Source organism: Bufo bufo, chromosome 1 (assembly GCF_905171765.1).
Source record: "Bufo bufo chromosome 1, aBufBuf1.1, whole genome shotgun sequence".
Classification (NCBI taxonomy): Eukaryota; Metazoa; Chordata; class Amphibia; order Anura; family Bufonidae; genus Bufo; species Bufo bufo.
Window position 1 is genome coordinate 281,779,124 of NC_053389.1, and position 72,089 is coordinate 281,851,212.

Below are 72,089 nucleotides of genomic sequence, written 5' to 3' on the forward strand. Positions count from 1 at the left end.
TATGCTGCCTGTCTACTTCTAGTTCAGTCATGTACTACTTGTGCAAGAGGTGGGATGACTAGGGGCCCACCTTGCTCAGGGGCAGGGCCGTTTGAAGGAATTTGGGGGCCCCAAGCAAAATAGACATGGAGGGCCCCCCCCCTCCACGCCCTCCCCAATTTACGCATGCAAAGCCTACAGGAACCACAGTATAGCCATACAGTTTAAGATCACCCACACTTTATATAAATAAAAAAGGAGGTTTACAGTGCAAATACTGCTGTTGCATTTAATGTGCATGAAATTTGAACATTTTCAACAAATGAACATTTGCAAAAAACACCACTGTACCATACAATCCAATATACATTAAAAAAGTGCACAATAACTAAATCCAACATACTTAAAACACACACATTAACATTTTTCAGTTCTTACAAACATGTGCAAATGATCTAAAACTGCTGTTTGCGAACCTTGTTTTCTGCAAAGGCAATCACAATGTCCTCCATGTCCAAAGACTGGCGAACATCACGCTCAATTGATGTAAGTGCCAGTCCTGTGAGCCTTTCTTGGCCCATGGTGGACCTCATGTAATTTTTCCACTACCCCATGTCCTTCTTAGTCCCCCCTCCCCCTGTCCTTCTTACTTCCCCCTCCCCCTCCCTGTGTCCTACTTACTCTCCCCCTCCCTGTTTTTTTTTTTTTACTCCCTACTCTACCTTAGATAAGTTCCTAAGTTAATTCAGTCCTCCGGCTCCTTCCCTGGACCCTGTAGCGTGGCCGAGCTCCTCGCTCTCTACCTCCAGTCCTGGCTGTCACTCAGTGCGGCCGGGAACCGCGTGGTGCAGGTCAGAAGATTCAGTTTCCTGTTCCCTGCCGCGGCCGGACTAAAAGGAAGTGAGCACTCAGTGTACACTTCCTGTCAGTCCGGCCGGGAACAGGAAACTGAATCCCCTGTTCCTGTACCGCGCGGTACCCGGCCGGACTGAGTGACAGCCAGGAGGTAGAGGAGGAGAGCTCAGCCACGCTACAGAGCAGCAGTCAGCAGAGGAGGAACTCGGGAGGTAACCAGGAGTGCTGCAGCCGCCTGAGGCTCTCTATAGAGCGCTCAGGCGGCTGCAGCCTTAAAGGAAGCAAAACAAGCACCGGCTCTGCTTGGGGCCCCGGGCCAGCTCGGGGCCCCAAGCAATTGCTTGTTTTGCCTGTCTGTTAGCGATGGGCCTGCTCAGGGGCCCACCGGGGGATGTCTGTGGACCAGTCCAAACCTGCGTATCTCTACTTCAACCTGCTGCTGAATGGCTGAAGTTACACCATTTGACAGCTGCTGTCAGATAGTTGTTGGCAACAAGGCTTGCCTTTTATATATTACTATGATTCCCTTCAAACCTACTTCTGGCTTTCGCTCAAAAAACCTGCATCTAAAACTTCCACAAAAAATTCTGTATGTGACACCACCCTTTACAATTCCCTTGGGATGCAGACCAAAGGAATGTAGGACTTTGTTGCTAATATTAGTACACTTGGATGGTATGAAAAGGCACTTAATGTACAGTCGTGACCAAAAGTTTTGAGAATTAGATAAATATTGGAAATTGGAAAAGTTGCTGCTTAAAGGGTTTCTGTCACCCCGCAAAACTCATAATTTTTTTTTTGGATAGTTAGATTCCTCCTAGTGCGATATAGCAGAATATAATGCTCTTACTTACTTTCATGCGGCCGATTCTTTATAAAACGAACTTTTATAATATGTAAATGAGGGCTCTACCAGCAAGTAGGGCGTCTACTTGCTGGTAGCTGCTGCAGAAATCCGCCCCCTCGCCGTGTTGATTGACAGGGCCAGCCGGGATCTCCTCCTCCGGCCGGCCCTGTCAGTAATTCAAAAATCGCGCGCCTCGCGTCATTCGGCGCAGGCGCTCTGAGATGAGGAGGCTCGTATCCTCAGCACTCCCTCAGTGCGCCTGCGCCAATGACGTCTTCTCTTTCGGTGATGTCATCGGCGCAGGCGCACTGAGGGAGTGCTGAGGATACGAGCCTCCTCATCTCAGAGCGCCTGCGCCGAATGACGCGAGGCGCGCGATTTTTGAATTACTGACAGGGCCGGCCGGAGGAGAGGATCCCGGCTGGCCCTGTCAATCAACACGGCGAGGGGGCGGATTTCTGCAGCAGCTACCAGCAAGTAGACGCCCTACTTGCTGGTAGAGCCCTCATTTACATATTATAAAAGTTCGTTTTATAAAGAATCGGCCGCATGAAAGTAAGTAAGAGCATTATATTCTGCTTTATCGCACTAGGAGGAATCTAACTATCCAAAAAAAAAAAAAAGAGTTTTGCGGGGTGACAGAAACCCTTTAAGTTTTTATAATAGCAATTTGCATATACTCCAGAATGTTATGAAGAATGATCAGATGAATTGCATAGTCCTGCTTTGCCATGAAAATTAACTTAATCCCAAAAAAACCTTTCCACTGCATTTCATTGCTGTCATTAAAGGACCTGCTGAGATCATTTCAGTAATCGTCTTGTTAACTCAGGTGAGAATGTTGACGAGCACAAGGCTGGAGATCATTATGTCAGGCTGATTGGGTTAAAATGGCAGACTGTTAAAAGGAGGGTGATGCTTGAAATCATTGTTCTACCATTGTTAACCATGGTGACCTGCAAAGAAACGCGTGCAGCTATCATTGCGTTGCATAAAAATGGCTTCACAGGCAAGGATATTGTGGCTACTAAGATTGCACCTCAATCAACAATTTATAGGATCATCAAGAACTTCAAGGATAGAGGTTCAATTCTTGTTAAGAAGGCTTCAGGGCGTCCAAGAAAGTCCAGCAAGTGACAGGATCGTCTCCTAAAGAGGATTCAGCTGAGGGATCGGAGTGCCACCAGTGCAGAGCTTGCTCAGGAATGGCAGCAGGCAGGTGTGAGCGCATCTGCACGCACAGTGAGGCGAAGACTTTTGGAAGATGGCCTGGTGTCAAGAGGGCAGCAAAGAAGCCACTTCTCTCCAAAAAAAAACATCAGGGACAGATTGATCTTCTGCAGAAAGTATGGTGAATGGACTGCTGAGGACTGGGGCAAAGTCATATTCTCCGATGAAGCCTCTTTCCGATTGTTTGGGGCATCTGGAAAATGGCTTGTCCGGAGAAGAAAAGGTGAGCGCTACCATCAGTCCTGTGTCATGCCAACAGTAAAGCATCCTGAGACCATTCATGTGTGGGGTTGCTTCTCATCCAAGGGAGTGGGCTCACTCACAATTTTGCCAAAAAACACAGCCATTAATAAAGAATGGTACCAAAACACCCTCCAACAGCAACTTCTTCCAACTATCCAACAACAGTTTGGTGAAGAACAATGCATTTTCCAGCACGATGGAGCACCGTGCCATAAGGCAAAAGTGATAACTAAGTGGCTCGGGGACCAAAACGTTGACATTTTGGGTCCATGGCCTGGAAACTCCCCAGATCTTAATCCCATTGAGAACTTGTGGTCAATCCTCAAGAGGCGGGTGGACAAACAAAAACCCACTAATTCTGACAAACTCCAAGAAGTGGTTATGAAAGAATTGGTTGCTATCAGTCAGGAATTGGCCCAGAAGTTGATTAAGAGCATGCCCAGTCGAATTGCAGAGAAAAAGAAGGGCCAACACTGCAAATACTGACTCTTTGCATAAATGTCATGTAATTGTCGATAAAAGCCTTTAAAACGTATGAAGTGCTTGTAATTATATTTCACTACATCACAGAAACAACTGAAACAAAGATCTAAAAGCAGTTTAGCAGCAAACTTTGTGAAAACTAATATTTGTGTCATCCTTAAAACTTTTGGCCACGACTGTAGATCCTTTAAGTACTAGCAGAAATTGAGGGGTTTTCTTCTCATGAACAACGTACAGAATGTGCCCAGAGTCGTGGTCAGCCAGTCACCACAGCAATCTTGTTCTTGGCCCACCTGACATACCGCTGCAGCGAAAATATAGTATTACATGGTGGCTATCCAGATGAATGGCCGTCCATGCCATGGTTGGAATTTTCCAGAATGGGAGCTGCTCGTATAGTGTGGCACTCTGTTCTGGCTCATAGAGGGGTTCCAAGAGAATATATAGTGGCTGGACAAAGGTTGTCTTTAGAGATGAGCGAATTTTTCAAACATTCGATTCGACGGTTCACTGAATTTTTTAGGAAAAATTTGGTTTGAACGAATATATTTGTGGCAAATTACGTTAAAAAACTGCTATTTCCTGGCTGCTAAGAGCCTTTACAGTGCCTTGTAGTAACACGCATAGGGAGTCTGCTTTGGTAGTGAAATAATACTGTCAGTCAGTATGACATGCAGATGACAGGGGTCGCGCTTAGAATCACTGCACACTTCACTTATTAGGGCAGTCACGGGGCCAAAACTGACCAAATAACTCAAGTATGAACTCAGCCTTACAGGTCAATATTAGTCCCAAGAAGAAGTGCACTCCTTTTACACTGTCGCCAGCTGATTCCACATAGATGTTATCAGAACCTGTTCTATTAAACGCTTATACAAGTAGAGCCCCCCCGAAAGAGTGGAGAGGGTGTCAGCAGTAAGTTTGTGTTGACGTCACTGGATTAATTTGCCCTTCCTCTGATCCGTCAGAATAATAACCCACAGAAAAACGGATCCTGTCTGTGGAGCATACGCCTTCACTCGGTCAGCATTTGCTCAATAATCCATCAGTATTGCTAATGCCAAAAAAAAACAGGACTGGATCGAAAACAGAGATGACACGTGAATGGAATATTTGCATGTCTTCTGTGTTTTTTACCCACTCCTGATTTTGGCTACCAAATCATAAGCCAATTCTGATGGGACCATACAGGCCTTACAGCTGCTACACAGACAGGATCCGTTGTGCATCTAATGTTTCCTTCCTTCTGACAGATCAGAAGAAGTGTCAAACAAATGATGATTTCAGCCAGGCCAAAAGGCTAAATAGTGGCTCAGTCATGAAGTGGGGAGGGTGGGAACAGCATGAGGAGACCACAGAGTGGCACAATGACAGTGTGGAGGTGGCGGCAGCATCAGGAGGCCACAGATCGGCACAATGACAGTGTGGAGGTGGCGGCAGCATCAGGAGGCCACAGAGTGGCACAATGACAGAATCTGGAGGTGGCAGCAGTAGCAGCATCAGGAGAAGGCCACCGAGTGGCACAATGCCAGAGTGTGTAGGTGGCAGCAGCATGAGGAGGCCACAGAGTGGCACAATGACAGAGTCTGGAGTTGGCAGCAGTATGAGGAGGCCACCGAGTGGCACAATGACCGAGTGTGGAGGTGGCAGCAGCATGAAGAAGTGACAGAGTGGCACAATGACAGAGTGTGGAGGTGGCAGCAGTATGAGGAGGCCACCGAGTAGCACAATGACCGAGGGTGGAGGTGGCAGCAGTATTGGAAGCCACCGAGTGACACAAGTACATAGTCTGGAGGTGGCGGCAGCAGCAGTAGCAGCATCAGGAGAAGGCCACCGAGTGGCACAATAACAGCAATAACAGAGTGTGGAGGTAGCAGCAGTATGAGGAACCCACTGAGTGGACACAAAGATAGAAACTGAAGGTGGCGGCAGCAGCAGTAGCAGCATCAGGAGAAGGCCACCGAGTGGCACAATGACAGAGTGTGGAGGAGGCAGCAGTATGAGGCCACCGAGTGGCACAATGGCAGAGTCTGGAGGTGGTGGCAGCAGCATCAGTAGGAGGCCACAGAGTGGCACAATGACAAAGTGTGGAGGTGGCGGCTGCAGCACCATCAGGAGGAGGCCACAGGGTGGCACAATGACCGAGTGTGGAGGTGGTGGCAGCATCAGGAGACCACAGAGTGGCAGGGTGACATAGTGTGGAGGTGGCAGCAGCATCAGGAGGCCACAGAGTGGCAAGGTGACATAGTGTGGAGGTGGCGGCAGCATCAGGAGGCAACAGCATAAGGAGGCCACAGAGTGGCACGACGACGAGAGATTGCGGAGGTGGCAGCAGCATAAGGGGGCCACAGGGAATATGGAACAGAACAGAAGGTCAAAATTTCTCAACTATATAAAGTGTTGCTTAAAACACGATGTAACAATACATATTCTGCAGCACAAAAGGCTTGGCAAATTGATTGTCTGTGAATTTCCCTCGAAGACTGGGATAATATATTGGCAAATTTAAGTTTACTTTCTTATCATTTTAATCAAGTTTTGGTTCAATTTAATATTCAATATTTAATAAATTTAATAATAAAAATTAAGTGTTGCCTAAGACAGAAGAGAATCCGCCAGTCTTCAGTTTATTCGACGACGTGGTTACGATGGAGAAAGCATTCCAAAAAACTATTTCTCTCCACCTGGAGACGAATCCTATCAAGATTGATGCAAGTGCGATATCGGCTGCTCATCGACCCAGATACTTCTGGGGGAACCTGCCTGGCATGAACAGGCATCTAGTAGCTACAGACAATGAGAAGACAAAGCGTCAAGATAGCTTTTAACGCATATAACTGCAGCGCTGACCGCTGAATAAATTTAGTTTTTCAACCAAAATACTTCAGTGAAGATTTTACCGCATATAACCGCAGTGCTGACCGCTGAATACATTTAGTTTTTCGATCTAAATACTTCAATAAAGATTTTATCGCATATAACTGCAGTGCTGACCGCTGAATAAATTTAGTTTTTCGACCAAAATACTTCAATATTTTACTGCATATAACCGCAGCGCTGACCGCTGAATACATTTAGTTTTTTTACCGAAATACTTCAATAAAGATTTTACCACATATAACCACCGCACTGACCACTGAATTAATAATGTTTTTCGACCAAAATACGTCAATAAAGATTGTACCACTGTGGGGACTCGCTCTGGTAGACAGGATTAGCGGACGCAGTATTGGTGTTGGTGGTAATTCACACCATGCAGCAATTCTGCCTCAAAGAGTCCTTGCTGATAGCAGCACCAAACTGTTTTCACGCCAAACAGGTATCAAGCCTTCATCCAGACACAAGGATCCCAGATCCCAACACAGAGACATGGCTTATGAGCCCAGCTTCTTATTTAAGGACAGCCAGGTGCTGCCAAAACCTGGACCGGCATTTAAAATCCGGTCCGCTATTTGACCACACCTGGCTGTAAATCAGCCCAGCAGCACATGCTGGGAGGAAAATACCTGTTTTCCCAGACCAATTCTCTCACTGTGTCACACCACATATAACTGCAGCGCTGAGCACTGAATAAAATTTGTTTTTCAAATGAAATACGTCAATAAAGAATTTACCACATATAACTGCAGCGCTGAACGCTGAATAAATTTTGTTTTTCGACCAAATACGTCACAAAAGGTTTTACCACATATAACTGCAGCGCTAAACGCTGAATAAAATTAGTTTTTCGACCGAAATACGTCAATAAAGATTTTACCACATATAACTGCAGCACTGAATGCTGAATAAAATTAGTTTTTCGACCGAAATAAGTCAATAAACACTATACCACATATAACTGCAGCGCTTAACGCTGAATAAAATTAGCTTTTCGACCGAAATACGTCAATAAAGATTTTACCACATATAACTGCAGCGCTGAACACTGAATAAAATTTGTTTTTCAACCGAAATACATAAAGAAAGATTTTTACCACATATAACTGCAGCGCTGAACGCTGAATAAAATTTGTTTTTCGACCGAAATACGTCACAAAAGGTTTTACCACCTATAACTGCAGTGCTGAACGCTGAATAAATTTTTTTTGCTACTGAAATACGTCACTAAAGGCTTGGGACTCTCCACCTCGGCTCGCCACAAGCCATCAGTTCTCTGAAAGATGCAGAGTCCACCAAGGAAAGGGAGGGACTGCAGCACCAGCAACTTGGACCCCGGCACATTCAGCTTCTGCGCCGTTGGATGCGTGCACGCATACTGTTGTCTCTTGGCAATCGCTTCGGTGATCGATTGCTGACAGAATCACTGACGAGGAGTAGGAGGAGCAGGAGCATCAGGGCCAGCAGACAATGGGAATGACAGACAGCTCCCTTCGTCTGAGGTGGTGGAGCTTTGACTGCCTGAAATCGGGTGTGGCGTGCCACTGGGTGATGCAGCGGTTGCTTCGGCAGGCTGGACCACCACATCGAAGCCATTGTTCTCCCAGGCCACTTTATGGTGACGCTGCATATGTTGACGTAGGGCCGTGGTGCCAACATTGGCACACTGGCCACGCTTCACCTTCTGCCCACAGATTCTACATATGGCCATGCTCACCTCCTCCGGAGGCTGTGCAAAAATCTGCCACACCGCAGAGTAGGTGATTTTACCGACAACACTGAATATATTTTGTTTTTGTACTGAAATAATAATAACTGCAGAAGCGAAATGCATATATATTTTTCGTTTTGTACTGAAATAGGCTACAAATTTCTTTCACCACAAATAAATGCAACAGTGAAGTGCGTATATTTTTTTCCTTTTTGTACTGAAATAGGACACTGAACGCTTTCACCGCATATAACTGCAGAAGTGAAATGCGTATATATTTTTCCTTTTTGTACTGGAATAGGCCACTAAACTCTTTTTCCAGAAATAAATGCAACAGTGAAGTGCGTATATATTTTTCTTTCTGTACTGAAATAGGCTAATAAACGCTTTCAACACATATAACTGCAGAAGTGAACTGATAATATATTTTTCTTTTTGTACTGAAATAGGCCACTTAACGCTTTTAGCAGAAATAAATGCACCAGTGAAGTGCGTATATATTTTTCTTTCTGTACTGAAATAGGCCACTAAACGCTTTTGCCACAAATAAGTTGTAACGGGGTGCCGAAGGCGCACACGGTCTCCCATCAGCCGCAGACCTGCTTAGCTTCGGGAGCGAGGATCTGTGTTTGGCCTCGTTCCCAGGGCGGCTTTGCTAGCTGGGAGGCTCCCTGCCCCTAGGTATGCCTTGAGCGCTGAGCTGATCACTCGGTGCTCGACTGGTCGGTCTGTCGGTCATGTGACGCTGGCCACGTCACATGACCCTCACTCCTCACTATAAATACAGGCAGCCTGCTGGCCACAGGTTGCCTGTTAATCTAGGTTCCTGGCGTTTGTTGGATATCTTTAACTTACCTGATCCTGTTCCCTGACGATCCTTTGCCTGCTACTCCTGTACTGCGCATCCCTCCTGGTATTTTGACTTCGACATCCACCTGACTATTCTTTGCGGACTCTTTTGGTACTTCTCGACTCTCCTGGTATTTATGACCCCGGCTTCTCCTGACCATTCTTTGCTTATCCCTCTGTACTGTGTTGTTCTCTTGGTTTTGACTTGGTCCGTTCACTATCCGCTATTTGTCTTGTCTGTCCTTCCCGCACGTATCCTAAGTTAGGGACTGCCGTCCAGTTGTCCCCTGTCATCAGGACTCGTGAGGCAAGTAGGCAGGACCAGGGGTGAGGGTGGAGCGCAGTGGTCACTATCCTCCCCCCTGTGTGTGTGTGTACGTGACCGTTACAGATTAACAGGCCCAATAACCACTGTATAATAAATCCTCTGGTGACCCTGACTGACCATGTCTTTAATCTGACGCAGATGGTGCAGGAGCTAGGGGAAAAACTCAGTTCTTTTGAGTTAAGTTAGGGCAAGGTTCTTCCACTCCTCAGGCCTCCAGTCAGCATTTTGAGCTCCCAGATTAAGCTCCCAGAACCCTTTTCTGGAGACCGGAAGAAGTTTCTCTCTTTAAAGAAGAGTTGCAGACTTTACTTCCGTTTGCGCCCCGTGTCCTCTGGCTCCGAGAGTCAACGCGTGGGCGTTATCATTTCCCGACTACAGAGTGATCCCCAGGACTGGGCGTTCTCTTTACCTGCTGGCGCCAGTTTAACTTCTGTGGAGGGGTTCTTTCAGGCCCTGGGTACCCTCTAGGATGAACCAGACACGGCTCTGGTAGCCGAGACGGCTCTAAAGGCACTGGTTCAGGGCAATCTACCTGCGGAGGATTATTGCACCAAATTCAGAAGGTGGTGTGTCCCCTCAGGTTGGAACGAACCAGCCCTGAAGAGTCAGTTCAGGTCAGGTCTGTCTGATAATTTAAAGGATCTTCTGGTCAGTTATCAACTTCGAGAGACCTTAGAGGAGATGATGACCCTTGTTGTCCGACTTGACCGACGGGTTAGAGAGAGACGACAGGAACGACAGTTCTCTTCCCAGATGGTGGTCCAGCCAGAGGCCTATCCCAGAGACAATGCTGAGGTCTCCAACGAGGAACCCATGCAGATTGGCATGACCCGAGGGAATCTTCGCCGCAGACGTGGAGAATGCTTTTACTGTGGAGATCCTGACCATTGGATCAACCAGTGTCCTAAGAAGGTCCTCTCTGTCAAGTCTCCTAAGGCAAGGCAACCTAAAGACCAGGTACACTCTGATTTTGGTACCCATTACGATTTCTCTGGGGGTAGATAAATGGCCAGGTAAGGCCTTTATTGATTCTGGCTCAGCGGCCAGCTTTATTGACTCCGAGTACGCTGTAAGATTGGGTATTCCAATGTTTGCTTTACCAACTCCTATCCATGTCATGGCTATTGATGCTACTCCTCTTATTGGTGGTACGGTGAGCTCATGTACCTCAGAGATTTCTCTAACCGTGGGTGTGTGCCACTCAGAGAGATGTTCCCTTTTAGTCCTGGAGAACCTACCGGTTGAGGTGGTACTAGGGTTGCCTTGGCTCCGACTACATAACCCCACTATAGATTGGTCCAAGGGTGAGTTGGTGAGATGGGGGCCTAAGTGTGACTCGTGCTTGTCTGTGGTACAGGCTGGGGTCTCAGTAAAGTCTGATACTTTACCCACTGTTGTTAGGGAATATTCTGATGTATTCTCATCACCAACCCCAGAGGTTCTACCCCCCCATAGACCTTATGATTGTACTATAGAGCTAGTAGAGGGGGCCAAGTTTCCTAAGGGGCGAATTTATAATCTTTCTAAGCCCGAACGCAAGGCCATGGAAAATTATATTAAGGAGAGCCTTGGTAAAGGGCATATTAGACCTTCTGTCTCTCCTATGGGGGCGGGGGTTTTCTTCATTAAGAAAAAAGATGGTGGTCCTAGGCCATGTATCGATTACCGGAGATTAAATAAAATCACTGTCCAGAATAGATACTCCCTCCCATTGATTCCGGATTTATTTAACCAAGATTGACCTGAAAGGGGCATACAATCTAATTCGAATCAAGGAGGGAGACAAATGGAAGACGGCGTTCAATACTCCGGCAGGACACTTTGAATATCAGGTGATGCCTTTTGGACTCAGCAATGCCCCAGCTGTGTTCCAAAACTTTATGAATGACATTCTTAGGGAGTTCTTAGGTAAATTTGTTATTGTTTATCTTGACGACATTTTGATATTCTCTCCTGACTTCGAATCCCATGTGTCTCATGTTAATGTTCGCCAATTACTATCATAAATTTATTATGAATTTTTCTGTAATTGCTAAACCGTTGACCGACCTTACTAAGAAAGGGGCGGATTTGGAGAATTGGTCTACTGAGGCCATTTCTTCATTTGAAAAATTAAAAAAGGTATTCAGTAGCGCTCCCATTCTGATCCAGCCTGATCAGGAGAGACCTTTTATTGTGGAGGTGGATGCGTCCGAGGACGGCGCAGGAGCAGTCCTTTCACAAGGTCCTGCTAGCCTCACTAACCTGAGACGTGTGCCTTCTTCTCCAGGAAATTCTCTCCCACGGAGAGAAACTACGACATAGGGAATAGGGAGCTGCTGGCCATTAAATGGGCATTTGAGGAGTGGAGGCATTTTCTGGCGGGGGCAAGGCATTGTGTAACTGTTGTCACTGACCATAAAAACCTTATGTTTCTCGAGTCTGCTAAGAGGTTGAATCCCCGTCAAGCCAGATGGGCTCTGTTTTTTACTTGTTTTTATTTTTCCATTACGTTCAGGCCGGGAAGTAAAAATGTGAAGGCGGACGCATTATCTCGGAGCTTCCATGCTTTTCAACCTACTGAGGTACCACCTGAATCCATCCTACTAGCAAAAATCTTCATAGCAGCTCTAACCCAGGATATCTCGGCTCGCATTAGGTCTGAACAACATCTGGCACCAGTATCCACCCCAACAGATAAGTTTGTTCCCGTACAATTTCGTCTCCAGCTGTTGGGTGAGTGTCACGATTCTGCCTTTTGTGGACATCCGGGTGTTGAGGGCACTAAGGATCTGGTTTCTAGATCTTATTGGTGGCCCACTCTAACTAGGGATGTCAAGTCCTACGTGTCAGCCTGTGAGGTTTGTGCCAGGTCCAAGACACCTAGGACTCGCCCTGCTGTTAACCTACGACCCCTACCCATTCCCAGTAGACCCTGGTCCCATATCTCGATGGACTTCATAACTGACCTACCGCCGGCGGAGGGTAAGACTGTGGTTTGGGTAGTGGTCGATAGGTTTAGCAAGATGGTCCATTTCATTCCCCTGTCTAAACTCCCGAATGCCAAAACCCTGGCGTCTATTTTTGTGAAAGAAATTGTTTGATTGCATGGTATCCCAGAAAATATTGTTTCTGACAGGGATGTGCAGTTTGTGTCCAAATTCTGGAGGGCATTCTGTCAAAAATGTCAAATTTCATTGTTATTTTTCTCTGCCTACCACCCTGAGAGTAATGGGCAGACTGAACGCCTTAATCTGTGGAACAATTCTTGAGGTTGTATGTTGCTGATGACTAGCAGTTATGGGTTAAATTTCTTCTATTGGCTGAATTTGCTTTGTTTTAAAATTGTTTTTATTAGTTTTTATCGTAAAGTAAGAACATAAAGGTCGACATTGTTTCAACCTTTTGGAAGTATAAACTTAACCTGAGCGTACAGTATATAAGGGCTATTGCAAATACAGATAAAAGATACAGTCGTTATTATCTGAAAAATAATATCAAAGATATCGCCTCCGCCCATCTTAATATGAAAGGCAAAACAACTTCCATTAGAGTTCCAGAAAAACCAAACACCAGCAAAAATAAATAAAAGAAAACGTAGAAGGGAAAAAAAAAGAAAAAGGAAAGGGAGAAAGCAAGAAAGAGAGAGGTATAGTAGGGAGGGGGGGGGGGGAGCTTGATATAGAACAGATTTCCATCGAGGCAGGCGCAAAATTATATGTCTCGACACAACTCCAACCAGAAGTAGGTAAGATGCATGCGTACAGCAGATGAGGGCCCATTGACAGGATGGTGACTCACTTTCGCAATATGTTCAATTTACATTGAGAACTCAAACTCCGGAGAAATTCCGAAAAGTTTTCCACGGGTTCCAAATATTTTCGAACTGCACAGGGGTGCGAGTGTCCTAGTGCGGTATTTGTTCGAGGCGGTAGAGCTGATCGCATTTGAGGATCCAATTTTGAATAGAAGGTGGGTTTGGATGTTTCCATGCTATTGCTATCATAAGTCTAGCTGGAGCTAACAAAGTGTTACATAGCGAGCGTTTGTATTTGGGGCATCTAATTTCTCCTAAAACTCCAAAGAGACAAACTTTCGGGCAGATGGGTATCTTCAAGCTACATATAGATATAGTCTTACAAATCTCCTGCCAGTAAGAGGTTATCTTGGTACACTCCCACCAGATATGGGCATGCGTACCTATTTCTACATCTTCAGCACATAGGGCTATCTTCAGCACATAGGGCTACACTCAGGAAACATGCGATGAAGTCTCTGTGGTGTGTAATACCATCTTGTTAAAACTTTGTAGCTGTTCTCTTGCAACTTGACGCACCTGGACACCCTGAGAAACGTCCTAAGCGCATGTTTTACCTCTAAGGGGGATAATTGAATGTTCAGTTCGGATTCGGATTCAAAAATCGCGCGCCTCGCGTCATTCGGCGCAGGCGCTCTGAGATGAGGAGGCTCGTATCCTCAGCACTCCCTCAGTGCGCCTGCGCCGATGACGTCTTCTCTTTCGGTGATGTCATCGGCGCAGGCGCACTGAGGGAGTGCTGAGGATACGAGCCTCCTCATCTCAGAGCGCCTGCGCCGAATGACGCGAGGCGCGCGATTTTTGAATTACTGACAGGGCCGGCCGGAGGAGGAGATCACGGCTGGCCCTGTCAATCAACACGGCGAGGGGGCGGATTTCTGCAGCAGCTACCAGCAAGTAGACGCCCTACTTGCTGGTAGAGCCCTCATTTACATATTATAAAAGTTCGTTTTATAAAGAATCGGCCGCATGAAAGTAAGTAAGAGCATTATATTCTGCTATATCGCACTATGAGCAATCTAACTATCCAAAAAAAAAAAAATGAGTTTTGCAGGGTGACAGAAACCCTTTAAGGTAGATTCTAAAAAGTTTGCTCCTCGTTTTATTGGACCATATAAGATCACAGAGGTCATTAACCCGGTATCATTTAGGTTGGAGCTGCCCGAGTCATTCCACATTCATAATGTGTTCCATAAATCTCTACTTAAAAAATATTTTGAACCGGTAGTACCATCGAAAGCCTTGCCTCTGCCGGTTCTTGTTAATGATGCTGTCGAGTATGTGGTGTCTAAAATAGTGGATGTCAGGAAGGTGCGCAATTCCTTGCAGTACCTGATTCACTGGAAGGGGTATGGACCTGAAGAGAGATATTGGGTACCTGCCAGGGAGGTTCATGTTCCTAGACTTGTTCGAAAATTTCATTTAGAACACCCTGAAAGGCCATCGCCTGAAGTCTTGGGTCCGGTGGCCCCTTGTAAAAGGGGGGGGGGGGCACTGTAACGGGGTGCCGAAGGCGCACTCGGTCTCCCATCAGCCGCAGACCTGTTGCTTAGCTTCGGGAGCTAAGATCTGTGTTTGACCTCGTTCCCAGGGCGGCTTTGCTAGCTGGGAGGCTCCCTGCCCCTAGGTCTGCCTTGAGCGCCGAGCTGATCACTCGGTGCTCGACTGGTTGGTCTGTCGGTCATGTGACGCTGGCGACGTCACATGACCCTCACTCCCCACTATAAATACAGGCAGCCTGCTGGCCACAGGTTGCCTGTTAATTTAGGTTCCTGGCATTTGTTGGATACCTGTATACTTGCCTGATCCTGTTCCCTGACGATCCTTTGCCTGCTCCTCCTGTACTGCGCATCCCTCCTGGTATTTTGATCTCTGCTTCCACCTGACTATTCTTTGTGGACTCTCCTGGTATTTATGACCCCAGCTTCTCCTGACCATTCTATTCTTATCCCTCTGTACTGCGTTGTTCTCTTGGTTTTGATCCGGTCCGTTCACTATCCGCTATTTGTCTTGTCTGTCCTTCCCGCACGTATCCTAAGTTAGGGACTGCCGACCAGTTGTCCCCTGTCATCAGGACTCGTGAGGCAAGTAGGCAGGGCCAGGGGTGAGAGTGGAGCGCAGTGGTCACTATCCTCCCCCCTGTGTGTGTGTACGTGACCGTTACATAAGTGCACCAGTGAAGTGCGTATATTTTTTCTTTCTGTACTGAAATAGGCTAATAAACGCTTTCAACACATATAGCTGCAGAAGTGAACTGAGAATATGTGGCAGGCGCAGCACTATGAAGTGCCTTTTGTACTGTGGCATTAGAAGAATTCTGATATCTCTGACTTTTTAGTCTAACTAGACTGTCTATTACTCTGTAATTCCTCTAGCGCCGTTCTATGGAAACAGTAGGTTTAAAGAGCACACCAAATGCTTGAAATAACTTCTTTATTAACTTCAACTTTTATTCATATATAACACTGCCGCCTTTGCAGCAGATAGTCCATGTACAAAACACGTATTGAATAAAGTATCATAAAATGGCGGTATGCATAAGATGGTGGTTCAACTGTTCAATCTTGTCATTCAACATAAAATGGTGGATATATTTCTCTCTTGAGTATCTGTACTCTCACTTTAAATTATTTAAGCACTTTATGATCTCTCTGATATAGGTATATTTGAGGTCTAACTAATATTTCTACTTGCTGAATTTGGTCGCAATTTGCAGTATGCAGTTAGCAGTAACTATTTGCAGATTGGTTGAGTATGATCTGGTATGGTTGTATGCAATTTGGATTGCAATAGGGAATTTGAATTTGGATTGAATTTGGACTTTGTAGTTTGCAATTGTTGGAACTGTAAGTAAACACACATATAACTGGTTCAGTATACAGTTCTAATCACTATATTAACAATAGGAACATTATATAACTGTTTTAAATACCTATTTTGGCCTCTCTGCTTCCATAAAACACAGCTCTTCGTGGAGTGTGTGTCTGTTCAGCTCCTCTCTCTGGTGAATGATTCTAGCAGCTCCTGCTAGGGGAATTTTACCACACAGGCTGTGTGTGAGGCTGGCTGTGATTGGTCAAACTCTTGCTGTGTGTGAGGCTGGCTGTGATTGGTCAAGACTCCTTCCCAGCAACAACATTTTAACTCTATGCTTTCTGTTTCTGCTATTTCATTGAGCTTACCTAACATTATATAATGAATCTTAAAGGCATATTATCTTTTCTGCTTCTGTGAACACAATACATATATATAACAGTTATACCAAACATGAAGTCACTGTAAATAACTCTGCTTTTGTCTTTAACATAACTGTATTAAGGGTATTGGCAGGACTAGCTGTATAAACATATAAGCCATATTAGCAACCTAGGACAGGTCTTAGCTGGCCAGCTACAGAATATATTTTTCTTTTTGTACTGAAATAGGCCACTAAACGCTTTTACAACAAATAACTGCACCAGTGAAGTGGGTATATTTTTTTCTTACTGTACTGAAATAGGCTAATAAACGCTTTCAACACATATGACTGCAGAAGTGAACTGAGAATATATTTTTCTTTTTGTACTGAAATAGGCCACTAAACGCTTTTAGGATGCTTTTGTGGTGCATGTGGTCTGCTGCCGACATCCTCCATTGTATGCATTTTTGCTGGGGATTGCCGTTAGCAACGGATCACATGCGTAGGAATTTCTCCCCCATTTATAACCACGCCACAGTGTTTGGGGTTATTTCAGTTATTTTTCTTGATATGTTTAGAATGTGCCATTGCGTACTGCTGGTAGCATTCTGTTGCACCTGATAACCTGTGTCACATGGCCTGTTATAGGTGGGGCTTACAGCCTTATCATCTCTCCCATTACCTGAGTGATTTCACTATTAAGGTATGTGGGAGCTTGGCTGTAAGTTCTATCTTAGCACCTCTCAGACCGTATTCACACACCGTAGGTAGTCTAGTGGTAGGAACCCATGCCACACTGAGATACCTTGACGGTGGTGCAAAAGGGCTCTGATGTGTTCCTGACAGGAATACATTGGCTAAAGTCTCAGTTCTTAACATCAGCTTGATTTATGCACTAAACGCTTTTAGCTGAAATAAATGCACCAGTCAAGTGTGTATATTTTTTTCCTTTTTGTACTGAAATAGGACACTGAACGCTTTCACCACATATAACTGCAGAAGTTAAATGTGCATATATTTTTGATTTGTACTGAAATAGGCCACTAAAGTCTTTCACTGCAAATAAATGCAACAGTGAAGTGCGTATTTTTTTTTCCTTTTGGTATTGAAATAGGACACTGAATGCTTTCACCACATATAACTGCAGAAGTGAAATGAGTATATATTTTTCCTTTTTGTACTTAGGCTACTAAACTCTTTCAACACAAATAACTGAAGAAGTGAAATGCGTATATATATTTTTTCCCCCACAGATCTAAGCCACTAAAGGCTTTTCAACATAGCACTTCCACCCCAAAAACAAGAACAAATTGCTGGAATGCCAGAGCTGTATAATGGCTATTTGGATCCCTAAATAATGTTTCCCTGCACTTGTAAATCACATTTTTTTTTCACAATGAGGTTTTTCTAGCACTGTCCCTGGCGACTTCAGACGTTTCTTCCTGCACTAAGATGCTGAGAAATGATTCCTCCCTATCCTTTCCTTGCACTTATAAATAGTTTTTTCTGGGGGATTTTTCACAATGAGGTTTTTCCTATTGCTGTCCTTAGCGCCTTCTCACATGTGCCCCTGCACTCAGAACACTGGAAAATGTCTGACTCTAAGATGGCCGCCGTATTTATCACAAGGCTGGCTGGCTGCTGATTGGCTGCATGCCTGGCATTATGGGTCAGCCCGCCTTCCCAGAGTTCCTTGCCCCATGTCCTCACACGTGTAGCTGCCATTGTAGCCACCATTTTAGGAAAAATTGCGATTCATTACCACGAAGCGCGAGGAAATTTGCATTCGTTGCGAATCGAATTTTTCCTGAAATTCGGATCGAATTCCACTTCGTCTGATTCGATTCGCTCATCTCTAGTTGTCTTCATGAAACAACCCCTTTAATTATTTAACGCTATTAATTGTGGTGCCCTATGAACATAATTGCCCACCCTAGCATTCGTCTGCACACCCTGACTAAAAACCACCAAAACTCAATTAAAACCCGGATGAAAACCATCTCTGCCACTCTGAGAACAGAAGATTTCATGAAGTTCTTTTCAGAAAAAATAGAGGATTTCTGGGAGGGATTCAACTTTTTATAGTTAACACAACCAGTGTAGAGCCCACAGTTTTTCCAGGGCTTGTGTAATGAAGAACAAATGTAAGATCTGGATATTGAATTTGGTGTAACCCTTTACATGGCAGATCAATGTTATGAATGGAATTATAGAGAAGGTTTACATATGTACTAAAAGTAATTTCCTAAGAGATATATATATATATATATATTATTTTTTACGCAAATAAAGCTAGGGCTACATAATGGCTTGTGGCCACATGGCATTAATATTGCAGATGCTATGCAGCCATTAGCACCTAATGATATTGAATGCGGTTGCTTAGACGTCAAGCAGGTTTAGATTTCTGCTGAGTGTGGTGTTGTGGCAGCTTGCAGGTTGCGGTGTGACCACATTCACTATTATTAGGGGAGATGTAGCAGCTCAACATTGTGAGCTTATGTTGCATTACTACAAGTCACTGTGTAGTCTTAGGGTACTTTCACACTTGCGTTGCTGGATTCCGGCAGGCAGTTCCGTCGCCAGAACTGCCTGCGGGATAGGGCAATCTGTATGCAAACGGAAACCATTTGTAGACAGATCCGGATGCGGATCCGTCTCACAAATGCATTGCAATACCGGATCCGTCTCTCCGATGTCATCCGGAAAAATAGATACGGTATTATATTTTTTTTACATTTTTAAAGGTCTGCGCATGCGGAGACCGGAAGACCGGATCCGTCAATGCGGCAATTTTGATGCTGGCATTCCGGCAAGAGTTCAGGATTTTTGGCCAGAGAGAAAAATGCAGCATGCTGCGTTTTTTCCCCCGTCCAAATACCGTAAAAGGACTGAACTGAAGACATCCTGATGCATCCTGAACAGATTGCTTTCTATTCAGAATGCATTAGGATAAAACTGATCAGTTTTTTCCGTTATTGAGCCCCTAGGACGGAATTCAATACTGGAAAACTTTGACGCAAGTGTGAAAGTGTCTCATCAACGGACCCGCACCATCAGACAATGGGGGCATAGCCTACACCAGGAACGGAGCCTCGAAAGTTGTGGAGGGTGCACTGTGCATGCGCATCCACCCTCCATTAATTTCTATGGGGTCACCGAAAATAGCAGAGCACTGGCTCGGCTATATCCGTCGGCCTTATAGAAATGAATGGGAGTGGTGGCCGCGCAAGTGCAGTGCACTCCAATGCAGTACTATGGGGAGATCACTTGGTGGTGGCCGGACCCAGGGATACCCAGGGTCCTCCGGCCACCACCTTCCCCGCTCTTTTCCCAGAGGTGGGACCCGCATCTATCAGACAATGGGGGCATATCCTAGCGATATGCCCCCATTGTCTGAGTTGGTAATACCCCTTTAAGGCCCACATAAAGATTATTGTTGACAACAATGGGTTCTGCCAACTCTCCCCCAACAGATCATATTGGGGGAGTGAAGGATCGGGCAAAGGGAATATATTCGCCCCATCCTTTTGTTCTCCTGGAAGATCAGCTGGCGCCAGAAGTGACAGCAACTTCTCTCCACATTAAATACACATATACATTCCGCAGAATCAAACGTATATGTGAATGAGAGAGTCAGGAGGAGAGGGGCTGTCGGTTGACAGGTATTGAATGTGTATGGCAGCCTATGGTCTAACGCTGGGTTCACACCTGAGCGTTCTGAAAGGAGCGCTCTGTATGCGCGATTGTACGGGCGTTTACAATCGTGCATACAGAGACAAGCGAACACACATTGTCGCGCGTTCCCGAAAGTCTATGTACGGGAACGCGCGACAAACGCCCAAAAAAACGCTCATGTACTTGTTTGAGCGTCGGGCGTTTTACAGCGCGATCGTACGCGCTGTAAAACGCCCAGGTGAGAACCATTCCCATAGGGAAGCATTGGTTTCTCCTTGTTGAGCGTTTTACAGCGCGTAGGAACGCGCTGTAAAACGCTCAGGTGTGAACTGAGGGTAAAGCTTAGAGGGGTTGTTCAGTTTAGAAAACCCCTTCTACAAATACTGAATTTGGGAATTCCAAGTTAATAGAGGGATCTTCACTCAGAATCCTCATCTTTTAGTGACAAGAAAGACTCGCCCACTGGAGGAGCCAACATGTCCATGTATTACGTAGGCAGTGCCAATCAATGGTCAACGTGCAATGATTTATTTTCTCTGTGGTGGCGCTTTAGGAGAATTGAACACTGTCATCTCCTTATTTTTGAGATCCCTCTAACAAAAAGGAATTTCCAGAGCACACAACCCCCTTCATCACTGTATGATGAACAGTTGCTGCACTTTCTAAAATACTGCCTCACAATTATCTCTGCTTGCTGTCAGTGAGTGAATTCATTCTCGTTTACATCAGGGACTGAAAACTCATTCCGACCTTGACCTGCTCGATCAGCATTTGGGTTTGTAGCAGTGCATCATCATCTGTCTCCCATTACATACTCTGTGAGCAGCAAATGATTCAGGCAAGTTTTTAGCCACTTGGCGTCAATATCATATGTTAATTCACTGGCAGCAATCAGAGATCTTGAAAACTGTGAGGCAAGGAGTGAACAACACTGGGGAAAATCAAATTTCCTTGAAAGGCTCTGTGACACCCCTTTGGCACTGGTTTAAAATCATTCAGTGTCCATCCAACCAAGGACCCTCACCAATCCTAATTCATTTTCTTACAGTTATTCATTTTTTAGAAATCATGCGGAATTCCCCTTTAACCTTTTCCACTATAGCGACATCCTTGGTGTGGCAGAGAGTGAATGATCAAAAGTCAAACCACCGGCAGTAAAAAAGTGATCACACTCTGGAGCTGCCTGTGAGGCTGGATTGTAACAAATCAGTATGGGAAATACTAAGGCGTTTAAGTGGCCACTGGACCCCAAGGGACTGTCCTCTAACTCTGATTGAAATCAGTCAAATCAAATTTGTCATCTTTAAAAAGTTAGGAGACATTAATGGGCTGTTATAGTGAATGATTAATGTCGGGGTTAGAAAGCAACCGAAGGGGAAAAAAACATGTGTAGCTGCAATCTTAAGATTAATCAGATGAAAGTAGCTTAATGCGAGCAGCATACGGAGACCGTGGAGGACTTCTACCGAGCGCGGCTTCCCAACGCACATGTAGAAATGGCTATGAAATAAAAGCCATGGAAGTCGTTCACTTGTTTCTGATAACTTTAGTTTACTGGCTTGTTTGCGGCATCCTGCAACTTATACTTAATGCAAAAGGGGGGAAAAGGGAACATTTTGAACTCAATTTTTCTTTGAGTCTGATGTAATTTGTGCCAGATTTAACATCAAACGGTGTCTGATAAATTTGGCACATCTTTAAAGAGCAACAGGCGGAGTGGCAACAGAAAAACAAAGGTGGTTATCACCTGACTTATCTATAAATGCCACCTATGCACCTTGATCTTGGACCCATGCCTTCTCGATCTTATTAACGTCCCGTCCCCCCCCCCAAAAAAAATAATAATAATAAAATACCACAGAAATGCCACTTATAAATGTTTCCCTATGTAAATATAAGTCCTACCTCTATGGGATCTTGTTTTTGGTTTTGTCCTACAAAAACAGGACTGTTGGTAGATATTGGTAGGTATGACCAATGAGTATAACTATGTTTGGCCATACACATAAGATACCTGTCCCCTGAGCACTGCCAATCCCTTCATACATACGCTTGCTCAGCCACGCAAGTATGTGTTCTCAGTGGTAAGCAGGAAGAGGGGGCGAAGGACATTGCAGACTCCTCTAGCAGTGGGCTATCTCCATTGAAAATGGGGGATTTGGCGAGCACACAACTAATGTGCATGCCCAGCTTAAGTCGTTGTGTACACACAATGCCGTCAACAAAACCTGTGAGTGGCCCCAGACCTTAATTTCACTGTCTGATGATGGATCACCAAAGATAGATAGATAGATAGATAGATAGATAGATAGATAGATAGATAGGCATTTATGGAGCACACTGGCAGACTGATATACAAGGAACTACCACATGACTGGATCACAGGATGGCCTGGCATTTATGGAGCACACTGGCAGACTGATATACAAGGAAGTACCACATGACTGGATCACGGGCAGGCCTGGCATTTATGGAGCACACTGGCAGACTGATACATGTATACAAGGAAGTACACATCACTGTTCTTCAGTAAGTATTCCGGTACAATGCAGATAGGTTAATAAAAATGGAGGACTAAAATCAGGAATAAGCGTGCAGGGGTATGTACAGGAACAGGAGCTGCCTAGTGCAGTGCTAAAAACCCCTTCAAAAGGGATGTATGAGAATAGAAACCTTGATTGCTTTCCTTCAGAAGCACTGCCACTCTTGTCTATGAGCTCTATCTGGTATAGCATCTCAGACCCATTTTGTGGGTGAAGCTGGGAGCCTGAGGTGCAACACTGAATACAGCTCATAGACGAGACAGGTGGCACTATACAGCTGGCCTGCAATACCACACACGGCCCAAGGACAAGAATAGTGCTGTGAGGTTCAGCTGCACATGGCCCAAGGACAAGAGTGGTAATGTGGGGCTGAAGTGAACTACCACATAGGGCTCATGGACAAATCCCAACTAGACCATCACTAAGGCCCCTTGCACACGGCATCATGGATTTGTCAGGATGCGTTGCGGGTGCATTGCGGGAAACCCGCGCTAGTGCGCACGCAATTTCAGTCAGTTTTGTCTGCGATTGCGTTGTTCAGTTTTTTCGGCGCGAGTGCAAAGCGTTTTCATGCGTTTTGCAAGCACGTGATAAAAAACTGAATGTGGTACCCAGACCCGAACCCGGACTTCTTCACTGAAGTTCGGGTTTGGGTTCGGTGTTCTGTAGATTTTATTATTTTCCATTATAGCATGGTTATAATGGAAAATAATAGCATTCTTTAATACAAAAGGTAAAATGTACCTTGAGGGTTAAAAAAAAAATAAAAAAAATGACTCACCTCATCCACTTTATCGCGCAGCTGCTATCGTCGTCTTTCTTCTTCTTGCAGGACCTGCAAAAGGACCTGCGCTGACGTCATCGCGCTCACCATGTGGTGAGCGCGATGACGTCAGCACAGGTCCTTCTGAGGGTCCTGCAAAAAGAAGAAAGAAGACGATAGCGGCTGCACGATCAAGTGGATGAGGTGAGTAATTTTTTTATTATTTTTTAACCCTCAATGGTCATTTTACTTAGCATTCTGTATTAAAGAATGCTATTATTTTCCATTATAAACATGTTATAATGGAAAATAATAAAGTGAATGGACCTCATCCCAATTTATTATCATCTCCTTAGCAACCATCCGTGAAAATCGCACCGTATCCGCACTTGCTTGCGGATGCAATGCAATTTTCACGCAGCCCCATTAACTTCTATGGGGCCTGCGTTGCGTGAAAAACGCAGAATATAGAGCATGCTGCGATTTTCACGCAACGTACAAGTGATGCGTGAAAAACATTACTCATGTACACAGCCCCATTGAAATGAATCTCTCAGGATTCAGTGCGGGTGCAATGAGTTCACGTCACGCATTGCACCAGCGCGGAAAACTCGCCCGTGTGAAAGGGGCCTTAGAGTACTGATTTGGGGCTGAGCTGTACCACCACACACTGACAGTGGACAAGAGTGGTGCTGATTCTAGAAGAAATCAACCAAGCGGACTGTAGCAGTCATATTCCCTTTCATAAGTGATTGGATGCAGTGGTTATGTGACAATATGGCTGCGTGAGATTATAAAAACCTCATACAGCCATAATCCAAATGACCACTGCAGCTGATCACTGATGACAGGGAACATGTCTGCTGCAGTAAGTCAGTGGTGTGGATCATCAGAACCACTGGAGCTAGAACAGCAGGGTATTTAAGGAGTGAATAGGTGCTTGCTTGGTTTTTGTACCACATTAATATATCAGTCCACATATATCAGATGTTTCCAGCCAGTTGTTCTATGCCAGAGGTGGACAATACTGGGGGACAGGGCTGGTTCAAGAATTTTTGCCACCCTAGGCAAAAGCAAATTTTGCTGCCCCCTTGACTCCGCCCACTGATCACGCCCTTTGACCCGTCCCTTTTTTGTCAGCCACCTATTTAATGATTGTTGCATGCAACATTTTACTTGACCAGCTAATTTTAGATATTCTACAGCAGTCCTGTTACAATCGCCCCTCCCCCCAATCAACCTTTCGACCAAATAATAAAAATAGTAAAATAGAACATTTAATTAAAACATTTTAATTGTTAACATTTTCTCATATGCAAAACATAAAATAGCAGCATTGCACATATATCAAGTGCCAACAAGATTTCCAAACATAACATAAAAATTACAATATAAATAGAAATAAGTGCAAAAGAGGAGTTGCCCAGCCTTTCTTCGTGGTAATCCAAAAAGCACTTTATTAAGTAACAAATACTAAAAACATCCAGATACAGGTTGCATAGGTCTACGCGTTTCGGGCAGAAAACAATTTAGCCCTTACTCATGAGTAAGGGCTAAATTGTTTTCTGCCCGAAACGCGTAGACCTATGCAACCTGTATCTGGATGTTTTTAGTATTTGTTACTTAATAAAGTGCTTTTTGGATTACCACAAAGAAAGGCTGGGCAACTCCTCTTTTGCACTTATCTCTATTTGCTCCCAGTCCAGGTGAGGGAGCGGTTCCGTGCCTTACAGTGGGTATTCCAGGCAGGTGAGAGCTGCTCAAATTACATTTATTTTTGAATAATATAAATAGAAATATTAAAATAGTATAGAATGGTAAAATAAAAAGCAAAAAAATGAAAAACACTTTGAGACAGGAGAGATATTAACCTCTTTAGGACACAGGGCGTACAGGTACCTGTCCGCCCTGTGTATTTCCGATCACCGCCGCGCGGCAGGCGGTGATCGGAACCCGGTGCCTGCTCAAATTATTGAGCAGGCACCTGTGACCAATGCGCCGGGGGGTCCTGTGACCCCCCCCCCCCCCCCCCCCCCATGTAGGAGATCGCAGCAAACCGCAGGTCAATTCAGACCTGCGGTTTGCTGCGTTTCCGGGTTATTCGGGTCTCTGAGGACCCGATAACCCGGAACAGGATGGTGATCGGTGGTGTGATATTACACCACCAATCACCATCCTGCGATCCTGAGAGGTGATGTGACATCACCTCTCAGGATCGTCTCTGATTGGTAGGTGGGCGGGCGGCGGGACGTTCAAATCTTGGCAACGCTGCACGTGTGGATCTCAGCCAGCATCACCCCATCTGTGCCCCAGCACCCATCCGTGCCCCTACACCCGATCTGTGCCCCAGCACCACTCATCTGATCAGCCAGGTAATTAGGGAAAGGCTAGGGAAAGGTTGGGCTAGGCAGGGATATAAAAGGGAAAGTTAGTGGGGAAAAAAAACTTTGATTGCATCACCCTAAATAGGGTGTCTGGGGTCCACAGCACAGCTGTATGACCCTAGACCCCCCAGGGGTGTATTGTCGACTACAATCGGTATATGGGAGGAGTTGATCTCTCTGATCAAGTCCTCAAGCCATATAACGCCATGCGCAAAACCCGGACACGTGCGACACGTGCCCCAATCATCCGGGCCTCTGCATTGACGGTTGCTTCAGGGAGTACCACACTTCCATGGAGTACTAAATTTATATCCCAATGTAGCCACTGACAATTGGATAAAAAACTGGTTCTCAGACTTGAGACACTAAAACTTAAAAAAAAAAATTTAAAAAAATTATTTAGTAGAAAAAAAAAAAGTTAAATAAAGAAAGCCGTCCTCTCATCCTGCAAAAAATGAGCCCCTACATAAGCTAATCGGCTAAAAAAAATAAAAAATAAATGACTCTTAGACTATGGAGATACTAAAATGTTTTTTTTTTCTTTATAAAAAGATAATATAGTGTAAAACATAAATAAATAAATAAATAAATAAAAAGTAGACATATTAGGTATCGCTGCGTCCGTAAGAATCTGCTCAATAAAAATACCCCCCCAACCCCTCAGATGAACACGGTAAAAAAAAAAAAAAAAAAAAACGGTGCAAAAAAGGTATTTTTTTGTCACATTACATCACAAAAATTGTAATAGCAAGTGATCAAAAAGTCATATGCCCCCCAAAATAGCGCCATTAAAACCGTCCTCTCATCCCGCAAAAAATTAGCCCCTACATAAGATAATCGGCTAAAAACTAAAAAACTAATTACTTTTAGACTATGGAGATACTAAATTGTTTTTCGTTTCTTTATAAAAAGATAATATAGTGTAAAACATAAATAAATAATTAAAAAGTAAACATATTAGGTATCGCCGCATCCGTAAGAATCTGCTCAATAAAAATACCCCCCTAACTCCTCAGATGAACACTGTAAAAAATAAAAAAATAAAAACGGTGCCCAAAAAGCAATTTTTGGGCAAATTTTCCATGTTAATCAGTTTTTTTCCACTAACAAAGCAAGGGTTAACAGCCAAACAAAACTTAATATTTATTACCCTCATTTCGCAGTTTACAGAAACACCCCATATGTGGTCGTAAACTGCTGTATGACCAAATGGCAGGGCGCAGAAGGAAAGGAACGCCGTATGGTTTCTGGAAGGCAGATTTTGATGGCCTTTTTGGCACCATGTCCCATTTGAAGCCCCCCTGATGTACCCCTAGAGTAAAAACTCCATAAAAGCGACCCCATCTAAGAAACTACACCCCTCAAGGTATCCAAAACTGATTTTACAAACATCGTTAATCCTTTAGGTGTTCCACAAGAGTTATTGGCAAATGGAGATGAAATGTCAGAATTTCTATTTCTGGTAACCTTGTCTCACAAAAATGTAATATAGATAAACCAAAAATCATGTGTACCCTAAAAATAGTCCCAACAAAACTGCCACCTTATCCCGTAGTTTCCAAAATGGGGTCACTTTTATGGAGTTTCTACTCTAGGGGTGCATCAGGGGGGCTTCAAATGGGACATGGTGTAAATAAACCAGTCCAGCAAAATCGGCCTTCCAAAAACCATACGGCGCACCTTTCCCTCTACGACCTACTGTGTGCCCGTACAGTAGTTTACGGCCACATATGGGGTGTTTCTGCAAACTACAGAATCGGGGCAATAAATATAGCATTTTGTTTGGCTGTTAACCCTTGATTTGATACTGGAAAAAATGAATTAAAATGGAAAATTTGCCCAAAAATTTAAATTCTCAAATTTCATCCCCATTTGCCAATAACTCTTATGTAACACCTAAAGGGTTAACAAAGTTTTTAAAATCTATTTTGAATACCTTTAGGGGTGTAGTTTCTTAGATGGTGTCACTTTTATGGAGTTTCTACTCTAGGGGTGCATCAGGGGGGCTTCAAATAGGACATGGTGTAAATAAACCAGTCCAGCAAAATCGGCCTTCCAAAAACTATACGGCACACCTTTCCCTCTACGCCCTACTGTGTGCCCGTACAGTAGTTTACTTTTGTTTGTTACTGAAAAAAATGGATTAAAATGGAAAATTTGCCAAAAAATAAAAATTCGCAAATTTCATCTCCATTTGCCAATAACTCTTGTGCAACACCTAAAGGGTTAACGATGTTTGTAAAATCTGTTTAAAATACCTTGAGGGGTGTAGTTTCTAGAATGGGGTCATTTTTGGGTGGTTTCTATTATGTAAGCCTTACAAAGTGACTTCAGACCTGAACTGGTCCCTAAGAATTAGGTTTTTGAAAATTTCTGAAAAATTTCAAGATTTGCTTCTAAACTTCTAAGCCTTGTAACATCCCCAAAATATAAAATATCATTCCCAAAATGATCCAAACATGAAGTAGACATATGGGGAATGTAAAGTAATAACTATTTTTGGAGGTATTACTATGTATTATAGAAGTAGAGAAATTGAAACCTGGAAATTTGCAATTTTTTACAAATTTTTGGTAAATTTGGTATTTTTTATAAATAAAATTTTTTTTTTTTTACTTCATTTTACCAGTGTCATGAAGTACAATATGTGATGAAAAAACAATCTCAGAATGGCCTGGATAAGTCAAAGTGTTTTAAAGTTATCACCACTTAAAGTGACACTGGTCAGATTTTCAAAAAATGGCCTGGTCCTTAAGGTGAAATAAGGCTGTGTCCTTAAGGAGTTAAAGACTAATATTCCAATATTTCTAACACCTCAAATACAGTACAAAAAATAAAAATAATGTCAATAAATTAAAGTGCAAATTGTGATTAAATTATAGTGCAAAACAACCCCCTTCAGACCTCAGATCAGCCAAAGACCCCCACTCAGCCCCCATTCAGACCTCCGATAAGCCCAAAGACCCCCCACTCAGCCCCCAATGCCCCCCATCAAAACTTAAATCATCGCGGCAGGCAGAACTAACTACATACTACAATACTTATCTAGAATGCTGCGGCTCCTCTTCCTTGCGCTCCCGTCTTGCCGCTGGCGCTGGGCGGGGAGCCATCACATGCCCATCACATGGCCCATCACCATGGTGATGGACCATGTGATGAGCGCAGTGACGTCACCAAAGGTCCTTTTCTCCCAGGTCCTCAAAGAAGAAGAAAGAAGACAAGTCGGGCTGCGCGAACAAGTGAATGAGGCGGGTTTCATTATTTTATTTTATTTTTTAACCCCTCCATTCCTAATTTACTAAGCATTCTATATTAAGAATGCTATTATTTTCCTTTATAACCATGTTATAAGGTAAAATATTAAAATCTACAGAATACCTAACCCAAACCCGAACTTCTGTGAAGAAGTCCGGGTTTGGGTCTGGGTACCAGATTCAGTTTTTTCTCACGCGCGTGCAAAATGCATTGCACTGGCACGGAACAAACTGAATAACGCAACGCAACGCAATCGCATACAATACTCACCCCACTCGCAGGCAAAATCGCACGGTTTTCCCGCGACGCACCCGCATCCTATCCGGCCCTCACACGCGACGCCCGTGTGAAAGAGGCCTAAGAGTTATTCTGATCTCAGAAATGCATATCCGCCAGATGGATGGGAACATCCCTTTAAGTGTGTACAGTATAGGTTATAGGTGCAGTACAGGAAGGAGGACAGGAAACAATGAGTGTATTATTGTGAATGAATTATTACGGTCTCTATCTGATGAGAAGATTATGGATATTGAGATGTATCAGAGGCTGGGCTCGGCTGCATCTGTCACCAAGCATTGCTCTATAATGCTAGGGCTACACGACGACATGTGTCGCGCGGCAATAACAGTCTTTGATGGATTTTATGCTACTGTCGCGTCGCAGTCACAGCATGTCACATGTCGCAGTGCGACACCATAGAATATCATTATAAAAATTACCGCTCGACATTGGTGTTGCACGACAAATGTCGTCGTGTAGCCCTAGCCCAAGACTTTGTAATGCTGCAGATACCCTTTCACTAACTCCTGCACACTGCAGTGAGAGACATCAGACAATGAAACTAACACATGCCAGATGTGAGGGAAGAAGAGAGGAACATGGAACAATATGCAAATCAACAGCGAAGCCCGCATACATCTGTACTCAGAGTTTCCATTGCTGAAGGGAGATTCGGCTTTCATTTGGGGATGCTCAAACAGAGAAGAGCTGCTTCACTATCCAATCACTGTAACAAAAATGGGAAAGGTTTGGGCACCCCTCAGTGAAGAGTTAAAGGAGTTATCCAATAGTACAAATACCCCCTACAATGTCCAGTTCCCCAGCACCCGCGTCCCTCCGGATCCTTGCACAGCCACTGCTTCATCTCCCCGCTGCGGGGATCAAAACATCTGCCGATGGGGGGAGCAGCGAGTAGCAGGCTGCCATGGTGACCAGCCTCCCCAGCATCACGGGTGACGCTTGGGAGGCTAGTCACTGTCGCGGCCTGCTATTGGCTGCTCCCCCCATCGTCAGATGTTTTGATCCGCACGACAGGGAGATGCAGCGGTGGCTGTGCAAGGATCCAGAGGGATGCTGGTTCCGGCGAACTGGTAATTATCGTCTATGGGGGGGGGGGGGCCTGGACATCGAGGGGGGTATTTGTACTATTGGATAACCCCTTAAGCAAGTTGAAGATAAAATCATCTCCAAAAGGCAGAATGTTAAAGGAGTATTATCTGCATGTAGAGAATAATAATTTATTCTGAATTAATACAAGGCACTTACTAATGTATTGGGATTGTCCATATTGCTTCCTTTGCTGGCTGAATTCATTCTTTCATCACAATATAAACTGTTCACATCCAGGGGTTATGACCACCCTGCAATCCAGCCTCGGTGGTCGTGCTTGCACACTATAGGAAAGAGCACCGGCCTATGTGCACTCCCGTGGTCCCAGGCACTAGAGCGGCTGGTGCTTTTTCCTATAGTGTGCAAGCACGACCACCGAGGCAGGATTGCAGGTGGTAATAACCCCTGGATACGAACAGTATATAATGTGATGGAAAAATGAATGTAGCCAGCAAAGGAAACATGGACAATCACAATACATTAGTAAGTCGCTTGTATTAACTTTCTCTACATGATAAATGCCATTTGCTGAACTGACACAACTCCTTTAAAGATGAAACACACTTATCAACATTTTAAGGGGACTTTCACACTTGCGTTATTCTTTTCCGGCATTGAGTTCCGTCCTAGGGGCTCTATACCGGAAAATAACTGATCAGGCATATCCTAATGCATTCTGAATGGAGAGCAATCCGTTCAGGATACATCAGGATGTCTTCAGTTCAGTCTTTTTGACTGTTCAGGACGGAGATAATACCGCAGCATGCTACGGTTTTATCTCCGTCCAAAATTCCGGAACACTTGCCAGAATGCCGGATCCGGCATTTTTTCCCCTTAAAATGCATTAATGCCGGATGCGGCACCGAGTGTTCCGGAAAAACTGATCCTGCACTGCGTTCTGCGCATGCTCAGACCGCAAAAATGTGAAAAAAAAAATGCCGGATCCGTTTTTCCGGATGACACCAGAGGGACGGATCCGGCATTTCAATGCATTAGTCATACGGATCAGGAACCTGATAAGTCTGACAAATGCCATCAGTTTGCATACGTTTTGACGGATCCAGCAGGCAGTTACGGCGACGGAAGTGCCTGCCAGAATCCTCTGCTGCAAGTGTGAAAGTACCCTTAGCAATAGAAAGTGTATTACTTTGGTTTTGTACAATTTTAGAGTGAAAAATTGCAAGGAGATTTGACTGCTCAGAGAACTTAACTGAGGCTGAGAAAGGCCTCATTGTGCTGGGCTAAAATGTTGTGGATGGGAAAATAAAGCGGGTACACCGCCCTTTCATCCCACGTGGAGTGCTGCCTCATTTTCTCTTGTGGATATCCTTGGACCAACAGACAATGGTCTTGATGGGATTGCACCTATACCTTCAAAAAAATATGTGACAGTGCTGCTGTCTTTTATCTATCTATCTATCTATCTATCTATCTATCTCCTATCTATTTTTCTATCTATTATCTATCTATCTATCTATCTATCTATCTATCTATCTAATATCTATCTATCTATCTATTATCTATTATCTATCTCCTATCATATTTATCTATCTATCTATCTATCTCATATTTATCTATCTATCTATTATCTATCTATTTATCTATCTACTATATCTATCTATCTATCTATCTATCTCTCTATTATCTATCTATCTATCTATCTATCTATCTATCTCTCTATTATCTATCTATCTATCTATCTATCTATCTATCTCTCTATTATCTATCTATCTATCTATCTATCTATCTATCTATCTATCTATCTATTATCTATCTCCTATCTATTTATCTATCTATTATCTATCTCCTATCCATTTATCTATCTATCTATCTATCTATCTATCTATCTATCTATCTATCTATCATATTTATCTATCTATTATCTATCTATCTACTATATCTATCTATATATCTATCTATCTTTTTATCTATTATCTATCTATCTATCTAATATCTATCTATCTACTATATCTATCTATCTCATATTTATCTATCTAATATCTATCTTTCTATCTATTATCTATCTATCTATCTTTCTAATATCTATCTATCTCTCTGTTATCTATGTAATATTTTTCTAATACCTATTTTTCTTTCTATCTTTCTCAATCTCTATATCATATCTATCATCTATCTATCTATCTATCTATCTATCTATCTATCTATCTATCTGATATCTATCTATCTATCTATCTATATATCTATCTATCTATTATCTTTCCCTATATCTCTCTAATATTATCTATCATATCTATCACTATTTAAATAACATCTATTTGTCCACAATTTTTATTGCCACTATCTCCCTATTATATACTGGTAGTTGAGGTACTAAAAAATGATGTTAAAAACTATAAATAGTTATTTATGCTGGGAGTTGTAGTTCCTCAACAAATTAATGTGAACTCGGAGTATTTCCACATAGGGTATCATTATTAAACAGTTGGGTTGCAGTCATTATTATTTCAATCACAGCATCTTTCCAAGCAGTAATCAGGTTTCCCAAACTTCTGAACAGCACGTTTGTCAGTGATGGATCCTTACTTTACCTTCCCAAGATTTGACTTTCATAAATCTTGGAAACCTAGAGCTGTTGTCACCCAGCTTTCCCATAAATGAGGTCTTTCAGCTGTCCTCAATATTACACTTAATCCTAAATGTAACTAGAAAGGTGATACTTCACAGCATAACCAGGCATTTACCATCCATTAGTCTGGGAAAACGTGATGACAACTTCTATGGGTGCTGTAACTGTGGCCAAGTTGGTTGTCACCCAGCTTTCCCAGACCCACATATAACTGAGAAGCTTGCTGAATAGACTTTCATAGAAGACTCAGGGATTTATATTATAAATTACTTGTGAAGGAATTCCTACATATTTCAGTCCAGTGCCAACTATCCGGGAAGATAGTATTTGTATTTGGGGCGGCAGTGTTGGGTTAATGACTATAATGTCCTTTAATGCTTAGTACTTATCTATAGTCCCCCCAATAAATGAAAGGACTTTAAGGGATTGGGAGGTAAAACAGACATAGAGCATAAACAGCTGATAAGATAAGCTGCAGATCAGACAGGAGTATCGGTGTCTTGCTCCCCTCTCTGGGGATAATGACAGCAAGGACCTGGAACTTTGTATCCCCCCCCCCCCCCCCCCCTCATTCCAACAAACGGGAAGAAATCCCTCATCATCAACATATTTGTCTGATATCATACAATAACTCAGATGATTACATTGACAATTCTGGGGCAGAACTAATAATAATAATTGCATTGCTATCAGTAATTAGTAATGTATTATTGTTGATATTTTATTACCATTATTGTTGTCATCACATAAAGATCATTATCATTATGCCAAATAATCATCCCTGTAAATCTCATGAACTAATATACATAGGGTAAATAATTGCATATAACTATGTATAATGCAAATAAACGATTACAAATGACAATAAATGACTATAACATATATACATATATATACATATATATATATATATATATATATATATATATAAACTTATTTACATTTATTGGTATATTGCAATAGGAATCTATGTAATAGGAATATCTATATTTTATTTGTTAATTAATGTATGAATATAATAACGATAATACATTATTTTAGATTTCATGTGTTCATTATTTAACAATATCCGTGATTGTATCACACCTACACTTATGTCTACATTATACATTAGCAGGTATTGGAGTCAGTGATGGTTAATTATCCAGCTCATAATACCCTGCGGAAAATGCAATTACAAGTAAATAAATATCTGACAGCAGGTTGTATACAGTCAGAGGATATTGCCGGGATTTACCTTACTATTCTATATTTCCTTATATCTGGTGTGTGTTTAGTATATATAGGTATTGCCGTGTAGAATACAAAGGTACTATTCAGACGCTGTAACACACCTAGTGTCGCATTAACGTCTAATTTTATTATTGTAATTAATTCATTAAGGACATTGAAAGAGATTTTAAAAAAAGTCCCACCTTGTCATTCTAGGAAGTGAAGAACACACACACACACACACACTTTATATATATAATATATATATATATATATATATATATATATATATATATACATATATATATCACAAAAAAAAATAATATATATATATATATATATATAGCCAGTACAATACAACTACACAAAGCCCATGCTCCATACTATAAATTATTATTATTATTACTATAAGTATTATTATTGTATTACTCATAGTGGTAGTGATTTTAATGTCTCCATTGTGAATTCTGTAGTGGGAAAATTATTAATAATAGCAATCCTAGTATAAATGTTCATTTGCATACTTAGCTTTAATTTCCACTGTGATTTCTAAAGTAGTAATTGCAGTAATAATAATAATATAAATATGATGCAAAATATACAATGTATAATAATATAATTACAATATTTTAAAATATTAAAATTGCAATACTTTGTTAACTAATGCATCTCCACTGTGAATTCTGTAGTAGTACTAGCAATAATAATAATAATGATAATGATAATAATAATAATAATAATAATGTGGTGCATAATATAAAATTTATAATAATACTAAATGTGTAATAATATAATGGAAAGATTATAATAATACTTTGTTAACCTATGTGTTTCCACTGTGAATTCTGTAGTAGTGTATTATCGTTGTGACCTTATAATCATCAAATGTTAAATATTAACTATACTGAATAATAATAATAATAATAATAATAATATTGTGATGTCTCCATACTGTACTAAGTAATAATAATACCTAGCTGTGCTGAACACTCAGACAAAAATGACAACACTGGATTAAGAAGCTGCTTTATTCTTTTTATACTTACTTGTTCTTACCCCCACTCCATAAGAATGTTTAAACTATAAAATGTATGAATATCCATAAAATACTTTTAAGTGTGAAAAAAAAACGTTCTAAAAACCACTATAAAAATCAAATCTATAAAAAAATAGAAATGAAAATATGTTTACCATTGTGTTCCTGTTGTGCTTGTGCATGAGTTTGATTGGTGTAAGTGAACTGTGACCCCTATAGTCAGACCATTATTAGGTGAGGGTCACACAAGCTGGTGGGACTCCAGGTGAATGTGCAACCTCCCTGCACCCCCTACCCCCTTCTCCTCCTACACTCTCCCTCTGCTTCTTATTGGCTCCCTGAAGATTTTGACATCAGGGCCTGAGCTCATTATAAAGACCCTGAGGATAGGCAGAAGGGTTAATGTGCTCAGAGGTGCAGAGCTGGAGCCTGGATAAGATCTGTTATTGTATCTCAGTCTTTTCTGAGCCTCTCTAATCTTCCATATATATGTTGGCTTACTGCTGAGCCCTGTGGACTGCTGGATGCTGGAACTTATAGCCTGCTCCTTGATTGTTTGTGATCTTCTTGGATCTTGAGTCGATGGGTAGTTCCTAGAAGTCTGGTGGCTAGAAAAGACAGAGAGCTTCTGGAGTCTGGGGATCTGCGTACCTTTAGCCATGAACATCATAGGGAGTTACCAGCATCATCACCACATGATGCCAGAACCTTATATATTCGCCCCTGGCTCTAGATGTCACCAGGACAGACCTTTCTTCCAAGGATGGGTCCTAAATCCAGGAGAAGTCTCCCCATCCGAATTCGCCAACCAGCCGCCATATAGTCCTGATTATGGCAATGTGGGTCCTGCCCAGAGCAGCAGTAGCAGCCGCTTGGAGGCTCTAGGTGGTCGACTGGCTAGAAGGAAAGGAGTCCCCCCCAAAAAAGAAAGGAGAAGGACAGAGAGTATTAACAGTGCGTTTTCAGAGCTTAGAGAATGTATCCCCAATGTGCCAGCCGATACCAAGCTCTCCAAGATAAAGACCCTCAGGCTAGCCACCAGCTACATCGGCTACCTAATGGATGTCCTGGCAAAGGACGAGGAACCTGGGGACACAGAGGGGTTCAAAGCCGAGCTCAAGAAAATGGACAGTAGAGACTGCAAACGGAAAAGAGAAGCTGTGAGTATACCCACAGACATATAATGTGCATTGGAGAGAGATAGATAGATAGATAATAGATAGATAGATAGATAGATAGATAGATAGATAGATAGATAGATATAGTAGATAGATAGATAGATAACTTTTTCCCTGTAAAATATCTATCTATCTCATATCTATCTATCTATCTATCTATCGATCTATCTGTATATAGTATAGATAGCATATATTACTGTTATTTTTAAATCACTGTATCTATTACTTTTCTCTCAATTGTCTATCTATATCATCATCCCTTTCAATTTATATTTCCTCTTTCTGTATTCTCTTTTGCTCTCTGATATCTAATCTTTCTTTCTTTCATAATAATAATATTTATTTATATAGCACCAACATATTCCGCAGCGCTTTACAATCAGAGAGTTCATGTACAAACAGAGTCATAAATAATATAGCAACAAAGGAGGAATGAGGGCCCTGCTCACAAGAGCTTACAATCTTTCTTTCTTTCTTTCTTTCTTTCTTTCCTCCTTTATTTCTTTATTTATCTTTCTCCTTATTTCTTTCTTTCCTCCCTTTCTTTCATCTTCATCTCTTTCCTTCCTTTCTTTTTCCTTTTATTCTCTTGGCTCCAAATCTTCATGTATTACTGGCATAATATATCACATAGCTAATACCGTTTTATAATTCTGCACTCAGCACTGTAAACATGTCCAGTGTTTGCTATTCAAGTTCTTAGAAGAAAAAGTGAGAAAGTTCTTGAGTCATAAAATACATTAATGATTCTCAAGAGGTCTCCAAACAGAATCCTCAAATGTAGCTGAATTCTAGTTTACACAAGGCTGCGGAAAATGTAGATGATTTGGTTCTTATTTACCATACACATGATACATGACCATAACCATAGAACAGCAGCAGAGCAGAGAATGTTTATCCTATCCCCCAAGTGGCTCTTGAAAATAAAATGTCTATTTATCTGCTATAGAACACAAAATCAGAGGAATCAGTATTTCAAATATATAACATTTATTATTTTCCAATGAAATGTCAAATATAATTATAATATATAGTTATTATACTTTACATACACATAAATCATTTCATAAATTCAGTATGATTTTCTTCGTCTTTTGCAGCAAAATGAAGTTTGGAGTGCTGCACCCCAAGGAGAGAAGAAAATAAAGGGAAGGACAGGGTGGCCACAACAGGTCTGGGCCTTAGAACTAAACCCTTAAGAAAGCCATTATTAGGACCCTCAATGCACTGTATCCATAGCCTACAAACCGGAGATTAAAAGGAATATATGTGATGAGCACTCTTCTTGGGGCTAGGGGAAGAGAACATTCATCTGTATTTATGTGCAATTGAAGAAAAAAAAAATATATCTATATATATTGTGGACAATAAAAAATGACTTTAAAGGATTTTGTGAAGACAGGATTGTGCACAAATGATTGCCATGTGTTTTGGTGAGAAGACTGCAAGTTATAAACTGCCCTCAACAGATTTAGACTTGGAGGGGCTAAAAAGTGTATATAAAATATATATAAAGTTGGACCATTAGAGATTTGTTACATTGACTCAGGGATTTTGTTTTCTTTTCTTTTTCATCTTTAATTTAATTTTTAGTTCAAGTTTTTTTTAAGGCAAAACAGCTTTTTATTTTTATTTTTTTGCTTGAACACTTTCATTCTTTAAGGTCTCCTCAAATATTGGATATTTTCTATGGCACAAAAAGTGTTACACTGAAGATAATTGATATAAAATATTATGAATTAAATATGTCACAATTATTATTTTCATCTGACAATTCTACACTGACTATTTTTCTGTGTGATTAGACAATATACATTTTTTAGGAATTCATATTTTGAAATATACCGAATTGTTTTTTTTTTTATTACTGCTCACTTCTGAATCATATTTTGCTCCCTGCAATCTTTAAATCTCATCTTGATGGTTCTGCTCCAGGCACATAAAATGATGTGTAAATTAAAAGCAGAGTGTTGATAATTTTTAGGTGTGCTGATTTCCTGTCATGGGGGCAGCCCCTTCCATAAATTGTTCCCTGTCTGGTTGTCTGTAATGAGAGGACTTCTATTTTGTTTGTTTTTTATCCAAGTCATCTTTTTTTTTTCTTTTGTACATAATAAAAAAAAATATTTTTCAATAATCAGTGCAGTAACTACCTATATGTGTGCCCTAACTGTAAACTATATTTGCTACCTCATGTTTTCATCACTTCCCAGAGGAAATGTTTATGTTGTTTCTAACATAAAAAAGAAAAATATCACTCAAATGCAGTTTAATTTCTGGCTGTTTTTATTTTTATTTTCAAAATTGTTTTGGAACTTATTTTATGAAATATGAGAAAATTATTTGGTAATATAAAAATAAGGCTGGTAACAATTGTTATAAATATAAATTATCTATCTATCTATCCTTATATCTATTATCTATTTATTTATTTATCTATCTATCCTCCATCTCTATCTATCTATCTATCTATCTATCTATCTATCTATCTATCTATCTATCTATCTATCTATCTATCTATCTATCTATCATCTATCTCATATCTGTTTCTCTATTTATTTATCTGTCTATTTTCTCTCTATTTATCTATTATCTATTATCTATCTATCTATCTACGTGTAGAAAAATCCAAGGCAGCACACAAATAACGGTGAAAAAATAGGATGTTTATTCCCCCATGTGTAGACAGCAACCTTGGTGGAATAAATGGGGGGAATAAACATCCTATTTTTTCACTGTTATTTGTGTGCTGCCTTGGATTTTTCTACACGTATACCTAATTGGATCAAGTCCGTGATCTGCCCAAGGAATTGCACCCCTGCGATTTGTGTGCTGCTCATCTTTTTTCTTTATCTATCTATCTATCTATCTATCTATCTAACTCCATATGCATTCCATTTTTTTCTCACTTCCAGCAATAGAGAGGGTTATTCTCATTGGCAAAAACAGACAAGAATAGGGCCTGCCTTGAGTTTTGCACATCAGACATAGTGTTGAGCACGAATATTTGAAAAGCAAATTTTTATCGCGAATATCGCCACTTCGAGAATTCGCGAATATTTTGAATATAGTGCTATATATTTGTTATATCGAATATTCGTCATTTTTTCCATCTGAACACGATTCCTCTTTGCTTCTTGCTTGTGGGCCAATGAGAAGGAAGCAATGTCAAGTTCACAACAATACTTAGTGCACCAATCAATAATCTGTAGTCAGACCTGCTAAAATGTGAAGTTGCACGTAGTGCGAAAAAATATTCTAATCACTGCCGATTAGCGCAATCGCGAATATATTGGAGCACTTGACTCTATCTGCATATAAAGCTATAGTAATGTTCTGCCGTGCCAACCATTTTCTCCAGTCTCAGGAGAAACACATGAAACTTCTATCAGCTTTAAAAATGTAGCTAAAGTGACCTACGGCTGTATTTCGCATTACAAATTCGCATTACGCGACTTTTGCATTGCCGATTTTTCGCATTCAATAAAATAATCTCGAATTCTCGAATATATGACGAATATTCTACAAAATATTCGTGAAATATCGTGAATTTGAATATAGCCCCTGCCGCTCATCACTAATCAGACATACAGATCCATAAAAAAAAAAAATGGATGTGTGTATGGCCCCATTGAATTGTATGGGTCATACTAAATATTATTGTTAAAAGGATTGTCCCATCTACAGGGTATGTGATGCATCTGATCAGTAGAGGTAGGACTGCTGGGGCCTCTGCTGATCATGAGAACGGGCATTCCATATCTAATCTCTGAATAAAGCCATGGTCGAGCTTGCGCCCTGCCACTCCATTTAACGTCTATGGGACAGCGGATGGCATCTGAATACATAACTTGGCTAACCCCGGGTATCTTTCTGAACTTCTGATATTATACAGAGGCATATGGAGGTCTGCTGAATCCTGGAAGAAAAATGCCTCATGGCATGTGATAAATATTGCTCTGTAATGTATGCTGTAAGTAGGCGCCATAAAGTCTGACTAGGGCTGTGAAGAGGATAGATAAGATGGATAGATAAGATAAATAGATATATAGATAGATATGAGATAGATAGATAGATAGATAGATAGATAGATAGATATGAGATAGATAGATAGATAGATAGATAGATAGACAGGTATGAGATAGATAGATAGATAGATAGATAGATAGATAGATAGATAGATACAGGGGTGGATTGGCCATAGCCCTTACAGGGAAACTTCCCAGTGGGCCGATGCCCAGGGGGCTGCCTGAGCCCTTCTCATAGCCGACCAGTGGAAGCTTTTGGGGATGTATTTTATGTCTGCTGGCAGTAGTTTCTGATGGATTGTGGTATTTGGCTCTGTTGGGGTGGTATAATGAGCCACAATAAGGTATTGCTAACCCTGCCTTCCATCAATTTGGACCCGACTACAAAACGGGGCCACTTTTAATATTTTTCCAGGGCCACTTTAAGTTCCCAATCCACCCCCGGATAGATGGATAGATAGATAGATAGATAGATAGATAGCGCTATCATTCAGAGCCCATCTTCATAGCAGCAGTCCCAGCTCCTACCATCACAAAGCCTTGCTACACCAAGAAGCCCCAGAAAAACAAAGCACCCTGCAACAAGTCACCCAAACCCAGCCTGCCCAAGGCACCAACCAATATAGCCTGACAAAGGGCGAAATCCAGAGGACGATACACATATACAAAGAGGAGTATATTAGCGTCTGGAGGAACGACATAAGAACATCCCAGAAGCTGACAGTATACCAGAGCCTGCAGAGGGAGTACAAACTGGCCCCATATCTGGAGAAACTCCCCAATCCAAAAGACCGACAGATCCTGAGCCGGTACAGACTGAGCGCCCACAGCCTGCTCATTGAATCCGGGCCTCACCGACCGAGGTACAAGCCCAGCGAGAGCAGACTGTGCCAGCAGTGCGACCAGGAGGCCGTGGAGGATGAGGCTCATTTCCTGTTGCGGTGCCCCAAACACTCAGCAGTGAGGGAGACTCACTTCAGGAGACTGTCTGATCTCTGCCCAGACTTCACCTCCATGGAGGAGGAAGAGAGACTCTCCATACTGCTGGGGGAAGAGGAGAACACAGCGACCACAGCAGCATAATATATTACTGCCTGTCATAGACTGAGAGGAGCCTGATATACCATGGACTCCTATACCCCACCCTGTATATGTCCCCATCCCCCAACCCTACCCAATTATTTCCCACTTGCTTTGGCAATGCTAAAATGTATTTAGTCCTGCCAATAAAGCTGATTTGATTTGATTTAGATAGATATGAGATAGATGCATGGATGAGATTTTGACCATGTTGAGTTTTTGTAAATTCTTCACGATTTCTTGAAATGTTCTTTCCTATAACACTGAGTTGCACGTGTGACAGCAGTGTTGGGATTTTACAGTGAATCTGTGGAGCTGTAGACCCACTGAAATGTTACAAGAGTACCACAGATAGTACATAAAAATGCAGCATTCAATGGAACTTTGGGGGTGATTCATCAAAACTAGTATCATGCAGAAGCGGAGCAATATCTAAGCAGCTAATCAGGTATTAATAATTGGTTGCTGTTAATAAATTCTACTACTATTACAGTGTGTGTGTGTATATCTATCTATCTATAGATAAACACACTGAACACAGAAGAGGACCCAACCCATGTGCAAGAATAGAATATGGGCTCCTTGCTGTCCAAAAATAATGAGTGAACCTGAACTATGAGATTCATTGCTTTAGGCTCTTACATGCAGTCTAGTAGACAGTATGCTTGCTGCTTTTAAGGTGATTTCCCACAGCACTACCATGCCTGATAAGGCTCTTGTAAACAGGTCAATGACTGGGCGGATGAACGTTCGTTGCTTTATTTAAACATGCCCAAGGATCAGCCAACATGTGAGCAAACACTCATTTATTATTGATCACATCTTTTATACAGGTATCAAAATCATTGGTTGTAAACAGGAATGTGCTGCAATTAATAATGAAACCGTATGTGCCCGAATGATTGCAATCATTATCGAGTGGTCAATAAGTTCTATGCAACTTGCTATATCGTCCATTGGCATTTGTTATAGGCAGGAAATTGGTCCAAACCAAGTAAAGAATCATACCAGGGAGTGGATGCTATCATAAAGGATCATCATGAAGTAGTCATCAAGCACTGAATATGATCTTAGGTCCTATTCACATCAAGTTTGAGTTTTCCATTGGAGGTTTGTTTTAAGGACATCCTCACCTATGCCTCTCATTAAAGGTTTCGATGTATGGCGCTATATGCAGCAGGCATACATCACCCATGGGCTGCCATGAAAGCATATGCTGCACAGTATACTTTTTTTTTTTAGGAGTGGTTCCACATAGAGAATTATCAAAATCATCAACTTTGCTTTCCTATACCAATGTTTACCAACCCAACAGCGGCCAAATGGACCCCTCCATCAGTTGAATGGAGTCCAACAGATAAGTTTGACACATACACAGCAGGGGCAGACTGGCCATAGACCCTACAGGGAAATTTCCTGGTGGGTGGATGCCCAGAGGGTTACCTAAGCCCTTTTCTTGGCCAAAAGCCTGGTACAAAAATATCTGATGCTCTCAGCATTAATGAATTTTATACAGTATTTTGTGTTGCACTGTGGTATCTGGGGCCACTTTTATTTTTTTCCCAGGGCCACTTTAAGTTCCCAGTCCGCCCCGATACACAAGGAGCTTTTCCCATCGTATACTGGGAATGCATTCCTTTAGGGCACTGTAATGCATGGCTACCAGGGAGTAGAAAGTAACTCACTGGATCATCTAGACATGGTTGCATTCCTACCGGGTCACCCCAGAGTAGACGAGCATGAGTGTGTAGCTAGAGAAGGTTTTCTCATGCCTATCAGGGCATTCTAGCGGCAATCCAACTGGATTATAAACTTTCTCAGTACAGTATCTAAAAAAATTATTACTAAGCAGCTTAGCAGAGAGGATTTGGGGTGGGAAGGGTTAAACATAAAAAGAAGAGGCTGGTCTGCATCACACAGGGAGGGGGCATGGTCTATCATTTGGTCAGGGCTGTGGCTCCCTGTCTCTCCCCTAGATGTGCCATGACGGGGGTGATAGGAAGTGGTCTGAACTCACAGGCAGCCTATTAATGAATTTAGACCTAATCCAGATTTCAAGCAAATAAACCTCAACTTGTAAATCCAATCAATTAACTTTTATGTTTTGCTGCCTGGTTTATCTGACACAAAACACAAGCAGGGAGAGAACATAAAAAAATACAAGGAGGCAGCTCAGGAGCAGAATGGAGAGGGGGAACGAGAAAACAAGGAGAGTGCAAGCTGTTGGGAACAGTCCAAACATATGCATATTAGTATATAAATGAATCATAAAAATTATAGTCATTGGGATTCATCAGATTCTGATAAAAAAAAATATTTTAAAAAATGATCAAAATGAATCCGTGATCGAGTAAAAACGGAATGCCATTTATATCATTATATTGGTTTGAGCTCTGTGCTCCTTACATAGAGGGAGATTTACTAATGTTGGCGTTTCCACTAAGCCCCGCTCTTTTTCTCATCACTTTTTAAAAGTGTCCAGAAGGTCAAAAGTTTCAAATTATGGCACATATATGGAGTGCGCCATAATTCGCAACTTTATTTTTTATTTATTTAATGCACTTATATAGCGCTACTATATTCCACAGCGCTTTACAGACATTAGCGTCCCCAATGGGGCTCACAATCTAAGGTCCCTATCAGTATGTCTTTGGAGTACCCGGAGGAGACCCACGCGAACACAGGGAGAACATACAAACGCCATGCAGATGTTATAACACCACTGTTGTGGAGTAGAAGGTTTATTAACCCCTTCAAGCGACAGCCAGTTTGGACCAAATGTCGGAGCCCCATTTTTCAAATCTGACATGTGTCAGTTTATCTGGTAATAACTTTGGAACACTTTTACTTATCCAAGCCATTCTGAGATTGTTTTCTCGCGACACATTGTACTTCATGTTAGTGGTGAATTGGAGTTGATACGTTTTACCTTTATGCATAAAAAAATCCCAAATTTAGAAAAATTCTCTATTTTAAAAATTAGAGTTTTTAAGACGGATAGTGATATTTCATAAAATAGTTATTACATTACATACCTCATATGTCTACTTTATGTTGGCATAATTTTATTTTTTCAGGAAGTTAGTTCAGAAGCAAATTTTAAGAAAATTTCCAAAACCCACTTTTTTAAGGACCAGTTCAATTATGGAGTCACTTTGTGGGACTTACATAGAAACCACCCCTAAATTACCCCATTTTAGAAACTACACTTCTAAAGTTATTCAAAACTGATTGTACAAACTTTATTAACCCTTTAGGTGTTCCACAAAAATTAAAGCAAATTGGAGGGGAAATTTTTAAATTTAATTTCTTTTTGTTCAGATTTTCCATTTAAATCGAATTTTCCTGTGAGACAGCAACGGTTAACAGTCAAAGAAACCTCAATATTTATTACCCTTATTCTGCAGTTTACAGAAACACCCCATATGTGGTCGTAACCTGCAGTATGGACGCACGGCAGGATGCAGAGGGAAAGGAGCGCCATATTGTTAACGGAGGGCAGATTTTGCTGGAATGGTTTTCAGGTGCCATGTCATATTTGAAGAGACCCTGAGGTACCCCTAGAAAGAAAACCCCCAAAAAGTGACCCCATTTTGGAAACTACACTTCTAAAGGAATAAATCTAGGGGCGAAGTGAATGCTTTGACCCAACAAGCGTTTCATAAAATTTAGAAACACATGGCTGTAAAAATGAAAAATTGACTTTTATTTCCAATATAAAGTTGCTTTAGCCCCATATTTTCATTTTCACAAGGAGTAACAGGAGAAAATGCACCCCACAATTTGTTATGCATTTTTTCTAGAATATGGGAACACCCTATATGTGGTCATAAACCGCTGTTTGGGGACACGGCAGCATTCAGAAGGGAAGGAGCGACATCTAGATTTTCTAACAAGTAATTTGCTTAAATTAGTTTAAGGCCCATAACATTTTTATTTTTTCACCAACGTAGCTGTGTGAGGGCTTGTGGGACGGACTTTAGTTTTTATTGGTATCCTTTTTGTTCACATATGTCTTTTTAAACACCTTTTATACAATTTTTTGTGGAGGTGAAGTGCGCAAAAATGGCAATTCTGTCAGTGTTTTTTATTTTTATATGGGGTTCCTCTAAATATTGTATAATTATTTTATTCTGTGGGTTGATACGGTTATGGCGATACCAAATTTACGGTATATAGTTTTTTGTATGTTTTACTACTTTTTCAGCATAAAATCCCTTTTGTGTTAAAAATAAATAATATTTTGCAATGCCATATACTACAGTCCATAACATTTTTATTTTTTCACCAATGTAGCTATATGGGGGCTAGTTTTTTGGGGGACGAGCTGTAATTTATATTGGTATCATTTTTAGGTACATATGTCTTTTTGAACACTTTTTATACAATTTTTTGTGGAGGTGAAGTGGGCAAAAATGGCAATTCTGTCAGTGTTTTTTCTTTTTCTTTTTTATGGGGTTCCTCTTGTTGTAAATATTGTATGATTATTTTATTCTGTGGGCTGATACGGTTATGGTGATACCAAATTTATATAGTTTTTTTTTATGCTTTACTACTTTTTCAGCATAAAATCCCTTTTGTGTTAAAAACAAATGATATTTTGCAACGCCATATACTAAAGTCCAAAACATTTTTATTTTTTCACCAATGTAGCTGTACGGGGGCTAGTTTTTATTTGTATGATTTTTGGGTACATATATCTTTTTGATCACTTTTTATACCATTTTCTGTGGAGGTAAAATGGGCAAAAATGTCAATTCTGTCAGTGTTTTTTATTTTTATTTTTTATGGGGTTCCTCGTGGTAAATATTATATGATTATGGTGGGTTGATATGGTTATGGCGATACCAAATTTATATAGTTTTTTATGGTTTACTACTATTTTAGCATAAAATCCCTTTTGTGATATTTTGCATCGCCATATACTAAAATACATAATATTTATATTTTTTCACCAATGTAGATGTGTGGAGGCTATAGTTTTATTGATATTTTTGGCTACATATGTCTTTTTGATCACTTGTTATTTATTAATTTTTTGGCGGTGAGGTGACAAAAACAGGAATTCCGTCATTGTTTTTTACATTACTGTTTTTTTTACAGCGTTCACCACACGGGATTAGTAACATGATACTTTTATAGATCAGGTCATTACGGGAGGGCGATACCAATCATGTAGTTTTTCATTTTTTCATTTTTAGTCACTTATAAACGAACGGATATGAGAAAAGACCAAATTATTATTTTTTTATTTACATTTTTTTTTCATTGATTTCTTTTTTATCTTGAGGATCCAGTGGGCCTGATCACTATACAGTGCATTGCAATAGTCATCTATTGCAATGCACTGTATAGTCAGTGCTACACTTACACTAAGGTCTCATGCACACGAACGTATATTCTTTCCATGTCCGTTCCATTTTTTTTGCGGACCATATTTGGAACCATTCATTTCAATGGGTCCGCAAAAAAAACTGAAGCTACTCTGTGTGCATTCCATTTTCGTATGTCCGTATTTCCGTTCCGCAAAATAAGGAATGCACACGGACATCATCCGTATTTTTTGCGGACCGCAAAATACATACGGTAGTGTGCATGAGCCTTAAGGCTGATCAGACCCTCAGGCTTTTGTAAGGCGTCCGGTTGCCATGGCAACCATCGGGCTACTGCCATCACAGCAGTAGCAGCCCGATGGAAGACAGAGGGAGCTCCCTCCCTCTCAACCCCATTGATGCCACAGGCGGGTGCTGTCCGAGGCATCTATGTGGTTAAATGGCCGGAATCTGTGCAAGCACTGATTTCGGCTGTTACAGCTGACACTCTGCTGATGGCAGCGGCTCTGTTCCTGAGCCGCTGCCATAACACAGAGACTTACTGCAGGGGGCATCATGGGGGGCAATGGCACAATCTGGGGGCATATGGGAGGTAATGGCACAATCTGGGGGCATATGGGGGGCAGCACATGAATGAGGGGCATGGTGGCACACAGTAGGTCTTGCCTGATTTCAGGCTGTGATCTCCAGAGTGGAGATCATAGCCTGAAACCGGCATTTTAGCACTAAAGCGCTCCTGTAGTGTCTCACTCCAGTTGTATGGGAACACTCCAAATTGCTATATGTCATTCCATACCATTTTATGCATTTCCTTTGTCACAGCTGCTAAATTCCTATTTCAGGCTGGTGAATGCATTACATACATCCAACACTAGAGGTCTCTGTAACACCATGTATATAGGTCAGCCACAGGAAGTTAGAGAGAGATTAGGAGTGAGGAGTTAGGAGGAGAGGAAACAGACTTGTCTCTGTTCTCCTGGGCCTAGCCCAGAGGACCATACTACTGCAACCTTTGTAGTCCAAGACTAGGACTTATTGATCCTTTACTGTAATACCCGTTCCAGGGACCCTTCCAGGGATTTAAAGAATAATTGCTGTATCTTGTGCAATCTTTTCAAAGAATGGAGCAGAGAGTTCGCCCTTGGGTTGCTGAATTACTGAATCACTGAATATTTCTGAATTGCAGAATAGAACTTACAGAGAATCCAAACTATTTTAGAAAGGCTGAGTAACCAGAGCAAGATCAGGAACCAAGTACAAGTAAGATCATCAATCCTATACAGTTGAGCTGGAACCTACATACACCACCTCACTGAGCCTGTTATTGGGATTTACAGCTTTACCATCTGTATTTATGACAAAGTGCTGCTATACTTATTGCAAGACAAGTAAAGTTTCTGTTTGGTTCAACTACTGCCTCTCTCATCATGCTACTCTATCTCCTAATTGCACCTTGCGGTGCTAGCGTCACGAACAACACAGGAGCCCAGCCACCAAAGCACCCTAAGCATACCGACTACTATCAAGGGCACCTCAACTTCCATCTGACTGGTGTTCCCTGCAACAGAGAGTGCCCCGGAGGATTTAGTGCTATCTTCCCCTCCACTGCAGGCCGGCCCAGGGAGCTACGGCAAAAGTGAATACAACTACTACACCCATTCGGCCCACCATTACACTCACATATTGCCCCTGCGGTTTGGCACGTTGCACTCCGATTGGTTAGTCTGCAGAGACTAACCAATTGGAGCGCTTGCCGGTAAGGGACCACTCTGATTGGTTCCTTGCCGGCTTCCCCGATGCGTCTGCTCTCCAGGAGAGCAGAGACTCCGGGGCTGTGACACTTTATAGTGTCCCAGCCCCAGTAAGCAGATTGGACGTGACTGTACGTCCAAATGCAGTAAGTAACTTGCAATTTGGACGTACAGTTACGTCCAATTGCCTGAAGGGGTTAAGTCTCCCCAATAGAGTTAAATTAAGAAGCATTTTTGCTTCTCTCCACCATCAGTAGGTTAGGAGCTTACTGCACACTAAAGAGCAGGCCACGGAAACAGACCCATTTCCCTTGTGTTTTATACATGATAATACTTATCGAGCCTCATTCATTAAGACTGTCATATATGTGTGGAATGCTGTGTTTGTTGCCCATAGCAACCAATCAGAGATCAGCTTTCATTTTACCACAGCAGTTTAGAAAATGAAGGAGGCCCATCGTATCCTTCCCTGGCAGTATTCCTTGTGGAGGGCAGTAGTATTGCCGAATTTTGAATTGAAATGCGCTGTGGAATATGGCGGCACTATATAAATAAAGTTTCTTATTATTATTGTGATAGAGGAGGCTTAGACACACACAGGCTTATTTAAAGAATCAGAACTGTTTTGTTGGTCAATTTCCAGACCTTCCATTTCCATCAAAAAGCAGTATATAATGGTTTAGTGTAGAAATGGCGTAACACAAAAATAAAATAAAAAATTGCCTGAGGAAATCGATGCACAAATTATCCCAGCAGGAGCCCGTCAGGAGAACATGTGGAAGTGTACTGGAATCACGTGCAAGAGTTCTGATTTTCGTGGCCTGCTCTGTCGTTGAGTTCATTGCTAGCTGAAAAGTAAAGGGGGGGTGAAAAAAATGGACTTGATTTGAAATCGCTAGATCTCTGCAACACAAGGGGAGGATTTATCAAAACTGATGTAAAGGAAAGTGGCTTAGTTGCCCATAGCAACCAATCAGATTTCACCTTTCATTTCTCAGAGCTACTGTGGAAAATGAAAGGTGGGATCTGATTGGTTGCTATGGGCAACTAAGCCAGTTTTCTTTTCCACCAGTTTGATAACTCTCTCCCAGGCTGTTTATGTAAGGGGATGAGCACAGGACGGCCATGCGCTACATGGTCGCATGTGTTACTTGAGGGTTTTGGTGCAGATTTACCCCGATCACACCCTCTGCATTGCAAAGGGTGAAATCTGCAGAAACAGGTGGTTAATTTCCACTCAGAAAACATATAGGACGTCTGTCACATCTCAATCACTTTGCTGGTCCTGTATTACGATGATTTTTGTGTGAAAAACCACATGTAATGCGCAACGCATGCAGGTAGCTTCAGGACACGTGGCAGAGTTTTTTGCATTATATTTCTGCAACTGAAAATCAGTTCATTGCAGAATAAATCCCAGCAAGAGCCCCTTGATATAATAAGGTACATTCTTTATTTCCAACGCATAATCAAAAGATCACAGGACGCGTTTCTGTCCGTCCAGCCTTCCTCAACAGTTGAGGAAGGCCGGAAGGGCCGAAACGCGTCCTGCAATCCTTTGATTATGCGTTGGAAATAAAGAATGTACCTTATTATATCAAGGCGAGATTGCTGGGATTTCTTGTACAAGTGTTTGGGGGGAACGCCCTTTCCCGCGCAGCTTGTGTTGTGGATCGTGTGCTGACTGAATTGAGAAACGAATGGAAGTGATTTTCAGTTGGCGAAATTTTCTGCAACAAAACAAGCCGCGTGTGAAGGTGCCTTTACCATTCTTCATGAACATACTGTAACAAGGGTTGCTTAACACAAAGGATCTGCCTTTTTCAGAAAGAGCGCCACCCTTTTCAGTGGGCTGTGTCTAGTATTGCAGCCTATTCCAATGAGACCCTTTCTTTCTAACCTCAGGCCTTTTTTTTTTTTTTTTTTCAATGTGATGATTTTTCTAGTGGAATATTTTGACATTTGCCTTTCTGCTGAACTTTACCCTTACAACTGCCATTAAACAATATCTTCTGCTAAGAGAAAAATCTGGCATTCCCATGAATGTTTTGCCACATAATATGGCCACAAAAGGTCAGGCACATGCCGACCCGCTCAGGTTAATATACAAGTCCCAATACTCCGGACCATTTCTCCTGAAACCAGCAGTCCAAGAGCGGTCAAGCTCCATTTAGGCAGAAGTTCAGATTTCACGTTACATGACACAATGCTAGAAATTCTCTTGTAGTCCTATATAATAGGCTCAGACACATATAAGGAGTGTCAAAGGGCTGACTATGTAACATAACAGTCTATTCCGCGACGCATTTTAAGGCTGGAGGTGGAAGGCCCATTAGTGTTAATGTGGCAAACTGAAAGGCACCTTTATACTTATCCCCACTGCAGCCCGTACATAACAATCTGGCCTTTATAAAGCCCTCCTTTCTAGTCCGGGCGGGGAATAAATAACAGACTCAAAGAAAAGCCAAGGAAAATTAAATCAAAAAAACCAAACCATTTTAATGAGGAAAAACACCTCCGCAGTAATGATCACACTGGGACTGCAAAAGGCCAGCCCGAGAAACCCAGAGGGGCTGCAAAGCACTTTGTGTTATGCGGGGACTTCCAGGGGCAGCTGCCAAGGATTGAAATATAGTGTTGAGGTTCAAATGTGACAAAATGGAAGTAGCAGGCGCAGTGGAAGTGTAGCCGCGCGCTCTCTGTTATGACACAGATAATCTCCACTGAGGGAATATGCTCTGAGTATATCTTTAGTAATATCGCTTCCCATAAAACATGTGAAATGGATGGAATTACAGATGTAACAGGCATGGACATAAAATGGAATCAAGAACCGTGTCAGGCTTGCGGATCTCATATGTATTTGCGGTAGTGGTGTAGGATAGCGCCTCCTTCTGTTTCCTTGTGCACATAATATCCTAATAAACTGTATTTTAAGAAGTTTAAGAAGCAATCTGTGTCCTGAAGACAATACGGTTGAATATAATGGTCAAACAGGTCCCTGCGCCACCATTCATCTGCCTGGGCTCTACCCCACGCGCAGGCGATACAATGACGTCATCACCCCTGCTGAGGCCAGGGGATGATGTGCTCCATTCATCAGTGGAAAGGGGCTAGGTGAGTATTACTATTAACATTTTTATTTTACTAAAACTACAGGGGCAGCACTACTTGGGCACTAAGGGGGCAGCACAATTGTGAGGGGACACTAAGGGTGTAACTCTATTGTAAGTTGATACTAAGGGGGTCAATACTATTGTGAGGGGGTACTAAAGGTATTCTTACTGTGCCGAGGACACTTAGGGAAGATGACTATTGTAAAGGGAGCATTGTGAAGGGGGCACAAGCGGGGAAAAAAAATTCCAAACATGGTGGAATTGGAAAAAAGCTAATTCAGTTTTATAGGTTTTGTTTTTATGGCGTTCACTATGTAGTAAAACTGACTTACAGTTACAGTAACAACGATACCACATTTATATAGTTTTGTTTTGTGTTTTAATGCTGTTTTTGTTTCATAGCCACATTTGTATCCTTTAGTGAACATAAAATTCAGTATATTCCAATGCTTCACTGTCCACAGCAGGCCTGCATTAGACTATACCAGTAACAGGCCTAGAAGTCTTGTATAGACTCTGGCCTATTACTAGAGAACCCCTTTCCTGATCTCAGCCAGGGGAAGGTGTTCCTGCTTGGAAAGTACACGCTTTTGGGTTTTTTATCTTTCAGATACTGTGGTCAAATTTGACCATGGCATCTGAGGTCAAATGTCTGTGATCGGCGTTATTGCCAATCGCAGACATAAGCCCTGGTTGTCTGCTGTGTGAAACAGCAGGAACCCAGAGGCTTTAGTACTCTGGAGTGGACGCCATTTTTAAAGACAGTACCACCGACGTATATAGTTGTACGGAGGTAGGGAAATGGTTAAACCAAAATGTAAATGTGAATAGAGTTGTAATAAAATGCCCATAGAGAGGCATATAGTGGGCTCATTAAAGAGGACCTTTTATCTGTTTTACTTATAGGAGCTAAATACCTGTACCGTTGATGCTGCCACCCGTTTTTTTAAACATCGCCCCTACACCCTCCTGAAGTTTTTGTGCTCAGTATGTAAATACTGAGCATCGGTACAGGGAGGAGGAGACGCCAGGGTTTCTCAATGGGCGTCTCCTTCTCCTTGGCTTTGCAGCGATCCAATCACAGTGGAGAGCGGCACAGCCAGGGAGGAAAAGAAGCTCACCTTCTCCCTGGCTGTGAAGCTCTACAATGTGATTGGACCTCGGCACAGCCAGGGAGAAGGAGACGCCCATTGAGAAACCCTGGCATCTCCTCCTCCCTGTACCGATGCTCAGTATTTATATACTGAGCATGAAAACTTCAGGAGGGCGCAGCGGGGCGTAGAGGCGATGTTTAAAAAAAAAAACTGGGTGGCAGCATCAGCAAGTACAGGTATTTAGCTTCTATAAGTAAAACAGATGAAAGGTCCTCTTTAACACAGTTAGGCCTCTTTTACATGGGCGAGATTTCCGCGCGGGTGCAATGCGTGACGTGAATGCATTGCACCCGCACTTAATCTGGACCCATTCATTTCTATGGGGTTGTGCACATGAGCGGTGATTTTCACGCATCACTTGTGCGTTGCGTGAAAATCGCAGCATGCTCTACTTTGTGCGTTTTTCACGCAACGCAGGCCCTGTAGAAATGACTGGGGCTGCGTGAAAATCGCTAGCATCCGCAAGCAAGTGCGGATGTGGTGCGATTTTCACGCATGGTTGCTAGGAGATGATCGGGATGGGGACCCGATCATTATATTATTTTCCCTTATAACATGGTTATAAGGGAAAATAATAGCATTCTTAATACAGAATGCGTAGTAAAATAGGGCTGGAGGGGTTAAAAGAAAATAAAAAATAATTTAACTCACCTTAATCCACTTGTTCGCGCAGCCCGACTTCTCTTCTGTCGTCTTTCTTCAGGACCTGGGTAAAGGACCTGTGGTGACGTCACTGCGCTCATCACATGGTCCATCACATGATCCATCACCTGATGGATCATGTGATTGACCATGTGATGAGCGCAGTGACGTCACCACAGGTCCTTTACCCAGGTCCTGAAGAAAGACGACAGAAGAGAAGTCGGGCTGCGCGAACAAGTGGATTAAGGTGAGTTAAATTATTTTTTATTTTCTTTTAACCCCTCCAGCCCTATTTTACTACGCATTCTGTATTAAGAATGCTATTATTTTCCCTTATAACCATGTTATAACGGAAAATAATACAATCTACACAACACCGATTTCAAACCCGAACTTCTGTGAAGAAGTCCGGGTTTGGGTTTGGGTACCAAACATGCCGATTTTTCTCACGCACATTAAAATGTTTTGCACTCGCGCTGAAAAATCACGCACTTTCCCACGACGCACCCGCATCTTATTCGGCCCTAAAACATGACGGCCGTGTGAAAGAGGCCTTAGTGTTCGGTCACTGAACACAGACCAGGTACAGATCTTTCCCTTATACCTTATGTCTGCCTGCGGAGGCTCCACTCCTAGTTTTGGTTCACTGATGGAAATAACTGACCAAACCAAGCACTGACTGGGAAAATAAAGCCTTACAGAGTATTTCTTTGAGAATACAAAAGGGGTCATTTACTATTCTGAAATACGCCTAAATTAGGCGTATTTTAAGCTCAGATGGCGACACAATGGTTAGTTGTGTCACTATCTGTGCCTTCGCCCTGCTCATGCCAGGTCTAAAATTGTGAGTGTGGCATGGGCAAGGAAGGGGGCGGGCCGGCAGGCCCGTCTCATTCATTGTTTTCTACGCCTGTTTTAGGCGTAGAAAATGGTCTAACTGTAAGACAGGAAGCTGCCTTAACATTTTGAACTGGCACTGGATGCGCCAAAGTTATGGAGAGGCCTGCGCCCCTTCATAACTTCGGCGGATCCTCTGCCAGCTATGAGGCTTTATTAATACCCAGCATAAAAGCCAGAATTCAGGCAGACAAATATTGCTGCACACAATGTTTTTTGTCTGGCCCAATTCACGGCATTTATGTCAGGGAGCACCAGATCCCAATATAGTCAATAGGATGCGGCAGGCATCCGGCACCATTTGGCGGCTATGGCGCATCCGGATAACTCTAGCAGGCTGTTCTCTGTAAGAACATCCTGCCAGATAGTTTTGCCGCAAGTGTGAAGTTTGCCTAATAACCAATGAAACTTAACACATCAAAAATATTGGCTACTCAAAGGATTATTTTGACTCTGAAATGTTCATGTATTATTACTGCTGGTATCATTTGATCTACAGTCACATTCACCTAAGAAACACTGAGGAGGATGTAAATATTAGATAATTATATTAAATATTAAATTATATTTTTCCTGAAGATAGAGCAGGTCCAGGTCCCTAATGTTACTGATACCTCAGAAGCGTGACCAGTACGAGACAGAGTTATACACAAGACCCGCTCCCTGCCTCACTACAGTCTAATTTTAGAGAGTGAAAGTATGCAAAGTATGGGCTATCTTCAAATGTGCGAAGAGTATTTCACATCCAAACACCCAACTTTCCTGTGCATTAGCCTCGCAGACTGTAAGCAAAAGATAGGGAAGGAAATGTTCATGGTGAATCCTGACATCTATACATTTACCATATCTCTAATTATAAATTACAATTCCTGTATTTATATCTATTCTAATTATACAACCAAATCTAAGCTGATCCAGCGTAATCAGCAGGTTAGGGTGAGTTTTATCATGTCATGATCAGCTTTAGAAGGAACATCGTGTAAAGCTGTTCCCATATTTTCAATAATCTAGATATTTCTTACAGTATTTTACAAAAAATGTCTATTGTGACATCAATTGTTTGTATTTTATTGGAATGTTTTTCTTTTGTATTTTTATTATCTATCTATCTAATATCTATCTATCATAGTAATGCCCTTACGGAGCTAAGCTGCAGTGTAAAGCAGGACAAACAATGTGTCTCTACATCAGTGCATAAAGCTGACACAGAGACACTTACTGTACCTGAGAGCACAGAGCAGAGCGTGGCAGCGTTACACTGTGTCGATGACTGAGAAGGTGAAGATTCAGGTTCATCTGCAGAGCTGAGAGAGTAGAACTCTGCATCAGAACTGGGGGTTCAGCACTGGAAATGAGGGGTTCACGTCACACCCAAAACACATGAATAGGTTATTGGTTAATTACTCAGGGCCTCCCCCATAGTCCTCACATCTTCTCCACCCCCCAAGACCTTCCCAATAAGCACGCACACACTCTGCTTGGATTAGATCGGCCACAACAGCCTTATTAATAAATAAATACATCCATAAATAACAATAACATTAACAATAACATTAACCCCTGACGAGGGAGATCGTAGAAGCCCCAAAATTTTACCATCCATAAGAAGCCAACATGGCAATTCCATCTTGCCTCAAGCCGTAAAACATCAGCTCGGAGACACCAACTGATGGACGCCTCTCCGAACCAACCAAGTGCCTCAAACTATGAGTCCAGCCCCACCATTGAGGCCCTCCCATTTCCAATACCGTCATATACCACCAGCTTCTAGGATCTCCCACCGCCACAACTGCCGCGACAGCCACACCTGCCCGTAATCCACCCTATCCCCCAACTGACTACCTTGCCAGCCTCACTACATCACCCCCAGACCTCTCTTTTCTTTTCTTTTTTTTTTTTTTTAACTTAAGGGTGGAAGGGTGGGAGTTCTTTTCCTCCAAAATGGTGCCCGGTCGCCTCCGGCCACCTCCTTATAAAACCTAAAACCCACCCCCTCTATTTCCCTAGCCACCCCCTCTCCACCACTATTAACACATTCCTGCCCTGGCCCTTCCTACCAAAACCTCTCATGTCGGCCTCCCCCTACCTCTCGTCCTAGTCCGGCCTCTCTTGAATAGGTTATTGGTTAATTACTCAGGGCCTCCCCCATAGTCCTCACATCTTCTCCACCCCCCAAGACCTTCCCAATAAGCACGCACACACTCTGCTTGGATTAAATCGGCCACAGCAGCCGTTCTTTATTAATAAATAAATACATACATAAATAACAATAACATTAACAATAACATTAACCCCTGACGAGAGAGATCGTAGAAGCCCCAAAATTTTACCATCCATAAAAAGCCAACATGGCAATTCCATCTTGCCTCCAGCCGTAAAACACCAGCTCGGAGACACCAGCCCCACCATCGAGGCCGTCCCATTTCCAATACCGTCATATACCACCAGCTTCTAGGATCTCCCACCGCCAACGACGCGCAGCTTGAACCCTAACTCCTCCCTCAAGCCTGCGTGTTCCTCCACAACCGTAACGCCCATTCAATCCCACCCTGCAAACCCAGGGCCCACAAATCAATTCCCACAGCATTTAAATGAACCCCATCCGCTCTCCAGAATCCTCCACTCCCCGACTCCAAATCAGTATGCCTGACCACCACCGCCCCATTACGTGCCATAAACCTCCCAATCGCCCTATTCACCTTCACTCTGGCCTTATTAAGGCGTTCCACCGAGCGTGCTTCCCTCCAAGTCTTACGGGCCACTATATCCGACCATACCATAAGCAGACCCGGAAACATGGACCACAATCTCAAAAAGTCGAACTTTATATCTTTTATCAACTCCCTGCAAGGCCTGACTCCCAAATCATTACCCCCGACATGCAACACTAATATGTCGGGGGCCCAATCCAACCGTGCAAAATGGTGCACTTCCCTCAACACGCTCCCCCATAACATACCCCTACACCCAAGCCACCGTATCACCACATCATCCCTACCAAAACCCAGCTGCCGCCCTTGTGGTCGCACGTACGCCCGAAGCGCCCCCCAAAAAACAAAAGAGTGGCCAAGAATCCACACCAAAACCGCACCTGTAACACAAACAAAAACAAATTAATAACAGCTCCACCAATCAACACCCACCCAAACAAACATATGATTTAAAACGTGAAGATTCCCAACTCCCTATCCTCTTAATCACCTCCTCACTCAACCCCAACCTGGCCGTCTCTGTTGCCACCCCAATCCGGAAGGAATGACCCGTAAAATCCCTAGAGTCCATTCCTAACGCACCCAAACATTTTTCTAAAACCGCCACAAACTGAAATCGCGACAAGAACAACCCGTCTTCGTGCCGTAGCAGAGGTCCCACTTCTGCAAAACTCGCCCCCGACCTGTATTCTCTTAAGCAGCGTACCGGACATAACAAACACTCGGGTACTTCAAACAATGTCACGCTACAATCTCTACCCTCCATATCCGTCTTAGATACACGTATCCGCACCACCACCCTGTCACCATACAAGTCCACATCCTCCCCACACAAACCTCCCGCACTTCGTACACTAGAACACACTAGTTCGCCCAAGCGGAAAGCCCCGAAAAACGCTAACGAAAAGGCCAACCTAAACAACCGCACTTCACTCACTGATCTGCAAAGTGAGCCCATCTGCACACCAATCTGCAACAACAAAGCAAACAAAACCGGCCTCCTACGATCAGCCACTCGCTTACCCCTTCTACATCCTTTCAATACCTGTCTTACCAAGAAGGTTTTTGTAACATCTGGGAGGCCCCTCAATTTAAAACCGAACGCCAAACCCGCCATAACCCGATTCACCTGCGCTACTGACCATCCTTTTTCCGCCACATTCCCCAAGAACAATACTAACGGAATCTCACCCTCATCAATGCTCACTCCCAACTCAGCGCACCACAGCTCCCAATCCCTCCATGCCTTACCGTAGGCCACCCAAGTGCCAGCGCTCAGAGACTCCCTCAACAACCCCGCTACTGTACCTCCAAGAGCTCCCAAAGAAACTCCGGACACACCAGCCCGACTGCCTCCGCTTCTGGGGCCAGCTGCCGAAAACGTTCCTACTGCAAACGAGAAAGAGAGTCAACCACCCCATTATCAACCCCCGGCACATGTACAGCCACAATCCAAGCGTTAAGCGCTAAGCAACATAACACTAAGTGCTGCAATAACCTAACTACTCTAGGAGACAAAGCAGTCAAACCATTGATCACCTGCACCATCCCCAGGTTATCGCAATGAAAACGAACTTTTCTATTTCTGAACCTATATCCCCCAGAGCACCACCGCAAGCACTATCGGAAACAACTCCAGCTACGCCATGTTCCTAACCCAGCCCCTCAACACCCAAGACTCGGGCCACTTCCCCGCACACCACTGGCCATTACAATACACTCCAAATCACCCCCCCCCCCCCCCGCAGCGTCTGAATACAAATCAAAATCGAAAATGTCCACCGCTTCACCCATCACTAATGCCCTACCATTAAAATCCTTCAAAAACTTCTCCCAAACCGCTAAATCTCCCTTCAACTAGCGACCCAACCAAATAAAATGATGGAATGAGCAGAAAGGATAAGTGATGAATGAGCAGAAACTTGTTCGGCTCCTTCTTGGGCACCACCCCCAAAGGGGAAACCCGCAAATTTTCTAACGGTAACTCTGCAAAAGGCCCATCCATTCTACCCAACGCCATCTCCTTAGCCAGTTTCTCTGATACCACCTCCATATGCTCCAAAGTCGAACGCAGATTCTTCCTAACCACCAACACCTGCTCCCCTGGGCGAGACAGAATACTAAACCCCTCAGTGAAACCCTTCCTCAAAAATTCTGCCGATCCCCTGTCCGGGTATCTATCTAGATATCGCGCCATCCCGTCCACCCGCACCGTGGCGTCTGACCCCTTTGCACTAGCCTCACCCCCCCTCTGCTTTGCTCCCCGGAAACAACGGCTAGCCCCGTGACCTCCCCTGCAGGACGAACACTCGTGCTTGAATTTACATTTTGGCCCAAACTTGCAACTCCCTTCATTAAAGAGGAAGCACAAGCCCTTAGCCGCTGCCGTTGCAAACCCTGATTGACCAGCCCCCCCGTGCTCCCCCCGAAAGGGCTGACCCGACCTTACTGGCGCCATCACCCTCATCCATAACCCTATGTCTTTATGGTCCCATCGCATGCTACGGCAGACCGCCTTCCTCTGACGAAACTGCTCGTCATACCCCAACCACCCAGTACCCCCATATACCCTATAAGCCTCCCCTATAGCGTCCAAATAGCAAAAAAGCGTGAACAACTGTCCGGAGCTCTTTCTCCAATAACACTTGCTAATATGGCGAACGCCTGTAGGCAATTTGCAAAAGTGCGCGGTATCAGCCGATACCGCCGTTTCTCCTCCTCTTCCCTCTTTCCCCATCCCTTTTACCTAAGTCAATATTAAAACGCTCCAAAGGGAGAAGTGAAAAAATATCTACATACTCCCCCTGCCATATCCTGTCCCTGACATCCTGCTTCAAGTGCGTTCCCAAGGGGCCCTCAAAACACACGTACACCTCCCCCCTCGCCGCCCGCCTGCGTCTGCACCGACACTGAACCCCCCACCGCGATGCCCGCACTACCCGTCCCCCCACTAACTCCAGGCCCAACCCCCCATGCTTGCAGGGGTGCTGCACCCGGCACACCTCCCCCAGACTCCACACCCGCTATCCCACACAATAACCTCCCCAACCCCCCAATCATTTCCTTCTGCCCCCGACCAAAACCACTCAGCCCAGCACCCTAAGCTAACGCAAGAAACGCTCCCAATGCTGCCTCACCTGGCTGCCAGGGTGCTGTGTACCCCGCAGCTGAATTTCCGGAATCCTGACGCTGCACCCCTGATGTCATCGGCACAACCACTCCAGACGTCATCCGCCCGCTTGAACACGGCATCCCAGCATGCTCCGCGCCGAACCCGATCTGTCTTCATCTTCCCTGTGGGCAGGACCGGCGGAAGGCTGTCCGTCACCCTGCTGAGGCCTGTGCACCCCCCTCTCCTGATGCGCAGTCACTTCTCACCTAAAGTCATCGTTTCTGCAGAAGTCACTCTCATCATCCTCTACACTGTCACTTGCAAGTTGCTTGCAGGGGATTGACATCCCGACTCCCATGGCACAGGACACTAAAGTCTCTGCAAGCACTGCTAATGCTGATTGGCCAGGCCAGCGCCCAGCAGTGAGACAACATAGAGTGCTAGTCGGGACTCCAGCGGGTGCAGCCAGGGGCGTAGCTATAGGGGGTGCAGAGGTAGCAGTCGCTACCAGGCCCAGGAGCCTGAGGGGCCCAAAGACCCTTGTGCCATATAAGAGGACACTGGAATTATAGAAAGTACATGCTGGTCAAGTTACACCTCTAGCTGAAGGGAAGGGGTTAGGTCAAGAATTTGGATTGAGGGGCAGGTGCCGTTTCAATTTTTGCCTCAGGTGGCATAAAGGCTATGTGTTTCCCTGTCCCTTGCCACAAAGTACTGAGGGAAGGGGGGCCCAAGCTGAACTCTTGCACCAGGGCCCATGAGCCTTTAGCTACGCCCCTGGGTGCAGCACTGGCCACTGATGATGTGCTGAGTAAAGGGGGCCCCCGAGGACAGGACAGAGGAAGCAGAGAGCTGGAAAGCAGAAGCTGAGCCGTACAGGGACTCAAGACAGGAGCATAAAAAGTGTAATTATGAGGTGGGACCTTCTTTTTTTTCTCATTTAGGTTTTATTAAGATTTTCAAACATAACACATTAGAACAATTTCAAAGTCATGTGACATGAACACTTCAGTTATGGTACTTATAAAGTTGTAAAGGGTATATACAATCCGGTATCGAACAATATGAACCATGAAACAACATGGAGTTAAATGCCCTAAGTGGACATGATACTAACAAGAGGAGACATACAAATATAGACAATAGACAATGGGAGAGAGAAAGAAAAGGAGGGAAATGGAAAGAAGGCTGCAATTGACCATGGGGAGTCTAGACCTGTGCATTCCGAAATGAGTTCGAGGAACGGAATGCTTCCAAGGGGCCCCACATTTTCACATATCGTGAGGTGTCTTCCAATCTCTGATATAGGGCGATTTCATCAAACCACTCCTCAGGTGAGGGGGGAGAGGTGGATTTCAATGCCTAGGAATCACCGCTTTCGCCGCTTGCACAATATATTTTAAGAGGGATTTCTTATATGCTGGGACATCCAGGACACAGTCGAACAGTAGTAAGGCATCTGGGGAATTCTGAATGGGGACGCCCGTGATTTCCTTGATTGTTTTATGCACAAAGTTCCAGAAAGGGCACAAGCCGCTACAATGCCACCAAACGTGGATCATCGTGCCCTCCTCCGTAAGACATCTCCAACAACGATCCGACACTGTCGGGAACCATTTGTGGAGAAACGCTGGTACTCTATACCATCTAGATACAATTTTAGAGCTTGTTTCTTGAGCTTTGGTAGAAATTGTGGATTTATGAGATAGTAGGAAGCATTTGTTCCATTGAGCTGGGGTATAGTGGTTACCCAGATGCCGCTCCCAGGCCTGACAATACGGAGGAAGGCACAAGGAACGCTGGTGTATTAGTAGCCTGTACACAGAGAATATGGGATGTAGGACCGCTGAGGAAGAGACACACATCTGCTCAAACTCAGTGAGTTTTGGGGTCTTTGGGTTCAAAGAGAAGTAGAAATGCTGGAGTTGCAGATACTCAAAGGAGTTACGGGCTGATGGGGTCGGGGTCTCAAGTATTTGGGACAGAGGTTTCAGTGCGGAGCCTGAGAGAACATGCCAAAACCTGATCGGACGGGGTTCTCGTGCCCTGGAGGATGGGTCGGGATGAATGTCCTGGAGGAAATCTGGGGTGGTCAGTTACCGGTACCAAAGGGTCTTTGGGGTCAATAAGTGAAGTAGGTCGACCTATGGATGCTAAAATTGCAAGGGTGTGGTGGGTGGTAAAGGACAGTTGCGATGATGTGGGGCGCGGAGAGCCCACCAGCCATGGGAGGACTGTTACGGAACACGATGAAGAGTCCCGTCCAATTTGCACCCAGGATTTGGATGTGTCAGTACATGCCATGTCCAATAATCGAGCATAAGCAGTAGAGTGGTAATAAAGTCGACAGTCTGGGAGACCCACCCCTTCAGCTTCCTTAGTGCGGGTCATTATTTCCCATTTTAATCGCAGCCGACCGGGTGCCCACACAAATTGCGTGAAACATCTACGAAGTTGAGACCAGAATGTGGATGGGATGCGAAGGGGGATGGTCTGTAAGAGGTAGAGTAGTTTTGGTAACAGGGTCATTTTTAAAATACAAATCCTACCGAACCAAGAGAAATCTCGTCTGCGCCAACCATCTAGATCTTTTTTGAACTGTTGGAGGAGAGGTGTGAAGTTTAGCTTATGGAGCCGTGAGAGATCAGTGGTAATTTTTATTCCAAGATATGTTATTCCATTTGGTGGCCAAGCTAAGGGAAAAGAGGCTTTAAGGGAGGAGGTCAGAATGTCTGGTAAGGAGACGTTTACGGCCTCTGATTTGGACATATTAATTTTAATATTGGACCAAGCGCCAAAGAGAGATATCTCCCGAAGCAAAGATGGCAAAGAAATGCATGGATTGGTTATGTAGAGAAGGAGATCATCGGCAAACGCCGCACATTTATATTCGTGCGATCCAATCTTTATTCCTGAGATATCTGGATTGGCACGAATGGAGACCATTAGGTGCTCCATGACCAAGACGTATAGCAAGGGGGATAATGGGCATCCCTGCCGTGTCCCATTGTGGATTGGGAAGGGGGGGAAAGAGCATCATTAATTTTAACTTGAGCTGCTGTGGGGTGTTGGTATAGTGTTAGGACAGGAATATCGGGCCTATACCTATGTGTGAAAGAACAGCATGGATGGTGTGCCAAGATATCCGGTCAAAGGCCTTTTTTGCATCTAAGGAAAGAATCATGAGGGGGATCTTTTTTGATTTAGCATAATGAATAATGTCTAGTGTTTTGAGAGTGTTATCCCGGGCCTCCCTCCCCGGCACAAACCCAACCTGGTCATTGAACATCAATGAAGGTAGGTAAGTATTCAATCTATTCGCCATTAATTTGGCAAAGATCTTAAGATCTACATTCAAGAGAAGGATAAGACGGTAACTGGCACAGAGGTGCGGGTCCTTTCGGGATGACAGTGATATGGGCCTCAGTGGCCTGCGCCAGGAAGGGAAGCCCAGGAGACACCGCATTGAAGACCTGGAGCAGAATAGGAGAAAGACCAGAAGTGAAAAACTTGTAGAATCTAGCTGTGAGCCCATCGGGGCCAGGACTTTTGCCACCTGGTAGAGACTTGAGAACTATTTGGAGTTCAGTGTCCGTGAATGGAGTCTCCAAACTGGAAAAGTCAAGTGTAGATAATTTGTGAAGTAGAAGAAAGGGATCGGGGGAGGAGGTGGGACCTTTTGTCCAAGACCAGGCACTCTTCCTCCAAGAGCCCTATAGCAGCTGCGTGGTTTGCCTCCGTTGAAGGTACACCGCTTACTGTACCTCTTAATTTTTTTATTTTTTCAGTAGAATCCTTATAAGGCCCCATGCACACAACCATATCTGTTTTTCGGTCTGCAAATCGCGGATCAGCAAAATATATGGATATGGTCCATTTGACTTCAATAGGTACGTGGTCCGGAGATAGGGAAAGTTTTGTATTGACAGAAACTATCCACAGAATATCTGGGACTATCACTGATCACGAGAACTGGATCCTGTCTTCCCTTGTGAATGAAGTGGCAGGTCGAGTGTGCACGTAACTACTTTGTTCACTCTCTATGGGACTACTGGAGATAGCCGAGTACTATGCTCAGGTATTTCCAGACATCCTATAGACATTGAAAGAAGCAGAAGGGCACATGGTTGACCTACCATTCCATTTCTTTGGGGACACAGGATCCCCATTCTCATCATCATTGGGGAGCTATCCGTCCCCACGATCAGATACTTATCCCCATCCTGTAGGTAGAGTATAAAAAAATAAACTGAGCTGTAAAACCAAGAAAGGCCATCACTATTTGATCAGCAGGGGTCCGACACCCTGCACCCCCATCCAGTTGACTATGAAGATTCATAAAGACCACTACTACTTAATATACACTGACTTCTTTATTAACTGCAAGGTATCAAATGTACAGTAGATGTTCTCCTTAGAAGTCAGGGCACTGGTCTTAAATGTGGCCCTGTTGATGATGGGCCTTTGACTCATGAAGAGTTGGGCCTTCAGCACTCAGGAGAGGAAAAAACCCCAGTGGAGGAAACCTCTAGTGAACCATGGCTGAAGGACTGCCCTTCCCCTAGGCGGTGGAGGAAAACGATGGCACGTGACAAAGACGGTAGATTTTTGCTTGAATCAATGGTGAATGTCAAGTGCGTTGACTTCTGCAGAGACCAAGCCTGGAATATGCCTTTTGATGCAGTAGGAAACTCACTTCTATGGTGAATACATCTGACTGTGAAAAGTCCGGTGAATGACAAGTCCAGTGGTGAATGCAGAGACAGAGCCCAGTATCCCTCTTAATGCAGCAGGAAACTCCCTTCTTCCGTGAATACATCTGTCTGCCTAAAGTCCGGTGAATGTCAAGTCCAATGGTTATTGCAGAGACCAAGCCTGGAATCTGCCTTTGATGCAGCAGGAAACTCACTTCTTTAGTGAATATGTCTGACTGCGGAAAGTCCGGTGGGTGAGTGCAGAGACCGAGCCCGGAATCTGCCTCTCGCTGAAGCGCAGGTTATCTGATCCTGACACGGTGGCCACCATGTTGCTGACTTGTGGTAGAGTCATCACCTCCAGCTGTATCCCATATTCATTGTAGGGACACAGTGAGACCCTCCGTTCTGGTACAGTGATCTGCAGATTCCAAAAATATAACTAATTATAACTGAACATGGAGCAGCAGAAAATTACATGTAAGTGACACACAATTTACTTCCGGTCACTGTGAGTCATTGTAATCCATTTAACTATATTAAACTTGGATCCATGTTTCTAACAGTGATACCAACGCTTATCATTCTCATTGACTGTTATAGCTGTTATTCTTGTTCTGGGACCAACTGCTGCATTTAACATAAACAGAATACACCTCATAATTGTCGGCTGATTTATTTTCATATATCTTTATAGGGTTTAGAGCTCACATTTCCTGATACAAATTGCCAAAACCCCTGCTTTCTTACACACTTCCATAGTTAAAATTCTGGGAGCCATTGCTAAGGTGATCTACATATCAAGGTCAAGGTAATCTTCGTTGAGTATCTAAACCCTAAATTATTCTGTGTCATCTCTCTGGTGTCTCCAGAACTTGGCATCATGTGTGTTTCTATTATGAGCTCTGTCATAAATCACATTACATTTTATGACTCCTATAACAAGGATCTTACCTTATTTAGGGATCTTTTGGGTTCTTAAGACCAATACCTTCTAGCAGGGGTCACTGGTGAAGATCAGGAGATGGTTTATTCTGCGCCTCATTTTGTCTCAGACCTCTGGTGATCCGATCTGCTGCAATTGCCTTCTTAACCCCAGGATGTTTTTATTTCCAGTGGTGACCAGTGGATACCGCTGTGTCCAAGTTATACAGAAAACACCATAAATATCAAGAAGCAAAAAAATCACAAATCATCAATATACCCAATGAAGATACAAGGTTTTCTCATGGATGCGACCCCTATAATCTGATAGTCTGACACCTGTTCCTGGGACACAACTGCCTGATAATAAGGTCTCTAGGACCAAGTTAAAATTATAAATTGGGACCCCCCCCCCCCTCCTTAATAGGTATAACTATAGACACAGCAAAGTTATGGGGCCTATAGGGTAAAAGGCCAATGTTTGTGGGGTGTGATTATCCCGAATGTTTGGTGGTTGTGTAAGTACTTACTACATATACGTATATTATCACATGAGAAGACATTATTACAATCAGTACATGAAGATGATCAAACTTAGAAAGGTCACTGGTTACTTACCGATGCCAAGACTGTAGGTTCTAGACCTGGGGTAAACGGTTGTAATCTGGGGTTGGGTAGAGACTGCAGCTTTGGTGGATTAGAGGATCCAGGTCTGTTTTGGTAATATTAGGCTTCTGGTCAGGGCGATCTCTTGGCCCATCATAAACTCGACATGTCATGAAGGACATGGAGTCGCTAATTGAACTTTTTGGGAAAGCCTGTGATCCTGCCATTCTGCAGGCAGGATATTAGATGGTCTCTCATTATGTTGTGCTGGAAGATCACAGTGGGTTGACTGTCATCTGCCAGAAACTCAAAGGCAAATGCTATGGCGAACACCCCACAGTCATAGGTGTTTCTCTGCTGATCCACATTGAGAAATTTTAGATGTTTCAGGGGCTCGTGAACCACTACTGTGGCTTCCTACATCTTTGGTAGATGGAGCGGACATGTTTTCTGCCGCAGCTCTTTTGGCTAGTTGAAATGTCCTGGACTGACATTGGAGGTTGGTGCTTTCCTTTTAAGACTGACTTTGGAAGCTTTACAAGACGCCTTCAAAAGGTCTTCAGAGACATCATCCTTCAAGGCTGTTTTTTGTTTTTGACGAGTCTTTCTATTACATTGTCGTTTACAGCTCTTTGGTGTTTTTTTAGCAGGTGATGCTTTGTGGACAAGGAATGGCTCCATAGCATCAGCATCCCGGGGTCTTTTTGTGGGGGTTCCCCACTTTCTTTTTTTTTTTTCCGGGGACATGCCTTGTGGTATTAGGAGCCACTTATTTGCAACTTTGGGATCAGCAATACAATTGATTGGTGTCTTCTCAGCTGTCTCATGGCAGATGATGTGGTTTTTACATCTTAAAGGGAACCTGTCACCGGGATTTTGTGTATAGAGCTGAGGACATGGGTTGCTAGATGTCCGCTAGCACATCCGCAATACCAAGTCCCCATAGCTCTGTGTGCTTTTAAAAAAAATGATTTGATACATATGGTAATTTGCATATGTATCAAATCGTTTTTTTTTTACACAATAAAAGCACACAGAGCTATGGGGACTGGGTATTGCGGATGTGCTAGCGGCCATCTAGCAACCTATGTCCTCAGCTCTATACACAAAATCCCGGTGACAGGTTCCCTTTAAAGGGAGTCTGTCACCTCCATATGGCCATATACAGTGCTTACATTGTCCTATAGCACACCTATACATGAATGTAATGGTACCTTTGTCTTGTTCTTTACACTTGCAGAAGCTTAAAAAACTAACTTTGATTCATATGCAAATTAGCACTCGCAAGTGCCCAGGGGCGGCGTTCACTGTGTTGGAGCCCAGGCTGCTCTGCCTTTTTTCATTGTCTTCCCGCCCCAGCCTCTGCCCGCCCTCGCTCCTATTCCCTTGCGTCATCCTTCGGTCCGGCCGAGATCCCGCGCCTGCGCACTGCCTTGCCGGGCATGCACACTGCGATGCCCATTGTTGGCACGGCATCGCTTTAACTACTGCGCATGGTGAACAGCGCAAAACCATGGGCAATGTGGCGTTTGCCGGCGCATGCGCAGTAGTTAAAGCGATGCTGTGCCAACAATGGGCATCGCAGAGCATCTAATATGTTAATGAACTAAGATATATGGATAGTGTTTGTTTAATGGATGCAAATTTCTGCTTCACATTTTTAGTTTGATTTGGTTGTTGATTATTATTATTTTTTTAATCTGTATAGTTCCAAAACTTAGGGGTCAGATCTTTATATTATATGAAATACTCTAATCCTTTAAATAAAATTACAGAATTTGAGATGCAGATGATGCATAATCTTTTCTGAAAAGTAAGGGAGAGATTCTTGTCCACTGTTGATTGCTTGGATAAGGCCTCGTCCTTCTCATAAGAAGGTCTGCAGTATATGAGATGTGCATTTTTGTGTTGTGCCCACACTAGTGATTACGAAGGGGGTTGTCCAAATTGTTGAGTCAATTTAAATTGACACTAGAGTAATATTCAAGTGGTACTCAGCCATAATACAGCCCCCAAAGTAGTCTAAGGGGCATTACTGTACCCAAGGGCGTAACAAGGCGCATAATTTGGAAACGCCCCAAGCAACTTCCTCAAAACCTCTCCTCCCGCAGCAAGTCCTGTAACGTTCAAGAGGAGGAGTGAAGAGTTTACTAATCAATGGCTGATGAAAGCACCTCCCCAGGCTCTTCCCCCTTATTAATGCCCCTCTCCTCCATCTACATGCAGCAGCTTCCTTTTAGTCTTCTTCTCTCTGAGAGTTTGGGTCCCTGTAGTTTATAATCTTCTGTCCTTACTGTAACCTAATCATCTCTCCACTTCAACTTACAGTCGTGGCCAAAAGTTTTGAGAATGACAAAAATATTAGTTTTCACAAAGTTTGCTGCTAAACTGCTTTTAGATCTTTGTTTCAGTTGTTTCTGTGATGTAGTGAAATATAATTACACGCACTTCATACGTTTCAAAGGCTTTTATCGACAATTACATGACATTTATGCAAAGAGTCAGTATTTGCAGTGTTGGCCCTTCTTTTTCAGGACCTCTGCAATTCGACTGGGCATGCTCTCAATTCCTGACTGATAGCAACCCATTCTTTCATAATCACTTCTTGGAGTTTGTCAGAATTAGTGGGTTTTTGTTTGTCCACACGCCTCTTGAGGATTGACCACAAGTTCTCAATGGGATTAAGATCTGGGGAGTTTCCAGGCCATGGACCCAAAATGTCAACGTTTTGGTCCCCGAGCCACTTAGTTATCACTTTTGCCTTATGGCACGGTGCTCCATCGTGCTGGAAAATGCATTGTTCTTCACCAAACTGTTGTTGGATTGTTGGAAGAAGTTGCTGTTGGAGGGTGTTTTGGTACCATTCTTTATTCATGGCTGTGTTTTTGGGCAAAATTGTGAGTGAGCCCACTCCCTTGGATGAGAAGCAACCCCACACATGAATGGTCTCAGGATGCTTTACTGTTGGCATGACACAGGACTGATGGTAGCGCTCACCTTTTCTTCTCCGGACAAGCCTTTTTCCAGTTGCCCCAAACAATCGGAAAGAGGCTTCATCGGAGAATATGACTTTGCCCCAGTCCTCAGCAGTCCATTCACCATACTTTCTGCAGAAGATCAATCTGTCCCTGATGTTTTTTTTGGAGAGAAGTGGCTTCTTTGCTGCCCTTCTTGACACCAGGCTATCTTCCAAAAGTCTTTGCCTCACTGTGCGTGCAGATGCGCTCACACCTGCCTGCTGCCCTTCCTGAGCAAGCTCTGCACTGGTGGCACTCCGATCCCGCAGCTGAATCCTCTTTAGGAGACGATTCTGGCGCTTGCTGGACTTTCTTGGATGCCCTGAAGCCTTCTTAACAAGAATTGAACTTCTTTCCTTGAAGTTCTTGATGATCCTATAAATTGTTGATTGAGGTGCAATCTTAGTAGCCACAATATCCTTGCCTGTGAAGCCATTTTTATGCAACGCAATGATGGCTGCACGCGTTTCTTTGCAAGTCACCATGGTTAACAATGGAAGAACAATGATTTCAAGCATCACCCTCCTTTTAACATGTCAAGTCTGCCATTTTAACCCAATCAGCCTGACATAATGATCTCCAGCCTTAAGCTCGTCAACATTCTCACCTGAGTTAACAAGACGATTACTGAAATGATCTCAGCAGGTCCTTTAATGACAGCAATGAAATGCAGTGAAAAGGTTTTTTTGGGATTAAGTTAATTTTCATGGCAAAGAAGGATTATGCAATTCATCTGATCACTCTTCATAACATTCTGGAGTATATGCAAATTGCTATTATAAAAACTTAAGCAGCAACTTTTCCAATTTCCAATATTTATCTAATTCTCAAAACTTTTGGCCACGACTGTACACACAGCAGCAAAATTGAACAGGCAGTGCTGCAGTGTAAAGCATGAAGGAGATACAGAACAGCAGACCAAGTTTATATGGAGACAGGACCTCCTATACACAATGCTGCTAAGCTGCAGTCACTGATCTATCTATCTATCTATCTATCTATCTATCTATCTATCTATCTATCTATCTGTTATTGATCTACCTCTCCTTTATCTATCTATCTACTGTATCTATCTATCTATTTACTGTATACATCTATCTAGCATTGTTATATCTATCTATCTGTCATTAATCTATGTATTAATATTTGGATAGACAGATTCATAGATAGATAGATGAATAGATAGATACTGTAGATTGACAGATATAGAAGATAGACAGATAGATATAGTAAATAGATAGATAGATAGATAGATAGATATAGTAGATAGATAGATAGATCTATAATCTCTCTTTCACATATTTATTCTTTATAATTGTAGGCACATTTTAAGAAAAAATGGCTGATAGGTTTAGTTGGATATCATTTGCTGTTCACAAGTCTGGGAAAGCTGGATGACAACCTTTTTAGGATTTCTTCGGTCATATTGCTTGTCACTCAGCAATTTCCTAAGCACAGACTACAGTATAAAAAACATTATAAAGCTTGACATTAGACCTGTAAAAAAAATAAGTGCCCAGAAGTGTGACTTTAACTGGAGTGAATTCTGAGACTTCTGAGAGTCGGCTGCCTTTATAGGCCCCTCTATAGGCCTGTACTGGGAACTAGCCCACACCTCTGTATCTCTACAAGCTGTTATAGATCTGTTTATCTGATCTCCTGGGAGTCTTGTCTTATCTTGCAAGTGGTTAAGGAATAGTTAACGTGGAGCGTTCTCCAGACATCTCGGAGCCAAATAAAACAGCATGTTGACACCAGAACCAGAAGGTGGACAGGGGGGCTGCAAGGAGAGAGTAATTGTGGGGTCATCTGGTTAAGCTGGAGAAGTGAACCCACCAGTATGTATATCTCCATGTAGCAATCTGCAGCACTGCTGATAACTTATCTTATTCTCTGATGAAAGGATAAAGGGATATCACACAAACTTTTGGCAGATCCCAAAGATGGTGAGGATACATATGGTTGGATTCACTCTATAGGAGCAGAAAGCATTAGGGAAGCAATGCCACAGACTCAAGTAGAAGAAATCGTAGGGAAAAGTCAATCTGGTACCTCTAATAGATTGCTATTTAAGTGATCACCTTCTTAAGAGGTTTCAGGGGATTTGAAACCAAAAGGTCCCTTTCTTGTTACTAGAAACACGGCTGTTGACCAATTAATTGTGTCTGTCATTGCGGCATTTAAGTGAGTGGAGCCGAGGCGCAATACCAGACCCAGCCCATTGCCAAGAGTCAAACGTTTCCTTCACAACCCTTGCCCTATACAACAGCCCTCACCGAACTGTCCTTTCATAATCTGCTACTTATTGACCATTTATGCAGAGGCGTGAATGATAAGGTCATCAATGGACATTATAGAGACATAAGCTGATCATCACTGGCAGCTCTCAGATTAAAGGGATTGTCTGTGATGAAACAACCTTATTTAAAGGGGTTATCCGAGGCTGGAAATGTCGCCCATATGCCCGGGTCCCTCACACTGATTCTACTTACCTGGCTCCCCGCTCCCCTCCTGGTCTCTGCATGGCTGCAGCTGCTTCTCCCTGTGCACGGATGAAAACATCCGGTGTCAGGGGGAGCAGCCAATGGCAGGTGGTGATGGGGACGAGCCTCCCTAGTGTCAC

At 43.0% G+C, this 72,089-nt stretch overlaps 1 protein-coding gene across 1 annotated transcript; it reads left to right on the top strand.

Annotated features, from left to right (window-relative positions):
* Positions 1-35,651: 35,651 nt before the first annotated feature.
* Positions 35,652-38,607, top strand: HAND1 (heart and neural crest derivatives expressed 1). Its single transcript, XM_040415653.1, has 2 exons — positions 35,652-36,383; positions 37,502-38,607. The coding sequence occupies exons 1-2, from the start codon at positions 35,883-35,885 to the stop codon at positions 37,598-37,600; spliced, it is 600 nt and encodes a 199-aa protein (XP_040271587.1). The 5' UTR covers positions 35,652-35,882; the 3' UTR covers positions 37,601-38,607.
* Positions 38,608-72,089: the final 33,482 nt, after the last annotated feature.

Bases quoted from the DNA above. Each gene is read 5' to 3' on its own strand.
- HAND1 (XM_040415653.1), top strand. From the start codon at position 35,883: ATGAACATCATAGGGAGTTACCAGCATCATCACCACATGATGCCAGAA. The intron at 36,384-37,501 runs GTGAGTATACCC...CGTCTTTTGCAG, and splicing joins GCAAACGGAAAAGAGAAGCT to CAAAATGAAGTTTGGAGTGC.